This window comes from Phacochoerus africanus, chromosome 4, assembly GCF_016906955.1.
Source record: "Phacochoerus africanus isolate WHEZ1 chromosome 4, ROS_Pafr_v1, whole genome shotgun sequence".
NCBI lineage: Eukaryota > Metazoa > Chordata > Mammalia > Artiodactyla > Suidae > Phacochoerus > Phacochoerus africanus.
This window is the reverse complement of record NC_062547.1, coordinates 11,824,347-11,893,955: the sequence shown is the minus strand read 5'-3', so window position 1 is coordinate 11,893,955 and position 69,609 is coordinate 11,824,347. Positions and strand designations below refer to the sequence as shown.

Genomic DNA, 69,609 nt, shown 5'->3' with positions numbered 1-69,609 from the left:
GGAACAGGAGGAAAGCATCAAATTGGGATGTAGAGGAAATGAGGCTTTATAAGGGTTTTTTTAAGTGTTCCTTTGCAAAACAGAAATGTTTTAAATTGTGTCATCCTTTGGTATATGATTTTTTGAAGTAATAGATTTTATTTCTTCACGCAATTTTAGATTTACAGAAAAATTAGAAAGAAGTTCCCGCTGTGGGTTAAGGATCCAGCGTTGCCACAGCTGTGACCTTGTCCCTGGCCTGGGAATTTCCATATGCCGTGGGTGCAGCCAAAAAAGGAAAAAGAAAAAGAAAAATTAGAAAGCAGCTTCAGAGAGCCTGTTTACCCCCTCTCCCCTCCACCACTGCAGTTTCCCCTATTATTAATGTCTTGCGTTCGTGGGCTGCATTAGTTAACACCGATGAACCAAGACTGATACATTATTATTAACTGAAGTTCATGGTTTGCATGAGGGCTCACACTTCCCGCTTTACATTCCATGGGTTTTGACAAACACATGATGTCATGTATCCACAATTTGAGTATCACACAGAATAGTTTCAGGGTCCTAAAAATCCCATGCGTCTCAGATTTCAAAACCCATCTTGTGGTTACCATACGTGACCTTGTTGGGGGGAGGAAAGAATTGAGAGGGTGGGAATAACACTCACCCTGAATAACATCGCTGATTCACAAGAATCCACTGTACAGCACAGAAGATCTACTCAGTCATGGGGAAAAAATGTCTATATTTATATGTACGACTGATTCGTTTTGCTGTACCCCTGAAACTAATACAACATGTAAATCAACTAACACGCTAATAAAATTTTTTTTAAAAAAATCCCCTACGGGAGTTTCCATTGTGGCTCAGAAGAAACGAACCCAATTAGTAACCAGGAGGATGTGGGTTCCATCTCTGGCCTCGCTCAGTGGGTTAAAGATCCAGCGTTGCCATGAGCTATGGTATAGGTCACAGACATGGCTCAGGTCTGGCCTTGTTGTGGCTGTGGTACAGGCCAGCGGCTGTGGTACAGGCCAGCGGCTGTAGCTCGGATTAGACCCCTAGCCAGGGAACTTCCATCTGCCATGGGTGTAGCCCTTAAAAAAATCCCCTGTCTCTCACCTCATCATCCCTCCCCACCTCCACAGCCCAGCCCCTAGAAACCATTTATCTTTTTACTACAGTTTTACCTTTTCCAGAAAAAAACAGTTGGAATCATATGATATGTACCTTTTCAGATTTTCTTTCACTCAATAATATGACTAAAATTTCCTCCATGTCTTTTCCTGGCTTGATAGTTCCTTTCCTTTCTTTTGCTGAATAATATTCCAGAGAATGGAACATATCTGCTTTTCAAATGCTAGAGGTGATCATAGTTGCAATTATTTCAAAGAATTACATTTTATAAGAAAAGTATAGGAGTTCCCGTCGTGGCACAGTGGTTAACGAATCCAACTAGGAACCATGAGGTTGCAGGTTTGATCCCTGGCCTCGCTCAGTGGGTTAAGGAACCGGCATTGCTGTGAGCTGTGGTGTAGGTCGTAGACATGGCTAGGATCCCGAGTTGCTGTGGCTGTGGTACAGGCCGGCAGCTACAGCTCCAATTAGACCCCTAGCCTGGGAACCTCCACATGCCGTGGGTGTGGCCCTAGAAAAGATAAAAAAAGAAAAGCATAAGAGTGCATTTTTAGTCATCGTTTTCCAAATAACATATATGAAAGACTGGCTCTGCAAAATGTCGATTGTGCTATGCACAGGGGAAATGTGGTCTAAAATGAACTCAGGTTAAATACATTAAGCAAGCCTCTTCAAGCTTCACAATCCTATGAACCAAACATGATTAGACCCATTTTTACTGCTGATGCGCTGAGGCTTGGAGTCTCTGTCAATGAAGTGACAGAGTCTATATTCCAGTTCAGTTCTGCTGATACTCACTATCTTGGCTCTTTGCACAAAACTGAAGCCTTTACAAATGCTGAAGGGAGAGGGTGATATACAAATGCAAGCGATGAAAGGGATGGAGTCCAGGAAAGGAAAACCATTTGTCCAGTGGCCTGAATGATGACGTTTTTACCAAGAGCATCCTGGGGGGCAGGGATTACAGCTATCAGTTGCCAAGTCCCAATCTTGGGCCATAGAAACATGAGGAAAACAAGAAACCAAAGAGAAGGAAGATAGAGTTCCCACTGAGGCACAGTGGGTTAAGAATCCGACTGCCATGGCTCTGGTCACTACAGAGCTGAGGTTTGATCCCTGGCCCAGTACAGTGGATTAAGGATCTGGCTGCGGTGTAAACTGCAGCTGATTCCATCCCTGGCGGGAGATCTTTCATATCCACCACTCCCCCCCAAAAAATAAAAAGACCGAAGGGAGTTCCCGTCATGGCTCAGTGGAAACAAATCTGACTACTATCCATGAGGATGCAGGTTTGATCCCTGGCCTTGATCCATGGGTTAAAGCATCCTGCGATGCCATGAGCTGTGGTGTAGGTCGCAGGCGAAGCTCAGATTCTGCGTTGCTGTGGTGTAGGCCAGCGGCTACGGCTCTGATTCAACCCCTAGCCTGGGAACCTCCATATGGCCCGGGTGCAGCCCTCAAAAGACAAAAACTGAAAAAAAGAAAAGGAAAAAGAATCAATGATAGGAGTTCCCGTCGTGGCGCAGTGGTTAACGAATCCGACTAGGAACCATGAGGTTGCGGGTTCGGTCCCTGCCCTTGCTCAGTGGGTTGAGGATCCGGCGTTGCCATGAGCTGTGGTGTAGGTCGCAGACGCGGCTCGGATCCCGCGTTGCTGTGGCTCTGTCGTAGGCCGGTGGCTACAGCTCCGATTGGACCCCTAGCCTGGGAACCTCCATATGCCACAGGAGCGGCCCAAAGAAATAGCAAAAAGACAAAAAAAAAAAAGATAAGAATCAATGATATACTCCAATTGTCTTAGCTGCTGCAAAGCTGTTTGTCCTAAGGGAAAACTGTTTTTCTGGACTTAATGCTAATTATCTGGTATCATGAAAATCTGTCCAGACTCTGCCAAGCAGATCATCTGCTAACGAAGAGGAGGACAGAAGAAACTCTAAGCCTCCATTAGAGCTGCAGACTGTTTTCTATTTTTCCCCTGTGTGTGTTTCCTACTTCCTCATAATTAGATGCACAAGTGTTGTAGAAAAGAGAAAACAGAAACAAGAAAAAAACGAGTCTCTTCACTTCTCAGTGTATCTGGTGACTTTTAAAGAGGGATGTAGAATATATAAAGTTATGAGACTAAACTTTTTTTTTCTTTTTTTGCTTTTCAGAGCCTCGCCAAAGGCATATATAAGTTCCCAGTCTAGGGGTCTGGCCGAATCGGAGCTACAGCTGCCAGTCTACACCACAGCCACAGCCACATGGAATCTGAGCTGCATCTGTGACCTGTATCACAGCTCACGGCAACACCAGATCCCTGACCCACTGATTGAGGTCAGGGGTTGAACCCTCACCCTCATGGATACTAGTTGGAGTCGTTTTTTGCTGCACCACAACAGGAACTCCAGAGACTGTAAACTTTTTTAAGAATTTAATAATGTACTAATTTAGGTGCTGAAATGAATTACACCCTTTTGTTTGCTCTGAGAAAACTCAAAAAACACCATCTCCTGGGGAGAGCTTACTGAATTTTAGGCATCCCCACCCAAAAAGAAAATAACCGTAAAAATAATCCCCAAGGCAGCTCCATCATTTAACTCATACACCTTTTGCTCTTAATGTTGTGTTTTCTACATTCTATTTTCTGTTTTCCCCTCCCCAGCAACTAAAGAAGAAGAAACATGATGCAATGGAGCCGGAAAATTACACGAGAGTGAAAGAATTTATTTTTCAAGGACTGACCCAGTCCCGAGACCTAAGCTTGGTCTTCTTTCTTTTTTTGAGCTTTGTGTACATGACAACTCTTCTGGGAAACCTTCTCATCATGGTCACGGTGACCTGGGAGTCTCGCCTGCACACTCCCATGTACTTCCTGCTCCGCAACCTCTCCGTCTTGGACATCTGCTTCTCCTCCATCACTGCTCCCAAGGTCCTGGTAGACCTTCTTTCCAGGAGAAAGACCATCTCCTTCAACGGCTGCATCACACAGATGTTCTTCTTCCACCTCCTCGGTGGGGCAGATATCTTCTCTCTCTCCGTGATGGCCTTTGATCGCTACGTGGCCATCTCCAAGCCCCTGCACTATGTGACCGTCATGAGCAGGGGCCGGTGCACTGCCCTCATTGTGGCCTCCTGGCTGGGGGGCTTTGTCCACTCCGTCGTGCAGATCTCCCTGCTGCTCCCACTCCCCTTCTGTGGACCCAACGTTGTGGATGGCTTCTACTGTGATGTCCCCCAGGTCCTCAAACTCGCCTGCACCGACACCTTTGCCCTTGAGGTCTTGATGATTTCCAACAATGGCTTGATCTCTACACTGTGGTTCCTCTTCCTCCTGGTGTCCTACACAGTCATCTTGACGATGCTGAGGTCTCACTCCGGTGAGGGCAGAAAGAAAGCCGTCTCCACCTGCACCGCCCACATCACCGTGGTGACCCTGCACTTCGTGCCCTGCATCTACGTCTACGCCCGGCCCTTCACCGCCCTCCCCATGGACAGAGCTGTCTCCGTCACCTTCACTGTCATCATCCCTGTCCTGAACCCCATGATCTACACCCTGAGGAACCAGGAGATGAAGTCGGCCATGAGGAGACTGAAGAGGAGGCTTGGACCGTCCCAAAAGGAATAGACGGCGTGGAGCTCCCACTGCGGCACAATGGGATCGGCAGCCTCTTGCAAGCGCTGGGACGCAAGTTCAATCCCCGGCCGGCACAGTGGAGTAAAGAGCCTGTGTTGCTGCAGCTGTGGCTTAGGTCGAGACTGCTGTTCAGATCTGATCCCTGGCCCAGAAGCTCCACATGCCGCAGGGTGGCCAAAAATGAAAAAAAAGGGGGGGGGGGAAGGGGCAGGAATAGACACCTTGAAGCAGATTAGAAGAATCAGAACCAAAAAGTATTTTCTTACAACACAATAGAAGATCCCAATCAATAGACCATTTTTTCTTTCCTTTTTTTTTTTCTTGGTCTTTTTGCCTTTTTCTAGGGCTGCTCCTGCGGCACATGGAGGTTCCCAAGCTAGGGGTCCAATCGGAGCTGTAGCCACTGACCTACGCCAGAGCCACAGTAACGCAGGATCCGAGCAGCATCTGCAATCTTCACCTCAGGTCACGGCAACACCAGGTCCTCAACCCACCGAGCAAGGCCAGGGATCGAACCCTCAACCTCATGGTTCCTAGTCGGATTTGTTAACCACTGCGCCACAACGGGAACTCGTCGATAGGCCATCTTGAAGCCAGAGTTTCCCCTTTGCTCTGCAGCCCTCTAAGGAGGATGGTCTGGGGGGTTCCCTGGTGACCTAGTAGTTAAGGACTTGATATTGTCACTGCTGCAGCTTGGGTTCAATCCCTGGCCCAGGAACTTCAAAAAAAAGGTGATCTGAAACATTTATTTCTATGAAATTTTCTCTCTTTTTTCAAGCTTTTTTTTTTTTTTAATTACTTAATGAATTTCTTTTTTTTTTTTTTTTGGTCTTTCTAGGGCCGCACCCGAATCATATGGAGGTTCCCAGGCTAGGGGTCTAATGGGAGCTGTAGCCGATGGCCTACACCACAGCAATGCGGGATCCTAGCCACATCTGCAACCTACACCACAGCTCACAGTAACACCGGATCCTTAACCCACTGAGAGAGGCCAGGGATTGAACCTTCAACCTCATAATTCCCAGTCAGATTTGTTTCCAACCTCATAGTTCCTAGTCAGATTCGAACCCCTCAATGATTTATTACATATAAGATTTTCTCATGATGAGCTTGTCAGCAAACCCTTCAACTGTCAGCTCTTAACAGGACGATAAATCTGCTATCACCCAAACACCTCGTTTTACAAGTGAGGAAGTAACATTGGAGGGAAAATTACCTCTCAGTTCTTGAGTTGGGTCTGTGCCCCGTGTAGCCTAAGCAGTAATTAGTAAAATGATCTCCAAGGGCCAGAATCCAGCTATAATATCTAGCCGCCTCTGTGTGGAAACGTTCCATGGCTCACCTTGGAGGATCTGAGTTATGTTTTTCTATGGAAATGTCGAGGTTTTCCCTTACAGCAGCTGAGATAAGTTTCAGGTCTGATCACAGATTTCATAGCTAACAAATGGCCAAGGCCAGCCTAGATCTGTGTTATCTAATAAGCTAAATGCATGTCTTGACAACTCCTCAGACAGGATTTGATGGCATCTGAAACAAGGGGTCTATAAACATTCCTCTAAGGAGTTTGCGCTGTGGCTCAGTGGTTAACGAATCTGACTAGGAACCATGAGGTTGTGGGTTCGACCCCTGGCCTTGCTCAGTGGGTTAAGGATCCGGTGTTGCCGGGAGCTGTGGTGTAGGTTGCAGACGTGGCTTGGATCTGGCTTTGCTGTGGTGTAGGCTGGCAGCTGCACCTCCGATTAGACCCCTACCCTGGGAACCTCAGGACAGAAAAAAAAAATTTATCCTGTATTGTAGTGTTATGAAAAGTACTGGGTTGTCCTTATCTGACCAAGGAGTACATATGGTAAGGCTTAGGTTCCCTCTAAGAATTTCAACATCATCTTCCAGCCACTCATTTCTCTGCAGCCCTCCGGGGAGAAAGACACCCTATCTTGTCTGCAGACACCCTATCTTGTCTGCATTGCTAGAAGGTGCCTGAGTTGCACATCCACAAGAAGGAACAGGCTTAAGATTAAACTGACTTTCCATTATTTAGGGACCAATTGTCTGGAGTACCAATCAGCCCATTCTAAATTCCTCCTCATTCTTCATTCTAGCATTTTCTTTAAAGCCCCTTATTAAGAGCATAGAAAACAATCATAAATTCCAGTTGGTCTCCTGACAACCTGTTATTTGATCAAGTAAACAGATGAACAGAGTAGTCAGCTAGAATTTGAGGGACTTATGTAAGGGAAGTAAAGCATCCTTTACAGAGTGTGATTCACAAATGAGAGAAACTTGGCCCTGGGAGTTCCCGTTGTGGCTCAGAAGTAATGAACCCGACTAGGAACCATGAGGATACAGGTCCCATCCCTGGCCTCGCTCAATGGGTTAAGGATCCTGCCATGAGCTGTGATGTAAGTCGCAAACACAGCTCAGGTCCCACATTCCACATTGCCGTGGCTGCGGTGTGACCAGCAGCTGCAGCTCCAATTAGACACTCGCCCTGGGAACCTCCATGTGCTGCAGGTGCAGCCCTAAAAAGCAAAAAAAAAAAAAAGTGGTGGGGGGGACTTGGTCCCAAATCCAACCCATCCCAACAAGCTCTATTGCTGCCTACTCTTTTTCCCTTGGTGTTGGCCTGACATTCCTGCTCTGGGGATAATTCATAAATTAGACATGGCTCATGGGGTTCAAGCTAGGTACAGTGCAACCACTGCAGAAGTTATATACACCTCTGGAAAGCCACAGCCATCTGGTGGTGGTGATGGTGGGGGAGGGTATCTCTAAGCCCATTCTCAGTAGCATCTCCTTAGGAGTTAATTTCCGAGGGTCTACTGGACGAGGCAAAGGGGGTCATCTCAGAGTGGAAGAGATGTAGAACTGGAAAGCTGCAGAGGGTGCCTGCGAGGGGGATAAGTTCAAGCCCTCAGTGTCAAAATTCTCAGGTGCAGAAGGATAGGCCACTTCAGCAAGGTGGCTGGGGCAGCGCAAAGCAGACACCACTGACAAAATTCACAGTTGCTCATTTCTGATCCTGGACTCATGGGTGCTTTCTTAAAGCTGGAAGGTCTTTTTTAAAAAAATCTATGTTTGCTGTAAACCAACTATAATGGAAAAAATTAAAATCATTAAAAAAAAAACTCAAAAAAAAAAAAAATCTACATTTGCTTCACTAACACGGTTGTGACTTCTGGCCTAGAATTAAAATCACTCACCACACTTCTAACTTCAGGCTTGAATTTTTTTTTTTTTTTTTTTTTTGTCTTTTTGGTATTTCTCGGCCGCTCCCGCAGCATATGGAGGTTCCCAGGCTAGGGGTCCAATCGGAGCTGTAGCCACCGGCCTACGCCAGAGCCACAGCAACGCGGGATCCGAGCCGCGTCTGCAACCTACACCACAGCTCACGGCAACGCGGGATCGTCAACCCGCTGAGCGAGGGCGGGGACCGAACCCGCAACCTCATGGTTCCTAGTCGGATTCATTAACCACTGCGCCACCACGGGAACTCCCCAGGCTTGAATTTTCAACCTAATTACCTGTGTAGCAAAAGTGTCAAGAACAATCAAACTCCCTTGAACCAAAGCGTACAGAATCACATTCGGCCGTAACCAGTATGTTCCTTTATCAACACTAGCTGATGTTTTCTTCCTCGTAAATCATTTTTTATTACCAAAAAAACCCCACACCACCTTCCCTTCTTTATACAGTTTTTTAGCTTTTAGTCTTTACTTTCTAGAGGCAACTATTGAATTGAGGTTTCACAAGAGAATACTTCCAGAAAAAAAAAAAAAAGTGTGTTCTGTGTGTATATATAACTGTATATGTGTGTGTTTATGTATAGACTGATCAACATGAGAAAAAATACATAGCACACAATTTTAAAACACACACGTGTACATACACTTTTTACTTTGAGACTATCCCAGGACACACACACAAACACACACTTACTTTTAAGAGACAATTGATTATTGGGCTCCTAATAGATCATAGTAATTTGGAAGCAAGCAGTCCCATGAAAATGTTCTCTTTCAATATCATGAGACCGTGTTGCTTGACAACAATATTTTAACATATGGATTTTAAAACAATATGTTTGTGTTTGGGTCAAATTCTTCAACATCTTGTCTCGGGAAGCTGTTATTTCTAAAGAACCTCCTTGAAAGAGCAGTGTCTACAGAGCAAAATGGTTCATGATGTTTTCCTACCACTAGAGGGAGCCATTCCTTTGCATGCGTCTCCCCTTGGCAGATGTTGAAGAATTTTAACTATTTTTATTTCCAGACATGAAGCTTCAAAACCCATGTCCACTGGGGGGAAAAAAGAAAAGCCAACCTAAAAATCTGAGAATTACATTTTATTCAGGGGACTTACTGAGGACTTTCCCGGAATATAGCTGTTTAGATACCTCTGAGGGACTGCCGCAAAGAGGGAAGAGAGGAGCCAGGATCTATGGGAGTTTTTGCCAAAAAAAGAAAAAAATAAGCAGTAGAACATCAAAAGAGTACCGGTAATTAAAGAAACAGACATCTCAAGTTAAGGAAATTAGCACTTTTCTATGTATGGGGAGATGCATACACAGGGAAGAGTCTGGGCTCACTGATCATTCCTTTGAGGTCCACCTTATCTAGGGCCAGTACTCTGTTTAGTAGCCTTTCTAAATAGCTTCAGGGTGCACAGTCCAGGGTGCTGCAATGGCTATTAGCTTGATGACCACAACATTCTTTGTTTACTGAAAAGGCAAGAGATATTCTTTATCCACCCCCCATCACATTCATTTTCTCTCCTCAAAATTTCAATCCAGAGTTCCCATTGTGGCTCAGCAAACGAATCTGACTAGGAACCACGAGGTTGCTGGTTCCATCCCTGGCCTCGATCAGTGGGTTAAGGATCCAGCGTTGCCATCAGCTGTGGTGTTGGTCGCAGATGAGGCTCCGATCTGGCATTGCTGTGACTCTGGTGGTGTAGGCTGGCAGCTACAGCTCCGATTTGACCCCTAGCCTGGGAACCTCCATATGCCATGGGTGTGGCCCTAAAAAGCAAAAAAAAAAAAGATTTCAGTCCTTTTTCTTAAGGAGTGGGAATATCTGCACACATGAACTCACACAGATCAAGAGGAGCAGCTCTGTAAACATTTCCCTTGGGTCCACAGTCCACAGTTCAGAGTTGGAAGTCTCTGCTAGAGTACCCTCTATGCTACCTGGCCAAGGGTCCCCAAACCTCAGAGGGCATAAGAACCACATAGCAGAGTTCCTGCTCTGGTGCAGTGGGTTAAGGATCTGGCATTGCCATAGCTGTGCTGACGGTCACAGCTGCGGCTCAGATTCAATCCCTGGCCAACCTTACGGTTGGGTGCGGCCATAAAAAAAAGAAAGGGGTAAGGTACCACCTACCCAGATCTTCTTATATATTACAAAAGAAATTGTTTTTCTTGCATTTTTAAACACAATGGGATAGAGACCTCTTCTCTAAGGGTTTGATATTCTGTGATTTAGATATTTCCCCTCTTATATTATGCAACTATCCTCCTTATATTATGCAACTATCCCCCAAGAAATGGAGAGAGCCTCCAAAAAATTATTCACCAAATTATGATTATGTAGGAGTTCCCACTGTGGCTCAGAGGTAATGAACAAGGGTTTGGTCCTGGCCTTGCTCAGTGGCTTAAGGATCCGGCGTTGCCATCAACTGTGGCATAGGTTGCAGACGTGGTTCGGATCTGGCATTGCTGTGGCAGTGGTGCAGGCCAGCAGCTGCAGCCCGACTCAGCCCTTAGCCTGGGAACATCCATATGCTGCAGATGCGCCCCCACCCCCCAAAAAAGGCAAAAAAATTATGTTCGTGTAAAACTGTTATTGATCTCAATCTGAAATCCAATTCCTACTTCATTCCATTATTTATTCAACAAGCACTTATTTATTTGTATATTTATGTATTTACTTATTTTTTTTTATCGAGAGCCTGCGATATGCTATAAATTCTACTTTGTTTATTGAAGTACAATTTATATACAGTAAAGCCCACTCTTTTAAGGTATATAGTTTTGGGTTTTGGGTTGTTTTGTTTTTGGTTGTTTTTGGTTTTGGTTTTTTTTTTTGTCTGCAGCTGCCAGCCTACACCACAGTTCATGGCAACGTAGGATCCCCGACCCACTGAGCAAGGCCGGGGATGGAACCCACGTCCTCATGGATACTAGTCTGTGTCTATGTTACTGCTGAGCCATGACAGGAACTGCCCAGGTATTTAGTTCTATGAGATTTGACAAACACACAGTCATACAACGGCAACCACCATTATTATCAGGATACATAATGCCTCCATCACACCACTTTGCAGCTAATATTGTCCCCCCCACACTAGCCTCTTCATCTGCAAGCAAGCAATGTCCTCGGCTATGTGAGATCTTGGGACATAGGCTTCCAGAATGGAATCACTAGTCTGTCTTCTGTCTTTTGTAGTTTTCCCTTTTCCAGAAAGTCCTATAAATGCAATCATATAGCATATGGCCTTTGTACATGGCTTATTTCACTTAGCACAACACTTTTGAAATCAACCCATGTTGTTGCACATACCAGAAATTCGGGAGTTCCCGCTGTGGCGCGGTGGGTTAACGACCCTGATTGTCTCTGTGGAGGTGCCGGATCAATCACTGGCCTGACGCAGCAGGTTAAGGATCCAGCATTGCTGTAGCTATGGCATAGGTCACAGCTATGGCTCAGATTCCATCCCAGGCCCAGGAATTTCCATATGCCACAGGGGCAGCCAAAAAAAAAAACATTAAAAAGAAAGAAAGTCATTCCTTTCTCACAGTTATGGAGGCTGGGGAGTCCAAGATTAAGTCTGTTGAGAGCCCACTTCCTGGGTCATAGATGGCAGTCTTCTTGCTGTGGCCTCACCCAGCAGAAGAGGAAAGGGATCTCTCTGGGCCCTCTTCTATACGGGCACGAATCTCGTTATAGGGGCTTCGCCCTGATAACCGAATCACCTCCCAAATGCCCCATCTCCAAACACTATCACATTTGGGGTTAGGATTCAACATACAAGTTTGAAGGGGACACACCCAAAACACCCAGGTATGGCACCCAGGTATAGAAATGCCAACTGGACCAAAGAAAATTTTTTTACAGAAAATTTTTTATGAAGTAATAATCAGGAAAAAGTATAGCATAATATTTGGAATGTGATCTCAGAATAGGGAAGAATTTTTTTAGGCAAGAAATTTTATAATCTCCCCCCCCCCAAAAAAATTATTATAAAGGGAGTTCCCTTCGTGGCGCAGTGGTTAACTAATCTGACTAGGAACCATGAGGTTGAGGGTTCGATCCCTGCCCTTGCTCAGTGGGTTAAGGATCCGGCGTTGCCATGAGCTGTGGTGTAGGTTGCAGACGTGGCTCGGATCCCGCGTTGCTGTGGCTCTGGCGTAGGCCGGTGGCTACAGCTCCGATTCGACCCCTAGCCTGGGAACCTCCATATGCTGCGGGAGCGGCCCAAAGAAATAGCAAAAAGACAATCAATCAATCAATCAATCAATAAAATTATTTTTAAATTAAACAATAAATTATTATAAGGATGATGAATGGGACTACATTAAAAGTTTTAAATATCTTATAAGGCCGCCAGTTTGGTCACCTCACTGAGGATGTATGACAGTGTCCAGACTGTGAATAAAGACAGGAAAGAGAAATTATATACTCTTACGAAAAACATGTACATGCTTTTGAATATCATACTCAACTTCCCAGTTCGAACTTCATGTTTTCATGAAGATAGTTAGTAGTGAATTTTAGGAATTATATCTAACCAATCCCCCAAGTTTAAGCAAGTTCAAAGAACACCATCAGTCATGATAATGCCTAGTGCAATTATGAACTTTTAAAGCTCTATTTGTTTTATATCTTGCTATAATAAATGTTTTGCATTCATCTGTTTTTTTTAAAAAAGTTTTAAGTTTCTACATTGCACAAAATGTCAAAAATAAAATTAAAAGGCAAGTGAAAAGTGGGGGAAATGTATTAGCAAAACATATCCTAAGTCTAAATCTATAGAGTATCTGAAAAATCAATATGAAAATATTAACAAAATAATAGAAAATTGAAGAAAAGAAGGGATCAGATAGTATGAAGGAAGAAAGAGGGAAGCGGGAAAAGTTTTTAAGCATACGAAAAAATAGCCACACTTACCCAAAAAATATTCTTGACTCTCAGACAAGCAAAGATCCAAAAGCTCATTAATATTTCCCATCTAAGAGAGAGAAGCAAGTTGCTCTTATCTTGGTATAAGCTCTTTGGAGATGAAAGCAGTAACGTTTATGGGGATGTAACACACATGCCCAGTGATTCTTCTAAGACAAAAGGGCAAGCTCCAGCTTGCCTGAGATGGTACCTCAAATGGGTTAGATGATCATGACGATTGAAGATTTTTGCTATTATTATTTTACATACTGATCCCCTCCAAAACCAGTGAACAAGGAAATCCAATACTGTACTGTCCATTAGACTGAATACGGTTTAATTGTTCATCAAAAAGCACAGACTAAAGAAAGAATCGTGACATATTCAAACAAAGAAAGGGAAAGGATGAGTGAAGGCTTATGAAGGAAATTAAAAGATTTCTAGAATATTGTCGGGGTGGGAGGTGACCTTCAGTAATTGCCTCAACTGAGTGGTGGCAGCAGCTTTTAAAGATGGCCAAGCGGGGATTGGAAGAAGCGGGGCTTGGATTTAAGAACCCGCCCAAGCACCTCGAGGTAGAATTGTGGGTTGTCAGGAGCACGCAGGCGCAGCGGCGTGCGGTGGCCCGAGCCGGGCAGGGCCTTCTGCACTCCTTAGAGGTGCCACCAGGGGGCAGCCGTGGCAGCACATCCGTGCCGGCACCTCAGAGAGGAGCCTGCGCTTCGGGGAGCAGTGCAGAGCCCCTTAGCAACCGAAGTGTCTCCTTCCTGGCGTAAAACTCAATTTCCCGCGGCGGGCAAAAGGAATTATTCAAATACGCGCAAAAGAGAGGTTGTTTATAACCTCGTGGTTCCACTGGGGCTCGAACCCAGGACCTTCTGCGTGTAAAGCAGACGTGATAACCGCTACACTATGGAACCTCTCGCCGCACAGCCGTGCCAGGATGAAATAATAGCACACAAAGACCTTTTTTTCTTACTATGTGGAATAGGAGAGAGTTAATGCCTGGCGATCGTTCGTGAGGAGAAACTTTCAAGCAGATTTCGGACGCTGAAGCGCAACTCCCGCCCGCACTTCTTCTAGGTGACATGGACCCTTCCGTTTCTCCAAGAAAGAAAGCGTGGCCGGATGTGCCGGCGTGAGTGCCCCGGACAGACATCACTCCTGTCTTGATGTAAACGACGCGGAGAACGTTGGGGCATCTGGCTCTGTGGCGCAATGGATAGCGCATTGGACTTCTAGATAGATGGAGGCATTCAAAGGTTGTGGGTTCGAGTCCCACCAGAGTCGTTCTTTTTAAGTAAGAAAACACGATTCGTTCACTTTGAAGGAAGTGATTTCTCTTCTGTGTGGTGTGTGGTGTCCTCAGCCTTGGAAGTGTTAGGAGTCCCACTCCTTGAGTTTGCTCCACCGCTTTCAAGTGCCTCCAGGGTTTCTGGGGACCCGTGAGAGTTGCTGACTTTCCTCCTATCCCACCTCCGAGTTGTCCTTTCACATCCGGAATAAAACTTTATTTAATTGCTCTACAATTTTTCTGCTGCTCAGTATTAACCAAATTGCGAAAAATAAAATGTTTTTTAATAGCTACCAGAATGGCCGAGTGGTTAAGGCGTTGGACTTAAGATCCAATGGATTTATATCCTCGTGGGTTCGAGCCCCACTTCTGGTACAAACATACTTCTTTTGTTTTGTTTTGTTTTTGTTTTCCCCAATAGTTTTAGGTGCTCAGCGTGAGTGATTAAGTAGCAATGACCTTTTAATCTGAAAGTTTATTTCAAAGAAAGTGTAGCAAAAACTTCAGAACTACTGGTTTCCAAATAAAGTGTAAACGACTGCTGAAACTACCACTTTGTAGGGAATGGGGGTGGGGGGCACGTAACTTTTTGAAATGAGTCAACAATTTTTGAATTTCATTGAAGTATAGTCGACTTACAACAATGTGTTAATTTCTGCTGTACAGCAAAGTGACATATATATATATATATTCTTTCCGATTATGGTTTACCCCAGAATATCAAATACAGTTCCCTGTGCTATATACAGTAGGACTTTGTTGTTTTTCCATTCTATATATAATAGTTGGCATCTATTAACCCTAAACTCCCAGTCCATCCCTCCCCCATCTCCTCTCCCCTTTGGCCACCACAAGTCTATTCTCTATGAGTCTGTTTTTCGTTTCCTGGATATGTTGATTTTTGTCGTATTTTAGATTCCACAAATAAGTGATATCATGTGGTATTTGTCTTTCTCTTTCTAACTTCACTTAGTATAACAATCTCTATGTAGTCAATAGTTATTATGTGGCATTTACCATTCTAAACACTGAGGTGGGAATGCAATTTTTAAAAAAAAAAATAAAAATAAGCCAAATAGAAAATAACTGTAACAAAAAAATACAAAGTCCTTTCCTACAAGGTTTTTGCCAAGTGGCACTTGCAGGACAGAGCAACAGAGGGAAGAGATGGTTTATAAACAAGCAAATAAATTGGAGAATTTGAGATGGCGATAAGCACTGCAAAGAATTAGGTGGGGTGGCACAATAAAGTGCATAGAAATTTCTCAGGACAAACTTATTCCATTTGGTTATGGAAATCAGTCACCTTGATTGGAATTTTCTCCCATCTCTCTAACAAACAGAAACTTCCAAGGACGGAGACTGCCCATCCTCATCCACTAAAATCCTCCCTGACCCACTGCCCTTGCTCAACTCTCCATTCAATCATCCAACAGTGGGGTTTTGTTGTTGTTGTTTGGTTGGTTTTTTGGTTGTTTTGTTTGTTTGTTTGTTTGCCTGCACCCACAGCATACAGAAGTCCCTGGGCCAGGGACCAAATCCTCACCACAGCAGTGACTTGAGTCACAGCAGGACAAAGCCAGATCCTTCACCCATTGAACCTCCCAGGAATTCCTCAACAGTTTTTGACAGCTTGCTTCGTGCCAGCCACTCACCCAGGCACTGGGGGGTGTACAGAAAGTTCCTGTCCTCACAGCAGAAGCATTCTTGAAGGAAAGGCACACCCATTAAACATGTGTTGAAGGTGGGTTGTGGTGGGCCCAGCAAGAGGGGCAGTCTCAGAGTCCCCAGGACCCAGTCCCCTCAGGAGAGGATCAAGCAGATATCTCTGGGGCAAATTCTTTAAGGATCAGCAGGAAATTCCCAAAACAAAGGAACTTAGAAAGTAGGAAGAGGAATACTACTCAGCCATAAAAAAGAATGACATAATGCCATTTGCAGCAACATGGATGGAGCTAGAGAATCTCATACTGAGTGAAATGAGTCAGAAAGACAAAGACAAATACCATATGATATCACTTATAACTGGAATCTAATATCCAGCACAAATGAACATCTCCTCAGAAAAGAAAATCATGGACTTGGAGAAGAGACTTGTGGCTGCCTGATGGGAGAGGGAGGGAGTGGGAAGGATCAGGAGCTTGGGCTTATCAGACACAACTTAGAATAGATTTACAAGGAGATCCTGCTGAGTAGCATTGAGAACTTTGTCTAGATACTCACGTTGCAACAGAAGAAAGGCTGGGGGAAAAATGTAATTGTAATGTATACATGTAAGGATAACTTGATCCCCTTGCTGTACAGTGGGAAAATAAAATAAAGTAGGAAGAGGACGGCATTTCAAGTCAGGGAACATGGGGTGGGCCGGAACATAGGGTGAAAAAAAAACTGTTGTTTGTTAAATAAAAGTACATGCTGCTCCAATTAGCTCTATGCTAAGCAGCCCAGTTCCACATCTTTAACACTGATTACACACAGTTTGAGACTTTTGTTCTCTGAGTTCAACTCCTGTCAATCTAGCCCTAGGAGAACAGAAAACATTTCACACTCTTCCACACTGCATTCAAAGCGGCACCTAGCAGCTCTCCTGAACCCGGAACTGTGGTGAGAAGCTGAGTTTAGGCCAAAAGCTAACTTCCCCCAGGATCGACTCCATGATACAGGCAGCTCCTTTTCAGCAGGGACTGATTTTAGCTTCTTTGGTTGAATCCAGACTTGTTCTATGATTCTTAGGGATCCACATCTTAATTTGTGACAATCGCATCTAATTCATTTGTGATTGTTCAATAGCAGTGAAGAGGAGCAGAATTTACCGTGTCAGAATGTCTCTCTGGCAGGTGGATTATTTTGAGCTGAAAACATTCAAGGCCCAGAAGACTCAGGAAGAAACGTTGACGTTTGACCTTCCCTGTAACTGCATAAAGAATGTAGATGCAGGATCTGTTCCCAGAAGGGAAAGGAACCATCATCACGGGAAACTATAGGAAGAAGCAGGTGTGCAGAGCAAGGAGGGATCTAGCAAAGTCTCCGTGTTAAAATTCCTCTCTGTGACCCAGGGTCTCTGCATGGCCCAGCAAACATCACATTACCAAACATTTGCTTTTCCCATTTTCATGTCAATTCCCTTTTGAGGTCCCAGATGACTCACTCTCCTCTTTTGGCGCTGGCTGAAGATGATATTTGAGGTGAGGGTTTCAACCATTTTGGTGAGTTATTCAGTTTTTCCGGATGTCTCCATGTATACAGGTTATTAAACTTTTGTTTGGAAGTTCCCTGGTGGCTCAGTGGGTTAAGGATCTGGCATTGTCACTGCTGTGGCTTGGGTCACTACTGTGGTGCGGGTTTGATTCCTAGCCCCAAGAACTTCCCCATGCCTTGGGCACAGCCAAAAAAAAAAAAAAAAAACCCGCAAAACTTTGGTGGATTTTTCTCCTGTTAATTTGTTTGAGGTCTATGCAATTCTTAGACCAGTTAGAAGAACTACGAAGGATAGAGGGGGAAAGTTCTTCCTCCCTGACATCAGGAGCTCCCCTCCAAAACCCTGACACATGGAGGGACCTCCTATTGAGAAGGAAATTTGCTTTTCACCTGTCTCTGCTGGGATCTGGGGAAAGCACAGGATCAGGGATGCTGTGATCTGAAGGGCTACCTCTATGATCCCAGAAGGAGAGAATCATCTGACTATATTTGTTCTTCTTCATTTATTTTATTATGAAAACAATATGTGCTTTTAAAAAAAAAAAAATCCAATTGTCAGTTTGGGGGTGGGGGGATGCGCTGGGGTTGTGGGATGGAAATCCTATAAGATTGGATTGTGATGATCATTGTACAACTATAAATGTAATCAATTCATTGAGTAATAAAAAAATCCAATTGTACAGACGTACTTAAAGGGAAGTTTCTTCTCATATACTTTATTGCCATTCCTCAGAAAGTGGTCATTTTTGTTAAATTGTTCTATCCTTAAACATCTCTTATGTATGTGCCAACAAGGAGGATATGAACATATATAATTAGAGGATATACTTTCATATACACGTCCTTTGACTTTTCCACAGATCATACATTTTGTTTGGCACCTTTTGTCATTGTTGTTTAACATAATATAAATATTTTTCCATAGTGAGTTATTTTTTAAACTTTGCTCAGAGTTCCCAATGTTACCAGCAGGAGCTGGAACAGAACTCAGGTCAGTAGCTCCCACTCAAAAGTCAATGTTCAAGGGACAAGGGTTGGTGGAAAAAGAAAGATGCTTTATTCAGGAAGCCAGCGACCTGGCGAAATGGCCGACTTGTGTCCCCAAAACCGTCTCCAAGTTGCCAGTTAGGGGGGAAAGGGTTGTATAGCGAAAAACCAGGAAGTTTCAGGGTGCAGGTGGAGGGTAAGTTCAGAACAGCACAAAGGGCGCAGACAATCATTTTGAAACTGCTAATGTGATGGTCTGGTTGGAGTCATCTTATTTTAGGCCCAGTTCATCTTCAACTACTCCAGGGTCCATTTGTTTCCACTTCCCTGAATCCACTGTCTGGAATTATGCAAGCCATAGATTCAGTACTGCTCAAGATGGAGCAGCTGTGTCAGGTCTGTAGTCTGGTCATCAAGTAGTTACTTTTTCCCCCTCTGGTGGTGGTGTCAATATCCACAAAACAACTTAGGAATGTGCACCAGACACTGTTATCTATGTCCTTCAGGGAGGAACTAAAGATTCTGTGACTCCTTTATGGCTGAACTGTTGTTTAAATTATTACCAGTTCTCCTGGGCCAACTGCTAGCTTTTGTTACTATGTGTTCACATTCCTCCAATTCTTAACTCTTGAGCTAGACTTGTGTGACTCTTGGGAGGCCTGGGAAACTAAAGCTTTTCTACAGACAAGAGGCAGGCAGAGGACAGGGCCCCATGGTTCCTGCTCAGTTACACAGATGCATCTGTCCATCAAACACTGCAAGCATCATCCTTTCCCCACAGAGTGGACTATCTCTGAACTCCAGGGACAGTTAAAATGGTTATGAGGCTGTACTACATAGGATTTCTTTCCTTTCAGGGATCTTAGCCAATGCCTCAATGAATGACCTGGCATTGAAGAAGCAAGATTAATGAAAAATGGGCTCATTAGGGATAACGAGGAAAACACACACACACAACCTAAAAATTGAGAGTTGTGTTTTATTCAGGGACTTTCCAAGGTTGATAGCCTAGAAATCAGCCTCTCAGAGAGCTCTGAGGCACTGTTTCAAAGAGATAAAGGAGGAGCCAGGATATATTAGGAGTTTTTGCTAAGGAAAAAAACAAAACAAAACAAATGTAGTGACACATCAAAAGATTACTGCTAATCACAAAAGATAGATATCTCAAGTTAATTATTTTAGTGCCTTTCTAGGTATGGGAAGATGCAAGGCTCTGGACTCATTGAAATTATTCCTTTGGCATGCATCTTAACTATCTAGGGCCAGTATCCTGTTTTTCTCCATCCTGAATTCCCCTAAGGGCACACCAACAGGGAAGCTGTGGCGGCTGATGGCTTGATGGTGGGCAACCTTCCTTGTTTACTGGAATTGTAGGCAGCAAGGGTAGTTCACTGAAATGGCAGGCAGCAGGTTTTTGTCCACATTAGTTCGTTCAGGACACTGCAGGCCAGGGTAATAGGACTTGCTAAAAATAGAAAATCCAGCCTGATCAAAACCTTTCGATGGGAGCTTCAAGGAAAATGCTCGGATTCCCTAGCGAACGTCCTTTCCCTTCTGCTGTTCCCTCTGCTCAGCATTCTCTTCACAAGTCTTCAGGGGCCCAGACACATTTGCAGCTCAGCGGGGCGTCAGCACCCCCTGAAGACGTGGCGAACTTTTATTTCTGGTGTTTGCTGGATTCCCACCATCAAAGCGCTTGGCGAGATGCTTCCGTTTTAGTGTCTTCCCGCCCCACGGAGGACCGAGACTGGGTCTTGGTTCTAGATGGGGTCTGACAAATAAAGATTGGAAATCTAAACAATTATTATAATGCTCCACCCACAAGACGTTCGGAGGCTTTTCCCAGACCAAGATTAGAATGAGAAATACCGCTGCTCACCTGGTCCCAAATCCGGAGAATTTCTCGTAGGATGTTCCCTGAGGCCCCGAGGGGTGGGGGCGCTGCCTGGGTAGGAGCAGGGTCTGCCAGACAGTTGCTTTCCTTATAATTTGTCTGCGAAAGGATAAAATAAAGTAAAAATTTTAAAAGCCTGCCGCCAAACACCTACTCGATCTTGATTTCGCAGTTTCACTTTTTGTGGAACCAACAAAAGAACTCGGGATTTTAATCCAATAGGGAAAGAATAGGGCCACGTGGTCTATTTTCTGCGGATAGACTAGGAGAAAGCTTACCTTCGTGAGCCCGGATAGCTCAGTCGGTAGAGCATCAGACTTTTAATCTGAGGGTCCAGGGTTCAAGTCCCTGTTCGGGCGGAAGTTGTTTTAAGCCCCCAAATTTCAATGTGTATTCACACCGATTTCTCACAGCTGGTGTGCAGTTATGCAAAACAGTTGATTCCGGCCCCTAAGAGTTGTGGAAAAGGTGAAGGTAAGGAAAACGCTTGACAGCTTTCTCTTCCAATGTCGGTGTTTTCTCTCTCAACCTTCCTATGATAGATATTTTGCCTTTGGATATTTTTTCCTGAAAATTAACATGTAGGGTTTTTTTGCATATTCAAAACATCAATAAACACATAACAAGAAAATTGCAGCCAGGACCAGAGTCACGATAACAATGCTCCTGGCAGTAAGTGTGCAGAATTTGGCACTAAAAAAAGATAGTTCATGCACTGTTTTGAAAGCGAGGTGAGAAAGCTGAGACTCCAAAAGATATTTCAGAGTATAGACAACGTAACTGAAGCCTGTCTTCAATGAGAAAAACTTGCAAGCCCAGCAGAAACTATACTTGGCATCAAACCCACGACCTTCACCCTGTAAACCGGATGTGTTGGCCACCACACTACGAATTGTCATGCCACGTGCTGCTACCTAACACCCAGTAGTATAAGTGGACTGATTATGCGACTGAGTGCAGATCACGCCGTGATGTGTGATTTCTTAGTATCTTCAGTGAGTGGTACAGGTGCAAGGGCACACTGGGAAGGGGGAAGGAGGTGAGCCTCTTGAGATGAAAGGAAGGGACCCCAGACTCCAGTTTTGTCCAATCACGTATCAGCAAAAAGCCCTGCCGAAACCCGGGATCGAACCAGGGACCTTTAGATCTTCAGTCTAACGCTCTCCCAACTGAGCTATTTCGGCGAAGGTGGCAACCTTCTCTGCCCTGTTAAACAAATTTTAAGGAAAAGGAAAGGGGAGGGTGGGATAAGATTCTTCAATTTCATATTCACCTTTTCCGTATAACTCTCTAAATTGTACTGTTTTTAGTTCTGAGGTTTCAAGAGCAGTGAGTGAGAAAATTAAGTCCTGTCATGTGAGGAAAATTTCACGTTCTGCCTTGTCCCAGGCTACATTTCCTTGTCTCCCTAAGGTTTTGTCTATCTCTTCCCAGGACCAGGACCCTAATAAAAGGAAAGACAGAACCCTACTAAGTGCCTACTCTGTGCCCACAATGTGCTCTACATGTCGTCGTTCAATCCCCACCCCACTTGCCCACCCCTGACTTAAGGTTGATAAGATCATTTTTAAGTTAAATAACTACTTTGCTCCCAAATCGTCCAGAACCAGCGAACTACTCCTGCTCCAAAGCTCGAAAGGTCTTTTTTTTATTATTATTTTATTTTTTTGTTTGTTTTTTTGTTTGTTTGTTTTGTTTTGTTTTTTTTGCCATCTCTTGGGCCGCTCCTGCAGCATATGGAGGTTCCCAGGCTAGGGGTCCAATCGGAGCTGTAGCTGCCAGCCTACGCCACAGCCACAGCAATGCGGGATCCGAGCCGCGTCTGCGACCTACACCACAGCCGTTAACCACTGCGCCACGACGGGAACTCCTATTATTTTATTTTTAAATGATTTTTTTTTCATTATAGTTGGTTTACAGTGTTCTGTCAATTTCTACTATACAGCAAAAGGACCCAGTCACACATATATATCCACTCTTTTTCTCATATTATCCTCCATCATGTTCCATCATAAGTAACTAGATATAGTTCCCAGTGCTATACAGCAGGATCTCATCGCTTATCCATTCCAAATGCAACAGTTTGCATCTATTAACCCAGCTGGAAGGGTCTTGGTGGAAAGAAAATCTAATTGGTGCTTTTGTTTTTTTATTTTTGGTGTTTTGTTGTTGTCGTTGTTGTTTTTCTCCTCGCTTTTTCAAAGGGAGAGAGGACTTGAGAGGAAGAAGGAAAGAATCAGATCTTAAGTCCCTCCTCCCCTGTCCTCTCCTTGCACCCACCCCCACCTGGCTCCATCCCCCCCTGCCCCAACCTCCCATCCCAGTCTGCTCCTGTTCAGTCAAGAAATGACTGGAGCTAAGAGGCTCCATTTTTCAAGGGTGCCAAAAAATGGACTTGATCACTTCCAGGGGACTCCCTCAGGAAGAAGAAAAATCCTAGTGTTTACCTCAGTTCCCTTACCTTGTTTATCTCCCTGGAATGCCACCCCATGATTCACTCTGTCCAAGAAAGAAGCCCACCTTTCCTTGGGTCAGTGACAATTGCTGTCCCCTCCATATGTACCAGTAAACACAAGTCACATGAGTATGGGTTCGTGACCTTGGACATATTGGGAACATATTTCTTTGAAATGGTTCCTTACCTGTTTCAATGTGTCTTTTGACTGAAAGCTCTTTAATAATAATAGTTATAGTTATAATGTAATGAATGCTCGCTATGGGGCAAAGACTCTACTAAGCCCTATGCAAGAACAGTTATCCCATTTAATCACTGCAATTTTATAAGGGATACTATTACTATTACTCCCTTTCTCCTGATGAGGAAGCTGTGCTTTGGAGAGAAGAAAATTCTGGGACTGTGTAGGAGCAGGGTAAGGCATTCAGTTTGGAGGCTGAAGGTCCTGCCTCCCACTTGAGTGCTACCTTCTCTTGGCCCTGCCCCACTAATCAGCACTCTTTGGGTACCTTAGGTACCACAGTCCATCAGCTAAGAGGGTAGCTGATTCAGTCAGGCCACATCCTCATCCTGTTAATGAGTTCAAGGTCTATATTCTTTCCTTTACTGGCTGTAGAAAGAGAGGCTCAGGCACCAGCTAAGCAAGGATGCACCCGGACCCTTGGCCCCACAGGGAACATTAGTCTTGATGAATCATGCCTGAGCCCTTGGGTCCCCAACCCAACTTCCTCAAAACTTCTCAGAGAGCCAAATGCTTTCCTTATTAATTTGTGGTCGGTGGGAGTGAATTTTTTGTTTTTCAAACTCCAGGACCTATCCCATTCTAGTCCCTTGAATGAAGTCTTTCCCAATATGCACCGTCTTTCTCCCACCAGCAGAAGCTGCCACTCAACTTCAATTTCTCCCCGGATTCCCGGTCACACTTTGGGACTGAGGGGAGAAATCTGACCCCAGCAGAGAGGGGGAATTGCTCTGTGTAGTGCTTCAGTTTCTAGATAGTCATCTCCTCCCTTTCAGAGTACAAAAATATTCTCTAGAAGAGTAGTAAGGCAGAGCGGAAGGGTGCAGGATCCGTGCCACAATCCGCAGGGACCTAGTAGGAGGGAACCCCGGAGAGAGAGAGAGAGTGATCCGCTGGGGCCGCTCACAGAACAGAGAAGGGAGGTGGAGACTGCGGGAGTCTTCCTGAAGGCGTCAAGTTCCCTTTTCTTTAACTGCAGCTGTTCCTGAGACCAAACAGCCCAGCGAGTGTTTGCAGAGTAAGCTTGCCTGTTTACAATGCAGAGCGAAGCTCTCCAGGAGAGCTTTGCACAAAGGCCAGTGGCGTCTGCCGGGTTTTTCTCTGGGAAGTGGTTTGGACTCGCAAGGTACCGTTCCAGCGTTTTACTCCCTATGCTAAAGGCAATCGGCCACCACAATGGAGGGCCCCTAAACCTGGTTTTCACTTCTGAAGTAGCTGTTTAAAAAAGGAAAAGCGGCAGCGCCCGAACAGGGACTTGAACCCTGGACCCTCAGATTAAAAGTCTGATGCTCTACCGACTGAGCTATCCGGGCTCGCGAAGAAGTGGCTGCTCCGATAAGTGAAGGCTATGTCATCGTTTGCTCTGAGAGCTAATGGACATGATGCCTAACGAGCCCCCGGCCTCCTCCCCGGAGTGATTTAATACAATTCCAATGCACAGATCCCGCGGGAGCAAGGAGGCGAAGTAGGAAGTGTGGAAGGAAGGTAATTAAGTCGTTCTCTGATGGAAAACAGATTTCTTGAATAAAATAGAACACGTCCCATTTTATTTAGAGACCCTTTGGCAAATGTGAATCCAAACCTCTGCAAAACCCTGCGGAGAGAGGAGAAGCCGATCGTATCACCCCTCCGTGATTCCTTGCCCTTAAACCGTACGGGGTTGGCGACCACAGTTTAGTGTTAAAGGTATCAGGCTGTCACTTCTTCCGAGAAGCATCACGTCTCAGTTCTTTGTCCGAATGCCAGGTTCCCACGAAACAGATGAACTGAAAGAGACGACCTGAACTCCGGTCAGAAGCGATGGCAGCCACCACCCCTCTGAGCTCGGGAAGCGCGCCCCGCCCCCGAGCCCGGGCTCCAGGTTCCGGCCAGGTCCCCACCCGCCTGGGCCACTGGTCTTTGCGCAGGCGCGGTGGCGGCGCTCTTCATTGTCTTAACCCACCTCCCCCAACCTCTTACCCAAACAAGTCACTGTTTACATGTAACAGATCCTGCCGTGCCTTTCAATGCTCTGGGCCTTTGCACCCGGTGTTCCCTCTAACTGGAATGCCCCCCCTCCCCCACTTCTTGCCATTCGTCCTCCCGAAGAACTTTGTTGAGGACTCAAATTAACCTACGGGGAAGCTCTTTGGTGACCCTCACCATCCCTGGTCTCCATTTTGCCTTTTACCACATCTCGAGTTTTTAGAATGTGAGAGCCATATCTCATTCCTCTCTCCCCATGCCCTTGCCTGGGGGATGGAGAAAAGAAAGCATTCCCTAAGCATGTGTTCCATTGCACTGCCTTAAATGGAGCGGCTCATCGTCGTAAGTTTTTTTGCTTTGTTTTGTTTTTTTAAGGATCCAGTCCAGAGCTTCCAAATCCCCCTCTCCGCCACCCACACCCTAGGCCAGTGTGGACAACTCTGGAGGCCTGGAGCCAGCCTGATTCTTGGGTGATTCCTGGTAATCCCCACCAAGATCTAGATGTCCGGTGGTGGTAAGAACAAATCAGCTGATGGACGCAAATGCAGTTTTAAACCTAAGAGATGCTGAGAATGAGAAACTTCCAGTTTCTTCTGAAATCCCGTTCGTCCTGACTTAGTTTCTGACTATCTTTGCTGGGCAGGGCGCATCCATTCAGAGCGGTGCAAGGATCTGATGTCCAACAGTGGTTTGCGATTTAGCAAATAAAAGTATTACGTTTGAATTTCAAAAAAAAAAAAAAAGAATATATCATTTGTATGTCCCGTGCAATATTTGGGACATGCTTATACTAAAAATTGTCATTGTTTCTCTGAAATTCAAACTTAATTGGGCGTCCTCTATTAGATTTCGTAACCCTAGAATAGATAGAAGGCAGAAAGGAATTCCAACCGCACCCCATTCCGCCACCGCCACCATCTCCAGAAGCTGTCCTACGTCCTTGTTATGGTTAAACTAGCTGGGCCAAGCAGAAATTGAGGATTTCTTTGGCTGAGAGGGGGCCCGGGCTGTCGCCATCACCGCCGAGTCCCCGCCCGCCCTGGAGACAGAGTGGTCCAGCAGAGGCTGTGCAGCCCGGCGCCTCGCACGTGGCAGCTCGGTGGCCCCCAATTCCCCCTGCGGAGCCCAGGCTCGCGGGTCCCTTTTACCCTCAAAGATACGTTCCGACGCCAGCTGCTCGTGCAAAGAGGTTGGAAAAAAAAAAAAAAAAGAAGAGACAGGGCTGGGATGAAGAAAAAGGCGAGCGGCGCAAGGCGCGTGGGAAGAACTTGGACCCAAGCAGACCCAAGATCAGGGAAGAGATACTGGCTGATACAGACGTGATAAGGAGCAGTTTAAAAGCAACGTCCTGTCAGTTTCCTCCTTCCTAGAGGAGAGGAAAACAAAATCTGAGCAGCTCTTCCGTGTCCACCCAAGCACCTGTACAACCACTCCGGGGGGCAGAGGGGAGTAAGAAGTGCGGGGTTCTTTCTTTAAAGGGCCGGAAACTGGTACGCAGCGGACTGAAAGGACAACCACGTGGGAAGTATATTTGGATCACTTCCAATGACCCCTAAAACCATTGCCGAAACCCGGGACCGAACCAGGGACCTTTAGATCTTCAGTCTAACGCTCTCCCAACTGAGCTATTTCGGCAAGCCATGACAGTTTCCCCTCCTCATATCTGTAATGAAATAACAACATCTGTTCTTTTGACGTGAAAAAGGGTCAGGGTATAAGTTCAGCTGGAGGCATTTGATAAATATTAGCAGTAGTGAGGAAAGGCCTCTGTTAATAAGCTAGAGGTAATAAACAATTTTACTTTTCTCGGAGGTTTTCTATTTGTTTGTTGGGTTAGGTTTTTTTTGCGGGGGGGCTTGGCTTGTGTGTGTTTTGGTTTTTTGTTTTGGTCTTTTTAAGGGACGCACCTGCTGCAAATGGAAGTTCCCAAGGCAGCGGTCTAATCGGAACATCAGCTGCCAAATGGAAGTTCCCAAGGCAGCGGTCTAATCGGAACCTCAGCTGCCAGCCTAAGCCACAGCCACAGCCACGCCAGATCCGAGCCCCGTCTGCGACCTACACTGGCTCATCCCAAGGTTGGAGCCTCAATCCACTAAGCGAGCCCAGGGATGGAACCTGCATCCTCATGGATATTAATCAGGTTCTTAGCCGGCTGAGCCACAGCGGGAATGCCTCAGTTTGCTTTTTGACTACCCTAAAATTTACTTCTCTCATTTAAAAATAAATCATGTACAATGAGGTGCCACCTAACACTGATAAATATGACTATCATTAATAAGTCTACAAATGACAAATGCTGGAGAGGGTGTGGAGAAAAGGGAACCCTCCTGCACTGTTGGTGGGAATGTAAATTGGTACAACCACTATGGAAAACTGTATGGAGGTACCTCAGAAAACTAAATATAGAACTACCAATATGATCGAGCAATCCCACTCCAGGGCTTCTATCTAGACAAAACTTTCATTGAAAAATACAGGTGCCCCCCTATGGTCATTGCAGCACCAGTCACAATAGGCAAGACATGGAAACAACCTAAATGTGCGGTGGACAGAGGAATGGATTAAGAAGATGTGTGGCATATACACAATGGAGCACTACTCGCCCATAAAAAGAACAAAATAATGCCATTTGCAGCAACATAAATGGAACTAGAGAGTCTCATACTAAGTGAAATAAGTCAGAAAGAGGAAGACAAATACCATATGATATCATTTATATCTGGAATCTAATATATGGCAAAAATCAACCTAGCCACCAAAAAAAAACCAAAAACAAAAAACCTCTTGGACATGGAGAACAGACTCGTCGTTGCCAAGGGTGAGGGTGAAGGAGTGGGATAGACTCGGAGTTTGGGGTTGGTAGATCCAAACTATTGCATTTTGAGTGGATAAGGCAATGAGATCCTGCTATGTAGCACAGGGAACTGTATCCAGTCACTTGTGGTGGAAAAAAAAAGATGTATGTATATGTGTCACTGGGTCACTTTGCCATACAGGAGAAATTGACAGACTATTGTAAATCGATTATAATTAAAAATTTTAAATAAAAAATAAAAATAAATCAGGTCTTTTTTCATGTCAGCTATGTAGACCTATTTCATTCTTTTTAATCCAAGCACAGTATTGGATTGTATGGGTATAATACAATCAATTTAATAAAATTCCTCATTATGGATATTTCGATGTTTTCCCTAGTTTTCAGTATTAAAGTCAGTTCTGCAATGACTACCTTTTTGTATTTGTTTTTCAAGGCAGACTTTTCAAGGTCAAAATATATGAACATTTTGAATTTTTCAGATATTGTCAAAACAGGGTCAAGAAATCTATGGAAAAGGACAGACAGGTAGGGAGGGAGGGGGGAGAAGGGAGAAGGGGAAGGGGGAGAGAGGGAGGGACTGGGAATTTGAGGTTAGTAGAAGCAGATGATTACTTTCAGAATGGATAAGCAATCAGGTCTTGCTGTACAGCACAGGGAACTAATGGATAATCACTTGTGATAGAATATGGTGGAAGATAATATGAGAAGAAAGTGTATATATATATGACTGGGTCACTTTGCTGTAGAGCAGAAATTGGCCAAATATTGTAAATCAAATACTTGAATTTAAAATTTTTTAAATAAAAAAATTAAAAACGAAATATATAAACATTGTCAAAAAGTGGAATTGGCTCAGACATATCTTTCTCAAACTCTGAGAAGCAAGCTGTGGCTAAATAACATTCCCCAATATACTGATTTTATCCTACCTCTTCCTCCCATTTCATAATCTCGCAACCCTTGCATTCATATCTATATCTATATAGTACAGAGTTAATTACATATATAATTGTGGTAGCCCTAACCCTGATTGAATCATAATGCCTTACAGATGGGTCTTAGGATGATATAGATAGATAGATAAATAGATATTTTTCTTTTTTGCTTTTTTTTTTTTACAGGGCCACACGGGCAGCATATGGAAGTTCCCAGGCCAGGGGTCGAATTGGAGCTACAGCTGCCAGCCTATGCCACAGTCACAGCAACACGGGATCCAAGCCACATCTGTGATCTACACCACAGCCCACAGTAGCACCGGATCCCTGACCTACTGATCGAGGCCAGGGATTGAACCTGCATCCTCATGGATATAGTCAGATTCGTTTCCAATGTGCCACAATGGGAACTCCGGATGATATATTTTTTTTAACTTGCAGGTGATTTTAATGTACAGCTACTCTCAGCATCCCATCTCACAAAAATGTACCCATTGTATTTTTCCCCATGTTTTTAATTGCTTACTCAACGTCTCCACAGGCACCTCCAACTTAGAATGTCCAAAAATAAACACATCTTTCCCTCTAAAGTTGTCTAGCTTAACACCACCTTCCATCTAAGTTTCCCCAGCCAGAAAAATACAAATTCCCTCCTCCTTCCCACACTCCCTCCCCCTGTTCTCCACCAATAATCATACCCAAGTACTGTTCATTCCAATTCCATATTCCAAAATCCCTGCACTTCTTCATTCTCTTAACTTCTCCAGCCTCTTAATTGATCTAACTACCTATCGATCATTTTCCACACTGGAACCCATCATCTTGCTTACAAATCTTTCACTGGCTCCCTTGTTGAAAACAAAAACCTTCTTTATATGGTCTGCAAAGACTTCCATAACTTGGACCTTACGCTTCTCCAGTACCGTGTCAGTGTTCTCTCCTCGATTCTGTACTCCAGCCATTCATGCAGCCTTCCAACCTCAGGACGCTTTCCTTTACTGTGCTCTTCGTCTTTATCCATGCAGTATTTTTGTTTTTGTCTTTAATTAAAGTATAGTTAATTTACAATGTTGTGTTAATTTCTGCTGTACAGCAAAGTGATTCAGTTATAATACACTTTTAAATATTCTTTTCTATTATGGTTTATTCCAGGATATTGAATATCATTCCCTGTGCTGTATAAGCAGACCTTGTTGTTTATCCATTCTATGTGTGATAGTTTGCATCTGCTAACCTCAAGTTCCCAGTCCAACCCTCCCTGACCTCCCCTCCCCCTTGGCAACCACAAGTCTGTTTTCTAGGTCTGTGAGTCTGTTTCTGTTCCTAGATAAGTTCATTTGTGTCATATTTTAGATTCCACATGTAAGTGATAGCATATGATATTTGTCTTTCTCTTTCTGATTTCACTTAGTATGATAATCTCTAGGTTTATCCATGTTGCTGCAAATGGCATTATGTCATTCTTTTTTATGGCTGAGTAGTGTTCCAGTGTGTGAGTGAGTGTGTGTGTGTGTATACCGCATCTTCTTTGTCCACTCATCTGCCAATGGACATTAAGGTTTTTTCCATGTCTTGGGTATTGTGAGCAGTCATGCAGCATTTTTATACATTGCTCTTCCCCTAACCCCTATTAAACCTGCAACTCTTGATTCAGATACATTCTCCTAGTTCTAGAAGCTTTGTCTGATATGTCTTTGTCCCCTCTCTCCCACTCCCTATAAGCTTGTTACCTTGCTACATTGTTTTCACACCATTTATCAAACTAGCTTGTCATAATTGCCTGTTTATCTGAGCTCTTAATTTCTTTCTTTCTTCCTTCCTTTCTTTTTTTCTTTCTTTTTTGGCTGAGCCCTTGGCATGCAGAAGTTCCCAGGCCAGGGATCAAACCTGAGCTACAGCAGTGACAATGCTGAATCCTTAACCATGAGGCTACCAGGGAACCCCTCTGAGCTTTTTTTTTTTTTTTTTCCCCCATTTGTATCCCTAATGTATTCCTCAATTATCTTGCTGAAAGTAGAGCAAACCCTTGAAATTTATAGGTTTAACATTTGTATAGGTCTTCGGAGATTTCTTGCTCGTGTAATAGTATATGATTTTGAATCACGTGTAAACACCTCAGGATTTTAGACCCATCATGTCACAGTCACCCATTAAAGGAATAAAGGAGGAATTATTACAATTTTTCAGGCACATTTGACAGCCCCTATTGGAGGGAACTACATTCCACGTGGTATTCAAGGTTGAGGGATGCAGCTCCCACAACTGTCAAGGGTCTACTGCAGTGGTTTTTAGCTTGCCAAGGAAAAAAAAAAAAAAGAGGGAAAACAAAGTTGTTGATACTTCACACCAAGCCCACTAATGGGAACTGGGAAGATGACTTGAGCAGATAAGTGGTTATCCCAAGAAGCAGGTTAGAAAAAACAATCCCTGGTGATAAAGCTAATTTTGGGGGAGCATGTTCCTTCCTTGAGGTGGGACTCCCAAAATGATATTATCCACATTAATAAGCCTTTAGAAACAGAAATATGCATTTCTGCGTGATGTATACTCCAGGAGGAAATGACTATCAGCTGCTTTCCAACCCAGTATCTCACAGAACACAAGGTTGGAAAGGTCACAAACTCCAGGGTTAAACAAACCCAGCTTTGAATTCCAGTGCTGTGACTAACCAATCAGCCATGTGACCAGGAGTGAATTAATCCAAGTTGGGGTATTTTTTGAGCAACTTTCTTTATATTCGACAAGACAATTTTAACATTTACCTCTTAAAATTGTTTAAGAGGAAGCCAGGAAATGTTCAGACTCAGTTCTCAGCATTCTGGACACAGAAGCAGATGTGCAGCGGACGTGGGGGCCCCCCTCAGGGCAGGTATTGGCACTGGCCCTCATCTAAGGCCTCTCCAGGCCCCTCGAGTCCCTTTGCCCACCTGTCCCCTCCCTGAACATTACAGAGCAAACCTAAACAAGCATCTTCACTGTTCTTACTTCTGTCCAAGGTCTGCGAATCAACACTCAATTGCTTATGTTTCAAAATACAGAATCTGAGTTACCACGTGGGATAGCTAAGAGCCTGAGAATTAAACGGGCAAGATTTTTTTTTTTTTTTTTTTTTTAGGGCCCCACTTTCAGCATATGGAAGTTCCCAGGCTAGGGAAGGGTCGAATCAGAGTTACAGCTGTCAACCTGCACCACGGCCACAGCAACATAGGATCCGAGCTTTGTCTGCGACCTACACCACAGCTCACAGCAATGCTGGATCCTTAACCCACTGAGTGAGGGCAAGGATCGAACCAGAGTCCTTATGGATACTATTCGGACTTGTTACACTGAGCCGCAATGAGAACTTGCAAGACTTTTATTTTGGGGGTGACACAGACCCAGTATCAAAAACTCTGTAAACTATCCCCCAATGCCAATGTGGGACACAGATGATGACATTATCCTGAAGCATCAGGGGCTGTTAAAACCACTCTTCTGGTCATGGGACCTCCAGAATGCTGTTGAGCAGTCAAAACACCTGTAAACCCTTGCCCAGTTTTTCTCTCAGCTTCCCGTGGAGATCAAGTTCCCGGACTCCCAAGAACAAACCACTGTGGATCCAGCTCTCCAACTCCTCCCGCCTCCTACCTGGTAGACGTGGAAGTGAATCAGACAAACAATATGACTTTTTAAAAATTATTTAATTTAGTAGTTTTCTTGGAAAAAAAACAATAAGGCAAAAAAACCGAAAATATATATCGTTTTGTTTTGTTTTCACATGACTTTATTTCACCTGAAGGACTCGAAGTTTCTTCCATTAGCAGGAATCTGACTGGGGGGTCAGGCTGGAAATGTAGTGCAGATAGATGGTGGAGGGGTGGGGGAATACAGCGGGGACGTTGCTTAGCTGGGGAGTTCCCACTCCGTCTGAAGCCCCCCTCCTTAGGTCATCGCTTTCACAGGCCTCCTTGAAAGAAGCTCCCAGGAGGTGCCCCTCTTGAGTTCATCACAGCTAGGAAGGGAGGGGCGGGGGGTGGGAATGAAAGTACTACTTCGCCAGCGTCAATCCAGCCACCCCGCGCGGGATGGCTTCCTCTGGAATGATACTCTCCCTCGGACCCACACCGGCTGAGGCTCAGCAGTTAAGGAACAGAAATGAAAAAACGCTAACAAAAAGCATACAAGGAAGGCACCTCAATTTGTGATCCTCAACCAAGGGTGGGTGGCACGGGGGCTAGGTTTCTGAACAAGACAACTTAAACAAATGCCAAACGAAAAAAAGGAAGGAAACCAGGGCCCGACAGGAGCAGTTCTCTTGCCAACCCCACCTGCCAGGTGTTTTTAGCTCCGATTCCTGGGAAGAAGGCTCTTTTGGAGAATGAGCTGTCTGGTGCTGTGATTTGGCCAGAGGCCGGCCTAACCCCAAAATGACCCTCCGGACTTTCTACCCAGAGCCTTCCTAACAAAAGGAGGAAAAACGATAGGAAAGAGGTCAGGATTTCATTTTCAAGAGTCAGGTAATTAGGAGAGCAGAGCTTGGACAGTGGTGGGTGCCCCATGACACCAACCATGGATGAAGTCCCTGCTCAGTAACTGCTGGATGGGGTCCTGCTCAGGTTTTGAATCTGTCTGACCCTGAAAGATGGAAAGCAGAGGAGGCTCCAACCCACATCAGTGTGTCCAAGAGAGTCTCCCAGGGAGACGAGTGGTATCAAAAAAACAAGATTCTTAATGGGAAGAAGGAAAATCAAACCAAAAAAAAAAAATTTAGATTTTTCTCTACATATATATAATATACAGATATTTAACACATTATTCCAGAGGTGGCTCCAGTCCATGGGGCTTGAGAGATGGTGAAAACTTATTCCAGAGCATCTCCTTCTCGCAGATTCTGAAGGGTATCAGAACGGGACAGGTAATGCTTTGCTCCAGACTGGGGCCCAAACCTGGATTGGTACTGTGCCGGGAGAGAGAAGAGGAGAAAGGCAGTGAAGGACGGGGGTGAGAAGGGACAGCAAAGCTGAAGTGGCCAGCAGTCTCTTTCCATCCTGCCTGTGTTCTCAGAAGTTCTCTGCCTGAGCGAGTCCGTAAAACCCCTTTGTGAGGATAAAGCAACCCTCCTACCACCGACCACCCCAGTGGCCCTGGTTGCTGTCAAAGAAGATGGAGAACAGCAGCAGGGTGTTTTACGCGAGTGAAGATCATCGAAACTTCCAAGAATTTAACTCTGAACGTTCCAGCCCTCTGGCAAGCGTCCCAATACCAGTTTTCTCTGCACGGACACCCCGTTAAGGGTCCCCGCTTGTGAACATTTCATAATGTTATGCCTAAGTTCCATCACAAGCATTCCCGATGCCTCTGCTGGTACGTCTCAACGTGTTTCTTTTTAAAGGGAACGTCTAAAATCAGCTTTTGCTCTGAACAGCACCAGAATGCCTCTGAATCATCACCTTCCGCAGATCTTGGCTGAGCAGGACGCTCTGAGGGGAGGGCGAATGACGTCATCTCAGATGGGGGCAGAAGGAGAAGGAAGAGCCCAGAGCACTCGCCTCTGCCCAAGTGGGATTACACTAACTTTCGGCCGCTACCCCTCTCCCTCCGAGCACAGTATCTAGAATGTCGATTTCAGTTTCAATCAGCTAAGGCAACCAGCCAATCACCACCGATGGTGTCTGCTTCTGGTGATTGATTTGGAAAAAATGATTGGTTAAGACAGACAAACTCGAGGAAAGCGCTCGCTCGGTAAGAGTCACGCCGGCCAGCTTTCCCGCGCATCCTCTGTCCTCGACAGCTTTGCGTCCTCCTCCTTCTGTTAGGGCTGGTTCAGAAAATGTCTGGGCACGAGCTCCAGTCCTGTTTCTCTTTACACTCCCAGTATCCGCCCCTATAAATATGGGTTAACTCCTTGGTGACGGGGTCCTTCTTCCGCTCGAACCACAGTGCCTTGTAGGGATCGTAGGGTGTGCCTGAAAGGGAAAGAGGGTAGAGGAAAACAGTTAGAACCAAAAACACCCTGGTGTTCTCCAGCATCGAGAAATAAGAGGAGAAGGCGTCCGCTACCATCCTCTGTGGCTTTCATAGCTTCGGCTTCCCTCTTCTTTCTGGAAAGTCTCTGTTTTTCCTCTAGGCGTTGCTTCTCAGCATTTGCTTCATCCCAGCGCCCGTTTTCCATCAGTCTCTGGTCAGGCCGCAATCGGCTGTCTGTGGGGGCAGTGCCAGCTTCCCAGGCATTGAGAGTTAGAGCAAGCTCTGAAAAGTAGTACATGTTTTCTGCATTCTTCCTGAAAGTAAAGGGTGAGAGAGAGAGTGAGCCAGACCTGAGACCCTCATTAGTTAAGGAGCAACAACCAAGTTCAATGCCAAAGGCCACCTCAGGTGGGCTGTTCTGAAATTAGGAAGAATGAAACACTACCAAATAAAATTTCTTTCTTCCTCTTCACTTTCTTTTTAACCTCTTTCTGGAATAGGTTAATAATCTTGGATATTCCTAAGGCCCGAACATATTCAGTGACGACGGGTCTCCATCCTAATTTATTTCCAAAGCCTGGTACATTATCTCAAGGACCTTTAGAGCTGCCAGGCCTTTAGGCCACAGGTCATGGGCATCCTTCTCCTCTAGCCACTTTTTTTTTTTTTTTTTTCTTTTCAGGGCTGCACCCGTGGGGTATGGAGGTTCCCAGGCTAGGGGTCGAATCAAAGTTGTAGCAACTGGCCTACACCACAGCTCACAGCAATGCTGGATCCTTAACCCACTGAGCAAGGCCAGGGATCGAGCCCGTAACCTCATGGTTCCTGGATGGATTCATTAACCACTGCCCCATGATGGGAACTCCCCACTTCTGAAGAGTTTTGCTCTAAGTTATAGAAAATATCCTTCTGAATCATAATCCAAAGGTCTGGTAGGAAGCACCAAATTATTTTTTGGCAGATGTGGTTTGAGTAGTTTGAACTTTTTTCCCTTTCACACAGGGAAACTTTCTGGTCCTCTCCCGGTTCCCATTTCCCTTGCTCCGTCCCTCAGGTAATTAGGTGGCAAGGCAGGCAGAAAGGCCCAAGGTCACAGCAGGACCCGGGTGGCATGCGCACTGATACTCACGGTAAGGGATTCCGCTTCCACAGCATGACCCTGCTTTCCTCCGCCTCGTGGCCTCGCTGCCGAGCATCACCCCCATTTTCCCCAATGACTGGCTGTACTTTGAAACAATCCATTTTCTCATCCCACGTCCCCAGGAGGGCAAAGTGAACTTTTCCTGACGGGTCTGTCACTTCTCCTGTCACCTGCAAAGATGGAGAGCAGGGCTCTGGAGCACAGCGCTCACTGTGGGTTAGTGAATCTGACTACGCCGGAAACCGAAGTCCTAGGGTAAATACTGGTTAAATCCTGTTATGACAACCTCCACGGAGCCATTCAAATTATTCTGCCATATTTTCTTGAGCTGCTTAAAATAACTGACCTAGGAGCTGGAGGTTTCATTACCACTTTGTGGTTCAGGGATTTCTGCTGTAATGCTGTGTCGAGAAGGAGGATCTAACTGTACTCAGAATTATGCCTGGAATCCTCCCTTTGTCTCCCAGTGTTCCCTACCTTCAATCTCTCATTGTTCTTGACTTTTACTTTCTAGTCTGTTGTCTTTTACCTCTCCTCTTTTTTTTTGAAAACACACACACACACACACTCCCATCTACACCAGCTCCAAAGGAGGAGGCTTTCTGGGGGATACACACTAAGTGAAAGACGTTTTACTTCGAACTTCTCTTACCTTTCTTGCTACATCCCGGGAGAAGTAGCTATAAGGAACAAATTTAAGATTGCACTTGTCTCCTGTCTTGTGATTCACAATATCGATTTCACCAGACTGTAAAATGAAAAGAATCACGGGTTAGTTTTACTGAGATTGGATGGCTTGAGTATCTGCGAGGCCCCGTGCCCCATAATTCTTCCCTTTTCAATTTTACATTCTAACACTACCATACTTAAGATCCAGGCCTCAGCCAACCTTGAGAGGCTGTGGAATGCCTTCATAATCTTGGCATTCCAGGTTGGAATCAAGGCCAAGTGACCCCTTTAAAAAAAAAAAAAAATTATGTGTCACAGTTTAGATAGCATAATTGGACCTTTCCAAGCCGAGTCTCCACTGCTACCCTTCATGAACTCAAAGCACTCTCCTCACAGAGTTCTCGTTGTGGCGCAGCGGAAACAAATCCAGCTAGCATCCATGAGGATGTGGGTTAAGGATCCAGCACTGCCCTGAGCTGTGGTGTAGGTCGCAGACACAGCTCAGGTCCCATATTGCTGTGGCTGTGGCGTCGGCCAGAGGCTACAGCTCCGATTCAACACCTAGCCTGGGAACCTCCATATGCCACGGGTGCTGCCCTTAAATAAATAAATAAACAAATAAATAAAATATTCTGTATGACCAAAGGCATTGAAGAAAAAGTACTCTTACGGTTTCAAGATCACACACGGTGGGCCTTCCTGCACTTGACTCACTTCATTCCCTCCTCCTTTCTATCCTGCGAATCCTAGACTACTCTTCAAGACGCAGCTTCCTTCCCGTACCTACCGTGAAGCTTTTCCTGGCTGCTCAGACATTATTCCCTCTCTTTTCTGAATTTACTGCACCCCTCCTCTGAAGAACACACTGACAGTGCATTAGGTATGATCTTAGTACAGCGCTTACATGAGTCTATTTTGTCAAATACTTTTCACCTTATACGTATCTGTCCTATGTCTCCAGTGATAAAATAACTCATTGAAGGACAATGCCTCACCTGACTTTGTATCCCCAGGACCTAGCGCTCTGCCTGGCAATAAATGTTTGAGGAATAATGAAAGGATGAAGGATGGGAGCCAAGCGTATTATTTTCTGGTATCGTTCACGGGGCCTAACACAGTCCCAGGGGAGGAGGCACTGAATGAATGCTGTAACTTGGTCATTTATAGATAATACATTGTGGTACAGAAACTCAGGGAGGCTGAGCTTGGGGCTACTGCCTGAGAGAAATTCCTCAGGCGAAACGGATAAACCAGTAACAGCAGGCTAGGGCCAGCTCGCATGCCATGCCCTAGGCACTGCAGAGAGGGACGTTAGGAGGTGTTCTTCTGAACTTCAGAGGCCCTTGGAGAACTTTTGCTCACCTGATCGATCCACAACTTGCCCACGATAATGTTGTGCACTGTTGTGGTAACTTTCTTCCAAGTGTAGTGGTGCCCAGTTGCATGGAAAATACAGTGGATGCTACCTAGAAACAGAGAGCGGCACACAAATTAAGCCAAATAGGAAAGGAGCACTGTGCTAGCTAGAAATAATGACAGACTGATTTTCTTCTATTGATAGTTCTTACTTTTACAAAGAAAAGAGCAAGTCAAAAAGGACTTATAACCTTTTAAGATGCTGGAACTACTGATTGAATTTATTACTTTGATTTTTAAATGTATGAGTAAAATATAACTAATGGTGACAAACACTGACAACGGATACAACTTAGCTGGGAAGTAATATCCTGCAGCTGTAGAAACAGAAATGAAAATAAAAAGCCCCAATTTTGTCACTAACTGTGTCTGCCATACCAGCTGTAAAATTCATAGAAACAGGTCAAATCTGCCCCAACATGAAAAAATAAAATTGCGTTGTGGAAAAGAGCACACGTTGGTAGTCAGCTGAATGACCTCAGGCACACCACTTCTCTGCTAAGGGCCTTAACACAGAAAAAGGAGGAGTGGACAGAGCAGGGGCTTTGGAATCAGACAGAACTGGATTCACTGGCTCCACCACTTATTAGATGAGAGCCTGTTCTCTATAATAAAGAATCTGTCTGGTCTTTGTCCAAGGTTCCTGGGAGGAAAGCTCTAAACCCTTGTAATTTCCCAAGTGACAGCTGTATCTTTGTCACTCACAGGGGCCCTGGTGGTTTATGCCAATGAGGTGCCTCAGGTGGGTCCCTGGATAGCTTATGCCAACAAGATGACTAAGGAGGAGGGCGGGCCAGAGAGGCCAACCCTGTCATTAGAGAGCAGGGGCTTCAGGTCACCTGATACGACCGGGCCTGGGCCTCTCAACCTCCTGGGAATGATGGTCCCTTCCTGCCAGGAAGGGAAGGAGGCTGGGAAGAATAGTGAGTTCAGTCATGTGGCCAAGGTGCCCTCACAACGAAACCCCAATAAAATCTCTGGATAACAAAGCTCGGTGGAGCTTCCAGGATGTTAAACACATCCATGTGCCAGGAAGGTGATGTGCCTGGATTTCGTGGGGAGGGGCACGGAAACTCCGTGTCCAGGATCCTCCCACACCCTGTTCTAGGTGTCTCTCCGTTTGGCTGGTCCTGTTTTGTAAACCTCATAGCCCTCGGCAGGTGTGGCCTTCCCTTGTTCCTATGAGTTAATCTCAAATGAATACCAAACTCAAATCAGTGGTTTGAACAGAGGTGAGTGGAGATTCAAAATAATGAAAAAATTTTATAAGGTATATATATTAAATAGTAGTTAATTCTAGAAACAGTCTAAGCTCCCTTCTATAACCACTAATGAGAAGAACACGAAATGTGGCTTAGGTATGTCTTTCTTGCACAAAAGAGGAAAACAGCCCTAGTGGCTGAGGCAGTGATGCACTAGCAGGAACAACAGCAACCCTGCTGAGAGCACTTGCTGAGGAGCAGACACTGCTAGGTTCTCCTCATGTGTTACCTCATTTAATCTTCACAGCAACCTTTAAGAGCATTTACGCTGCCTAATTATACCCTAAATCTCTTGTTCTTCCACCATCCCTGCAGTCTAAGCCACCACCAGCTCTAGCCTGACCTCTTTTTGGCCTCCCAGCTTCTACTCTGGCCACCTTAAAGTCTCTAGCCAAAATGATCTGTTTAACAAGACATGGTCATATCAACTTACCACACCATAAACATCTCTCAATTACTTCTTTCCATGGTGTACCCTGTAAGAGCTGGTCCCCGCCCAACCCTCTCGTCTCATCCACCACCCCACCCCAAGCCCCCATCTCACTCTGAACCAGCTGCAATGGCCTTATTGTTTCTCATGCATGCTATGCTTGCTCCCCATGAGGGCCCTTATCTTTTGGGGCTCTCTCTGCCTGGAACACACTCCCCCAAGGCATCTTTTGATTTTTTACTTCTGTTATCAGATTGCTGCTCAAGTGTAACCTTTCCAGAGCATTCCCTAGACTCCCTCATCCAAGGAACCCACACACTCGTTCCTCCATTAACCCCTGTCACCTCCACCCCATATTCCCTTTTTTTTTTTTCCGCTTTTTAGGGTTGCACACACCACACATGGAGGTTCCCAGTCTAGCAGTCAAATCAGAGCTATAGCTGCCAGACTACACCACAGCCACAGCCACGCAGGAACCGAGCTGCATCTGCGACCTACACCACAGCTCAAGGCAACGCCAGATCCTTAACCCACTGGGCGAAGCCAGGGAACGAACCTGTACCCTCATGGATGTTAGTCAGATTCGTTTCCACTGTGCCACAACAGGAATTCCCCCATTTTCTTCATAGAACTACCACTATATAAAATTATGTCTTGTTTACATTTTTGCCGATTTAAGAATGTAAGCTAAGTGAGGTCCAAGTGGCTTCTGCTCATCATTATCACATTATTGGACCCATCTGTGGTTCTTCGTAAACTCCCACTCACAGGCCTTATCTTTATTTGATCTGACTCCGTACCCACTCACCTCAAACAGCCTTTTCCCTGGAGCGATTATTACAATCAGTGGCAATTATTTGACACAATGGCTACATGAAGTGGTGATACTAGCTGGAGCAGCTGAGGAAGTAATGGCCCCAAATTCTTCAAATTTGATGAAAAACACTAATCTACACATCCAAGAAGTTCAACGAATGCCAATAGGATACACTCAAAGAGCACCACACTGAAACCATCATAATCAAACTAGAAAGACAAAGACAAAGGGAGAATCCTGAAGGCAGGAAGAGAGCAGGGATACATCACATATATAAGTGACCTTCTGAGACCACGGAAGCCAGAGGGCAGTGGGATGACATGTTCAAGGTGCTGCAAGAGAAAGACTGCCAAACCAAGAATTCTATATCCAGCAAAATTATCCTTCATAGACAAAGGAGAACTTAAGACATTCCCAGAAAAACACAAAGGACTCATAGCTAGCAGATCTGCTCTTCAAGGAATACCAAAGGAAGTCCTTCAGGCTGAAATGAACGGACACTTAAATCTACATTAAAAAATAAAGAAACAGAGTTCCCACTGTGGTGCAGTGGAAACGAATCCACCTAGGAACCATGAGGTTATAGGTTCGATCCCTGGCCTTGCTCAGTGGGTTAAGGATCTGGCGCTGCCGTAAGCTGTGGTGTAGGTCGCAGACACAGGTCGAATCTGGCGTTGCTGTGGCTCTGGCGTAGGCTGGTGGCTACAGCTCCAATTAGAACCCTAGCCTGGGAACCGCTATATGCCGTGGGAAGTGGCCCTAGAAAAGGCAAAAAGACAAAAAATAAATAAATAAAACAAACAAACAAACAAAAAAAAAACAAAGATGTGGCTCGGATCTGGTATTGCTACAGCTGTGGTGTAGGCCAGCAGCTGTAGCTCCAATTGGACCCCTAGCCCGGGAACCTCCTAATGCTGTGGGTGCAGCTCTAAAAAGCAAAAACAAAACAAAAGAAAGAAACTAGTAAATGTAACTGCAAATGAAACTATATAAAAGACGGCATAAATGTATTTTTTGTTTGCAACTTTTTTCGCCTACATGATTTAAAAGGCAAATACATAAAGCAACAGTTATAAAACAAAGTTGGTGGAATTATAATGTATAGAAATACATTTTGTATGAAAACAAGAGCACAAAGAAGGGAAAAGGTAATGGATCCATATAAGTGCAAATGTTTTGTATATTGTTGAAATTAAGTTGGTATTAATCTGAACTAGATTATTTAGAAGTTGAGGTGTTAATTGTAAAACCCAGGGTAACCACCACAAAAAAATATCTTTAAAAAATACAGTAAAAGAAATAACAAGGGAATTAAAATGGTAAACTAGAAAAATATCTATTTAACACAAAAGAAGGAACCAATGGAGGAACAGAGGAACAAAAAAGTTGCAAGATGTACAGAAACAAAATACCAAAATGGCAGATATAAATCTTACATTATCAGTAATTATAATAAATATAAATGAGTTAATTGCTCTGGTCAAAAGGGAGAAATTGGAAAAATGAATAAAATACACAAGGAGGATTTTTTGACGAAAAGTGCTACTCAAGGGCAAATTCAAGGTCCAGGGAGCCCAGTAGTGTCACTGACACAGAGATCAAAAGGCTGCCACCACCTGAAAAAACCATCTATCTGCCTATTCACTCACAACCCATTCACTCACAACCCTGTCCATATATCTTTCTTCAATGACGTCTACTGCCCTAACAATCTACCCTCTGAAAGTTGAGTGCTGCTGAAAATGCGAAAATTTAATTACCTGATTCTCCTTCCAAGTCACAGATGGGAAAATATTAAATACAGCCATCCCCAGGGCTAATGTCTCGAAATCCCACTCTTTATACTTCTGTATTCAGTTTCCTGCCACTATGTGAATTCTCTCTTCAATCTTCCTACAAGCGCTGGGATCTTTGTAGCATTTCCTGAGCACCTTAGAATACTGCCTGGTACATGGTAAATACTCAGTATCTCACAGATGGGGTGACTTAAGACAATACCTCCTGACAACTCAAATCCTTAAATGACCAACCACAGGAATGAAATTCTATCAAAGATTTTTTTTTAAATTTTTTTAATTTATTTATTTTTTTTGGCTTTTTGCTATTTCTTGGGCCGCTCCCGCGGCATATGGAGATTCCCAGGCCAGGGGTCTAATCGGAGCTGTAGCCACCGGCCTACGCCAGAGCCACAGCAACGCAGGATCCGAGCCGCGTCTGCGACCTACACCACAGCTCACGGCAACGCCGGATCATTAACTCACTGAGCAAGGGCAGGGACCGAACCCGCAACCTCATGGTTCCTAGTCGGATTCGTTAACCACTGCGCCACGATGGGAACTCCCTATCAAAGATTTTTTTTATTTAACTCTAAAAAACTAGATCCACCACTTATATCATGCTCTTGTAGTTATTTGTCCTCCAAGAATTCTAGATTAGTCAAATTACAGAGAAAATGTACAGCACATCATTGGTAATTTAGGTTTATTGCTATTTTTTAAACATATACAACTCTCTTTAGAATTAAACACATATAATCCATCCCTTTAGTGATCCTCAGCGGGGGCGGGGGCGGGGGGGCTCTGAAACTCTTCTCCACAGAGGAAAGGTATGCTGCAATACACCCACTGACACCCGGGTTCTGCAGATTAGGTGTGAACATCTCAGCTGTTTACTACTCTTAACCTAACACATATCTGAAATTATTAGCTTCAAAGACAATTAAGCAATCGGAACCTTTTTGAAGGTTCCCAATCACTATCAAGACCAAAATCACTTAGTCTCCTTTTCACCTAAGGGCCTTTTGCATATTAACCATGGAGCAATAGAGTTAACACTGCAGTTTCTTGTCTTAATATATCACAAATATCCCTGGATTTTCTTCTGGCTAATTTCTAGTCTATACCTCTACATTCTGCGTGTCTGAGAGAACCTTTTATTAAAGCGGAAGACTACACTGCAATAACACAGCACTGCAGCTCTGCCTCGTGAAGGAGGAGGAGCAGGGAATGGAAAGCATGGGAAGCTCAGGGAGGTGCTGTCAGCTCTGTCTCTAGGGAGCTACTTAGTTTCTTTCTACCTGCTTTGTGTTTCTTTCTCTGCAGGCTGGCATTCACTCTTTGGCACACACATGGCCAAATGTGGCTGCTCTAGTTCAGAAGAGCATCGAGACCCTCTGCTGTGCCTTTTGAAGAATCTCATTTTCCCTGAAGTATAGACACTCCAACATTGCATATTAAGATTCCTATTCCCAGGCCTGATCTTTTTGATCTTGGGGCAAAATTAACCTGTAATCCAATAAGATCTTTTAAAATAAGGTTTCATCTTACCTACAGTTCAGCCGTTACATAAATGATACCTAACTCCTTCCGTGGAGGAGGAGAGAGGGGAGAAAGGAGAGGAGAAGGGGGAGGAGCTACCTAAGAAACCTAACCTTGCATCACAAGAACTCTGCTCCATAGGGAGAAGCTGATTGCTACGGTAATGGGGAAACCACACCACCTAAAAGAATTTTAAAATACATGCTAAAATACATATTCTACAACATACTCAAAGATGCATTAAATATAGTGAAGAAGACAAACTTATGACTGGATGGGTCCTTAAAGAGTCTCAAGCCACCTCCACTCCCCCAGTAGCTGAGAAGTTATATGACTTGCACAAAGCTGGCTCAGAAGGTCCAGTGCCCAAACTAGACCTGCACGCAGGCTCCTGACCCTTGAACCAGTGACTCCCCTATCCTGCCAGAAAAGTGTTCTTTCCTGGAGCACAAATTAATATAAAGATGGTGGCCTTACCGAGGGGCATAATGGAGAGGTATTTGCCTCGAAACTTGCTGGTGATTTTGATTTCCTGGCGCAATGTCCAGCCATTTTTGGACTCAGCATGGTGTGCGGCCGCAGGGGGATGATGACTCACCTTGAAGAGATCAGTGGTTTGAGTTAAAAGAAAGGAGAAGGAAAAGATATTGCCTATTAACTGGTGATCAACACCCCAAATCCACACTTGACAATTTTACACCCATGGCAGTGGGTGAATACCAGGGCCTCCAAGGTTGAAGGCCTGAGGAAAAAGGAGGCAGTCTGGGATGACAGGGACTGGAATATCTGCAAATCTAACACCCAGCGAGATCAAGCCCCCCAGATCACCCCTTCTTCAAACAGGAAAAGTGTCACAGTTCAGAGCCTCCTTTACCTGCTCACAGAGGGATCGGTACCCATTCTCCTCTAATCGGTCCAGCTCGAAGGTCTCCCCAAGGAGTGGGTTGAATGGCTTGCTGGTACGGAAGACAGTGGTGGAGTAGGAGGACACGGTGAAAGCTGCAACATAACAGAGCTGTTCTAGAGAGTTCTCACACTTTGCAGCACGGTCTAACAGCTCATGGTATTCCAGGTCTTCAGTAAGGCGCTGAAGCATGGATAAGGGCTCATTAAAGTTCACCTGTCAGGAAAAGAGCAGATATCAAAACTTTGCCCACACATCCATTAGGAGACAATTTCTTTCTTTCTTTCGTTTTTTTTTTCTTCTTTTGCAGGTGGAGACACATATCAAGATGTCAAGATGATAAAGCAAATCACTGGGAAAAGAAGAGGCCTTTGCTCGGTAGAGCAACCCTGAGATCTAACCCCAAAGCAGCCCATTCTCCTTGGTCAACTGTCTGTGTCAGTGAGTGGTGGGAATCACCACCATTTTCATTTCCTTCACTAACTGTAAACTCTCTGCGATGGGAACCGTGCCTCTCCTGCTCCTCACTGCATATCCATGCCTATCATGCCTGCATATCATGCCTGGCCCATGGGAGACTGTCATCAAAAAGCTATTGAATGAGAGCATCAAAGAAGATATGTACTTTAATAAGAGTTCCCGTCGTGGCGCAGTGGTTAATGAATCTGACTAGGAACCATGAGGTTGCGGGTTCGAGCCCTGCCCTTGCTCAGTGGGTTAAGAATCTGGCGCTGCTGTAAGCTGTGGTATGGGTCGCAGACTCGGCTTGGATCCCACGTTGCTGTGGCTCTGGTGTAGGCCGGTGGCTACAGCTCTGATTAGACCCCTAGCCTGGAAACCTTCATATGCCACGGGAGCGGCTCAAGAAAAGGCAAAAAGACAAAAAAAAAAAAGTACTTTAGCACAAGTATACCCAGAGAGAAAGTGAGGCACCTGACATTCTTGAGGGTGGAAAGAAAAGGTAGTAAATTCTAAGTGCAGGCGTGTCCTGACTGGCAGGAGAAACAGTACAAAAGTCAGCTTGCACTGGTGCAGCAGATGGCGGCCTGGAGTCTCGATTCAGTTCTACATCAGACCAGGGTTCTGCTTTCTCCTCTGAGCCTGGACAGTTGTGTTTCTGGACTAGAGTGCTCAGCCTGGGGGCTGAGAGAGAGCCAGGAGTGTGTCCATCATTCAAGGCTTTTTTTTTTTTTCTTTTTAGGGCCACACCTGAGGCATATGGAAGTTCCCGCTGGTCTACACTACAGCTTGCAGCAAGGACAGATCCTTAACCCATGAATGAGCCCATGGATTGAACCTGCATCCTCATGGACACTAGTCGGGTTCTTAAACTGCTGAGCCACAACAGGAACCCTATACCTTCCAAGTTTTAGAGCCAACTTAGGGCACTGAGCCACAGGATAAAGCAAGTGTGTATCTGTAGGCCACTGTCAGGGAGCTGTCCATTCATTCCACAAATATTTATTGAGCCCTTACCTGTGCCAGGTCCTATACAAACCGGTGGGTATAGAGAAATGAACAAAAGAGACATTGTCCCCCCACCCCCTCCAAAGAGTTAGCTTCTAAGTTGACTGAGTGGAATTTACGATGACTTTACCACTTAGAAAATTACTATAAAAAGAGGTTAGGTTCCCAGGCTAGTCCATAAAGCTTATGTAACCAGCACTACAGCTAAACAAGCCTGAATATCACTAGCCTGAGTTCTGAGTCCAGAGAACAGAGGGAGGAAGAAAAAACTTCTACTGCGTTGAGCTGAGCTAAAGCAACATTTCAGTTAATAAAACCGACAAAAACAGCACTTTTCTTTCCTGAAGCCCAAGCTCTTTTTCTTTCTTTTTTTGCCTTGTTGTCCCACTTCCTACCCGCCAATTTCTGAGTCACACACTATCCTAATATTTACTGTCCTCCCAATTGTGAAATATCTTGTAATTTCCACTATAACAAACTTTGGAAACAAAGCACAAAGGAAAACTACTGGAAAAACCATCACCCAAGCAGAACTATTATTAATAGTTTCTTATTTATCGCTATGCATGTGTACATTTTATTTTATTTTATCTTTTAGGGCCACACCCATGGCATATGGAGGTTCCCAGGCTAGGGGTCAAATCGGAACTATAGCCACCGGCCTATGCCAGAGCCACAGCAATGCCACATTCAAGACATAACTGCGAACTATACCACAGCTCACGGCAACGCTGGATCCTTAACCCACTGAGCGAGTCCAAGGATCGAACCTGCAACCTCATGGTTCCTAGTTGGATTTGTTAACCAGTGAGCCACGATGAGAATTCCCATTTATACATTTAAAAAAATAAATAATATACTAGAGCCTGTTTTTCCTCTGAGAAATACAGCAAGCATTTCTCTGAAAATTTCTCAATGGGGAAGTAAGATCTATCCTGCCTCAACTAAAAGAGTATGTCATTTCCCAAAACCATCTTCTCGACACTGAGAGAAAAGCAGTATGATAGGAAAAAATGCACAGAGGGGAAACAGAAATAACTCAAGTCCTCGAGGGTCTTTTCTGAAGAGGGTACTTATTAACTACGCCAGAACTGCAGGCACCATGCAGTAACATTTCCATATATTTTGAGAAAAATGGGCCAGTTGGTGGCCATGGGACAGATCAGCACTGCCCGGGCCTAGAATCGCTACATCCTTATACCATCTCCGTTTATCTCACACACACAGCCCTACTCCCCCTCCCCCCCGCAACAACTTTCAGGAACCACGGTTTCTCTGAAAGTGCTAAGCTTTTCATATTGGCCATTTTACCACTCAGTGACCCAACAGGGAAACAAATAAATCTGAGAATTTAAAGTGGAAGGAAGCAGGGAATTAGTTTTACAGCTGATGGAGAGCTGGGCAGCCAAAAAAGACAACCTAGAGATTAGCAGCAGCAGGAAGCTGTAACCATCGGCAGGTGGGCGGCACAGAGAGAAGCAGCACAGAGACCAGAGGCATGAGGCAGCAGCTAAGACCTCAGGGGGGCCTGTCCAGTGGAAACTAGAGCCACACAGCTGCTGCCAGAGCACTGCCCCAGAGAATGAAGTCAGGGCGGGGAGCACCCTCGGGTTTTTCCCTTCCTCCCTGCTCCAATCTCCTACTGGTACCCTGCCGTGGTGGAACCCGGCCAGAGCCCAACAGACATGGAAGCCTGAGAAACACAGCCTGGAGGGATCAGCTTTCTGTGACACACACAGAGCAGGGAAAGGGCAAGGACTAGATCCGCAGGCAAACAGGTACAGGACTGCACATTCCTTGTCACAATGTCAACAAGGAACTAATGGTTAAGAAAGACAGGGAGGCCCCCTAGACTCAGAAGCTATCTCTGAGCAGGAACTGCATTTCTGAGGCTGCAGTGACATGCCTTCCAGCCTAGCCTCCCATCGCTTCCTTCAGGGCACTAGGCAAGTGGGGCTGCCTTTTAGGTCCTCAGTGAACCAGTTCTTTTATGTGTCTTCAGGGTGCTTACTCACGGCCTTTGCTTGTCTGGAGGCCAGTATCTTTCTAACAAAAATCCAATGCGCTTACAGAGGAATCTATTTGTTTTCCAAGACCCAGTTAATTAATTACTTTAACATGTGCTGAAGGATATGTATGTGCCAGGCACTGGCTAAGCATCAAGGATATAAAGACCAATACCACAGTCTCTGCCCGAGAGGAACCCAGTCTACACAGAGGCAGAAACCACTGACTGGTCCATAAGCCCCAAGAGGCCGGAAGAATGCTATCTGTATTTCTGCAGGCCATGCACCTGACTGGGGCTGAGCCTGCAGCCACCTTCACTCTCCACTCCTCCCTTCTATCGGTAGTAGAATCCCTGATTTTTATTTAAGCCCTGCCACCAAAAAAGAAAAAGTCCTTATTTCCAGCTCCTTGTCCACCTAGCTAAGGCCACATAAGTTCTGGCCAAAGAGACTAAAGGGAAAATATTTATGCAATTTCTAGGAAGCACCCTTAAAAGGCAGGGCATGCCCTTCTCCTCTTGCCTTTTTCCTGCTGCTGGAATGAGACCCTAATGGCCTGAGCTGGAGCAGCCACTTAGCCCCTAGGAACTGAGGCCACAGAGTAAGACAAAAGGACAGAAAGGAGCCTGGTCCCAACACTGCAGAGTATGGTACCAGCCCCAACCACCTACTTCTGGATTTTAACATGATAATGAGTTAAGCTAATATTTGTTTAAGGCAGGAGTTGGTCAGCTTTTTCTGTGAAAGGCGAGATAGTAAATGTTTAGGCTTAGAGGGCCATATGGCCTCTGTCATATCTACTCAGCATTACTGCTGTAGGATGAAAGCAGCCACAGACAATCAGTGTATGAATGAGCATTTACCATGTTCCAATAAAACTTCATGGACCTTAACATCTCAAGTATATATAATTTTCACATCACAAAATACTATCCTCCTGATTTTTTTCCAACCATTTAAAAATATCAAGCGGGGAGTTCTTTAACCACTGTGCCCATCGTGGCACAGTGGTTAAAGAATCTGACTAGGAACCATGAGGTTGCAGGTTCGATCCCTGGCCTTGCTCAGTGGGTTAACGATCCGGCGTTGCCGTGAGCTGTGGTGTAGGTTGTAGACGTGGCTCGGATTCCACGTTGCTGTGGCTCTGGTGTAGGCCAGCGGCTACAGCTCCGACTGGATCCCTAGACTGGGAACCTCCATATGCCACGGGAGCAGCTCAAGAAATGGCAAAAAGACAAAAAAAAAAAATTTTTTTAATTAAAAAATAAAGCCTATTCTTAGCTTGCAGGCTGTAAAGACAGCTGCTAGATTTGGCCCCAAGGCCAGTTTGCTGACCCTTGGTCTAAACCAATATATTTTATTTGCTTCTTTAGACTGAATTTAGGAGTTCCCATTGTGGCTCAGCAGAAACGAATCTGACTAGCATCCATGAGGACGTGGGTTCGATCCCTGCCCTCACTCAGTGGGTTAGGGATCCAGCATTGCCATGAGCTGTGGTATAGGGTCACAGATGAGGCTTGGATCTGGCATTGCTGTGACTTTGGCATAGGCCAGCGGCTACAGCTCCAATTCGACCCCTAGCCTGGGAACTTCCCTATGCCACAGGTGCGGCCCTGAAAGAATAAAAAATAAAAACAAACTGAATCTATATCTAACTGACACACTGATACAACCCCAAACAGAAAGTCAGTCAGTAAACGCTTGTGGAGTGAGCGAGTAAGTGAAACCACTGCCTAGAAATAAACAGTGGAACTTGTTGGAACCCAGGGGAAAGACAGCTCACCCTGAACGCATGCACAGGGGAAGGTTTGCTGAAAGAGAGGACACTATAGCTGAATCCTAAAGAAAAAGGTGTCAGCCAGAGCAAAAGTAAAGTGACAAGTGTGGATTGGGAGCTGATGAAGGTTTGGGCAGAAAGAGCAGGGTGTGCAAATGCCCTGAGAGGAAAAAACCAAGATGTGGGTGAGCATCTGAAGGTAACTCCCCAGGACTAGACAGCTGATGTGTATGGGCGGAGCCTCGGCCTCGGGAGGAAGTATGAAGCTCACTAAGGAATCTGGACTAAGTTCGAAGCAGTAAGAATTTTAAGCACAGGATTTTTTTTTTTTTTTTGTCTTTTTGCCAGAATTTTCTAGGGCTGCTCGTGCGGCATATGAAGGTTCCCAGGCTAGGGGTCAAAACGGAGCTGAAGCTGCCAGCCTACGCCAGAGCCACAGCAACACAGGATCCGAGCCACATCTGCGACCTACACCACAGTTCACGGCAACACCGAATCCTTAACCCACTGAGCAAGGCCAGGGATCAAACCCACAACCTGATGGTTCCTAGTCAGATTCGTTAACCACTGAGCCACGACGGGAACTCCAAGAACAGGATTTTAAGCTAAGGAATGACATAACTACATTTGCAATTTTTAAAAAATCACTTTTTTAAAACAGTGTGGACAAAAGCAAAAACTAAGAAAATAAAATAAAAATAAATAAAACAGTGTGGACAGACTGGGGAAGGGCATGATGGGAGGCAGGGGGGTCAGCCCAAAGCCATCTTCACATGGCGACAGTCCACATCTGCCTGGTTGGAACGAACTGGTTTTGTTTCCATGCTCCCCAAATGTTTGTATGTATGGTACTTCCCATCACACTATTATAGAAAGGAATATTTTCTTCTTCTCTTTTTTTTTTTTGCTTTTTGGGGCCGTACTTGCCCCATATATATGGAGGCTCCCAGGCTAGGGGTCGAGAATCTAAGCTACAGCTGCTGGGCTACACCACAGCTACAGCAACTTGGTATCCGAGCTGCGTCTGCAACCTACACCACAGCTCACGGCAAGGCTGGATCCTTAACCCACTGAGTGAGGCAAGGGACCCAACCCGAGTCCTTATGGATACTAGTTGGATTTGTTACCACCGAACCACGATGGGAACTCCCAGAAAGGAATATTTTCTACCTGTTTTCAGGCCTATCTCTTGAACTATATGCTTCTTGAAAACAGAAACAAGGCTCTATTTATCTTTGCACATCCCCAGCACATCTAGCATAGGAATTTGCTCATAAACAACTATTACTGAACATATGCATCTGATTCTAGGCAATCTGGAAACGTATCAGATCCACAGGCAAAATTAAAGCAGCTAGTTTTGGGGAGTTCATGTTGTAGCTCAGCAGGTTATGAACCCAACTAGCATCCATGAGGATGAGGGTTTGATCCATGGCCTCGTTCAGTGGGCTAAGGATCCGGTGTTGCCGTGAGCTGTGTTGCAGGTCACAGACTCCGCTCGAAACTGATGTTGCTGAGGCTGTGGCGTAGGCTGGCAGCGGTAGCTCCAATTCAGCTGTTAGCCTGGGAGCTTCTTTATGCCACGGGTATGGCCCTAAAAGGCAAGGGGGAAAAAAAAAAAAAAGCAACTAGTTTTGTTTTTCCGTTTTGCCCACCCGGGGGAATGCAGAAGTTCCTGAGCCAGGGATCAAACTTGCAACACAGTAGTAACGCAAGCCATAGCAGTGACAATGCCAAGTCCTTAACCATTAGGCCACCAGGGAACTCCAAAGCAGATATTTTTAAGGGGCAGTTTACGACGGCAAGGGTAACAAGAGCCATGCCGCAAACTGCCATGCGAATGGGTGTGGCTGTCCGGCAGCACTCTTCTGACTGGGGCCTGAGGCCCTCTGGGCAGCAGCCCAGGTGTGCAGGACCCTCACCGGCATGGGGATCTTTGAGAGTTCTTTCCCGATGCAGTTCTTCATGATGCTCCATAAATTGAGGCTATAGTTTGGCTTGTACGGTATCCTCGTTCTCTTCTCCTTCTTGGTCTCTTCCAGCTGATGCTTGTACTAAGCACAAAAACAAAGCCATTCAATCACCCACAAAGAACAGAAAACCCAGTATTTATATTCCCTTCCCCCATGCGAAGGCAAAAAAAAAAAAAAAAATCAGTATTTTCTGTTTCCTTTAGTACTTTACAGGCAAATCCTTGCGAATTTCACCCAAGAGCCTCAGTCTTGGTAACTTCCAAGCAAGAGTTACCTGTTCATCAAGGCTGATGTCACTGCTGGCTCCACTGATGTTGCTGCCAGTGCGCCTACACGAACGGGAAACATGTATGAGAATTAGAACCAAGAGCAGAACCAGAGTTTGGTCCTTGCCATGTCTTTGCAAAGCAGAATTCTAAGGACACTGCACAGACTTATTAATGAGTGATCAAATGATGACACCCAGGAAAGAATATGTATGAATAAACATCTCTGGAGAACTTGTCCATGTAAAAAAGCTGACAGCCTCCCACTGACTTAAGGAAAATAGTCCAGATCTTAGTGAACAATTATGATACTCCCACTGAAACATTTCTAACCTTTTCACGTTCATTTGGGGGTGGGGTGGGTTAAGAATAACTTACTTGTGGCCCAAGTTTTCAGGCATGGTGATGATCTCAGGAGCATCAAAAAATTCATTCTCGTCGTCCTCATCACTCATGTCTCCTTTGCCAGAGCAGCACTGATCTACAAGGAGGAAAGCCTCATTCATTTACTTCGGCTACATTCACCAAAACCTAGCACAGCAGTGTCTTTTAAATACTAAACCAGAACCAGAGCAACCAATTGGTAGAAAGCAGTGGAAAAGTCAGAAGAAATAAAGGGCTCCAATTCCATTTCATATGAGTCACTGATTCTGGAGAATCCAGAATTCCCTCTATCAGCTGCAGAAAATGATCAGGCTTGTATCGGCACAGGCTACCCTAGAACCAAAGAAGCGTCTCACCTTTACTAGAACCAGTGCTGCCAGGAGTGTTTGCCGGCAGCACCGTGGCTCCACGGAAGGCTCTCTCCAGGTGATTATGCTGCTTTGCCAGCTGCTCCAGGGTCTCTTCCAGTCGGATGCGCTGGTCTCTTTCATACTGCAGGGACTTCTGCCACTTTTTACTATGGGTCTGGGCCAATACAAGGAAATCTCTGCAGGCCTATATGGGGAAGGAGTTGACACAGGTCACCTCAAGTCAACTAGCCAGAGATTCCCTTGGGCCTCTGTAAGCCCATTAGGTAATCTTATTCTGGTAACTTGAACTAGTAAATTAGAATGAAAGACTTTCCCTATTATTCCACAGTATCAGGGACAGCCAGCTCTGTGAGGCAATCAAGGTCAAGCCCAGGAAAAAAAAAAAAAAAAGAATTGAACGTGGTTGTCATAGTTCTTTCATATTTTCCTGGTCATGAGGCCCAAACAAATGCCAAGTGAGCAGTAAACTTAGACAAAATATTTGTGGCAACATCACAAAGGGCAGCTATGTGAACTGCACCAAAAGAAGAAACCCATTGACTGAAAGGTGAGGAAAAGCATAGGATAAGTGCTTTTAATACACAGAAGTTCCCGGGCCAGGAGCCTAATCAGAGCGGCAGGTGCAGCCTAGTCCAGAGCCACGGCAACACTGGATCTGAGCCACACCTGTGACCTACGCTGCAGTCTGTGGCAACGCTGAATCCTTAACCTACTGGGTAAGGCCAGGGATCAAACCCGCATCCTCACAGAGACAATGTCGGGCCCTTAACCCGCTGAGCCACAACAGGAACTCTGCTTTCAATACATTCTTGACTAAACTCAAGTCACCTAAAGCTGAGGAATTCAGACACTGAGAACTGAGAGCCTGTACTGAATTAGACCAAATGTGGGGAAATTGAACTGGTTTTTATTTTGGTCACAAAGAGAAACAATTGACCATGAAAAATTACACGTCTACCTGAGGAGTCAAATCTGATCGTATCAGTCCCTCCACTGGCTCCCCATTGATATCAGGGCTAAATCCTGACTGCTGGTTATGGACATAAAGGGCCCTTGTATCCTCCTCCAGGCAGCTGTACCCACTCTGCACCCTGCTATGGAGCCACCCTGAACCACGCGTCCTTTCTCAGACACACACATTGCCTCCCCGCCTGGCTATCGGTACACGAGCTATTTACTCGGCCTAGAAGGTCTTCTTCCCCCTTTCTCTACTTGGCCAAGTCCTCTTCATTCTTTAAGATCTATGGCAAATGTTACTTCTTCTGTGACACTCCCCTCCCCCACCCCCTGCTAAGCAGCTAGTTTCTCCTCTACTTTCCACAGCACTTTGCACATATTGCTATTTTATACCATCCGCAGCAGCATTGTGACTTTTGCTCCGACTGGATTATGAGCGACTTGAAGACACCATTTATAGCTTATTCACAGACTTATTTCCAGCTCCTAACTTAGCTGCTCTGGACATAGTTTGATAAAGTTTGCTTAATAAATAAATGAAGGAAGGAAGCAATATAAGCTTAAAAGTCTATGCCCTGTTAAAGAGAAACTAAAGGGTAAACAGAACACCTACTCCCTTGGTTTGAACCTTTGCCTGTGGGCTAATGGACACTAAATCAGTCATGCCAGCCCCGCCCTCAAAGAGCTGCAGACCAGACTAGCTCACTGCCCTCTTAGTGGCTCAGAGGAATCTCAATATCAGTGAGTCCCCTACTGAACTCACCACATTTCCTTTCTGACTCTGCTTTTCCATCCCAAGACCAATTCCAGGGCCCCTGCAGCTGCCCAGGCCAGAAAACTATGAGGCATCCTTGATTCTTAGTTTTCTGCCCTCCCCACATCCGACAATCAAGTCTTACTGATTTTTCTTTGATATTTCTGGACTCTGTACACTTCTTCCATCCTCCAGACTCTGAGGCAGTACAGACTATATAGTCTGGAGCTGGATTGCTGGGGCTCAAATCACAGCTCCATCCCACTGCCTATCTATGGAATTGCTAGCAAGTTATTTCACCTCTTGGTGCCTCATCTTCCTCATCTGTAAGCAAAGAATGACACAAGTAATGACTTCCAAAGGTTGTGGCTTTAGAGGTCTAGCACTTAGGAATACCGGGCTTGAAGTAATCACTCAATAAGGTGTTAGCGATTATAGTTAAGCCAGCATCAAAATCAGTCTTATCCTCTTCTAATCCACTGCTACCAAGCCCATTCAGTAGGATCTGCCCTCTCGTCCCCGCCCAACACTTAATTCCTCTTCAGCCTTATCTCTCTCTAGCCACCTCCTTGCTCTGCTAACACTCAACGGTGAACAGTTCCCAGACCTGGGGAGAGAGTGAGGGATCCACAGGTGCCACACCTGGATCAACTCTCCTCCCTCACTCCCTTTGATGAATACTGATCATAACTCAAAGTTACTGAGGGATAATTAGATGTCAGGGACTTTGTTCAAGACCATCCATCAATTATCTAATAAAAGCCTGTCCACAACCCTGTGAGCAGCTACTGGGATCACCACCGTTTACAGAAAAGGAACAGGGGTCACAGAGGAAGGAGGGTGCCCCAGGTTATAGAGGTAGTTAACCGAGGCAGCTAAACTTCAGGGCCCCAGCATTCTGCTGCCCTTTTTTCATAGGAAGAGTCTCTCGGGCCTTCCAGAATTTAGATGTTGCCTTTCCTAAGCCTCCTGATCTGAGCTAGACACCCCCAGCAGCCTCTGTCTCTCATGGCACTTGGCCCGCTCCATGAGGATGAGGTCATATCTCTGGCCCCTCACTGGAGGGAAATGTCCCTGAAGGCGGGGACCACATCACATGAAGTTTTTATATCCCCTTGCACAGTACCTAGGACAAGAGAAGGTGCTCAACAGACATCCACTGGATCAGTAAACAGAAACACAAATACAGTATCAAACTCACTCCCCTGCTTAGATTCACGTTGGTAGCAAGGAAAGCTATAGGCAAGGCAACCAAACCACTGAGTAAAATGAATGTATGCTTCCCTCGACATAAAAATCCAAACTAAAGGTTCCGTTTTATGAGACATTTTAAAATCAGGGAGTTCCTGCTGTGGCTCAGTGGTTAATGAACCCGACTAGTATCCATGAGGATGCGGGTTCGATCCCTGGCCTTGCTCAGCGGGTTAAGGACCTGGCATTGCTGTGAGCTGTGGTGTAGGTAACAGACACAGCTTGGATTCCACATTGCTGGGGCTGTGGTGTAGGCCAGCGGCTACAGCTCCGATTCAGCCCCTAGCCTGGGAACCTCCATATGCCGTGGGTGTGGCCCTAAAAAGACAAAAAAAAAAAAAATAAGGAGGTGATTTTTTTGTTGTTGGTTTTTTTTTTTTTTTTGTCTTTTTAGGGCTGCACCTGAGGCATACGGAGGTTCCCAGGCTAGGGGTTGAATTGGAGCTGTAGCCACTGGCCTATGCCACAGCCACAGCAACACTGGATCTGAGCCGCGTCTGTGACCTACACCAAAACTCATGGCAACACCAGATCCTTAACCCATTGAGCAAGGCCAGGGATCGAACCTGCGTCCTCATGGATACTAGTCAGATTAATTTCCGCTGAGCCAGGATGGGAACTCCAGGAGGTGTTTTATTTAGCAAATTTTTCATAGTAGGAAAAAAAACTGTCATGGAGCAGGGTATTCACCTGACATGGATAAAAGGCAACAGACTCATATCCTGAGCTGTTCTACTTCAAAAGTATATTTATCTACTACTGATTAAATGACCTGTATGACCGATGAAGTTTTCTTGATCACAGGAGGATCCCAAAAACACAGTCACAAAGGCAATAAGAAGTGCGATACTTTGGAAAAAAAGAGCATGGGACTAGATGTTAGGAACCCAAGGCCAGTGCTGACTCCCAGAAGAGCGTCAGGAGACAGCTGATCTTCCTGCAGTCCAAATGGACAAAATAATTTCTCACTTCCACTGAAGAGAGAGCTCAACACTTCAGAAAATGACATGAAAATAAAAGTTATCACAATTTTCTATTAAGAAACAAAGGTTAAGGATATGACGTTGTCTCTGCAGCAGCATAGGTTCAATCCTGCCCTGGAGCAGTGGGTTGGGGATCTGGCCTTGCTGTGGCTGTGGTGTGGGTTGCAGGTATGGCTCAAATTTGACCCCTGGCCGGGGAACTTCCATATGCCATGCGTGTGGCCAGAAAGAAAAAAAGAGAGACAGAAAAGAAAAAAAAAGAAACAAAGGGTTTAAATGAGAAAAACTAAATTTTCCTATGGTCACAGGAAAAGACCTTTAATCTCAAGAAGCCTCACGAAGTAAACTAGGTCTAAGCAGACCTAGGTCTACGGAGTCTCATCAGCACTCCTTAAACAAGGAAAAATCTGGCCCTGGTGAAGTAAGTTCACCCCATTTAATTAGACAGGAAAACAAAAACAAAAAACAACCACCTGCATAAGCCCTTTCTCACCTGCCTTATGAAATGTCTCCTCGTGTTCCCATGTGGAAGCCGACTCAAACAACCTGCCAGGTGAGGCTCAGTCACCAGCAGAGGAAAAAGAGCACTGTTTAAACCGCGCACTCTTTTCACACCAACCACCCAGTATCTGACATACATCACTAAGGCCAGTGGTGCTTTGGGTATACCTGGAGCCTCGTACCCAAGCAGTATTCCACAAACCAACACCAGCTACCTGAGCTAAGAGTCATGAGACGCAGAAGCATCCACCCCTTTTTAGAAGAAAAGTGCCCAAGGCTGAGTGTTTTGTCTTAGCGCCCAGAATTACCCCTCAAATCAAAGACTACAGATGAGATGAACCAGGATTAGGAGCGTCTCACTAGGACTCGATGCAACCCCTGCTTACCACACTGTAGGCAGGAGGCACAGGCAAAGTCGGGGTCAGACTCCCAACTCCACTCTCAAAGAGCCCGACAGTGGAAAGGGCCCATGAGGACCGTTTAGTTCCAAGAGACAAAGTTACAGAGAAATAGATACATAAACAGACACAGAACCCACAGAGGTTAAGGGACTAAGCTAACATCACCATCAGATGTCCGGCTGGTGGCAGAAGCAGGGCTGGAACCCTGGACTCCTAACTGGCTCGCGGGCTAGAGGGGTGTCCTCCTGACCCCTTGAGCAGAGCGGGAATGTCCTTCCACCTGTGCACCGGTTCCACTTCACTCAACGAAGGGTGGAACTTTATTAAAGCCCCTGAAGGGTGAAGTGGGACCCAAAGTTCTACCCTCTGCTGAGGACAATTTCCCACCATTTGGGGACGATTACACTCGGAAGAGGGAAGGCAGCAAAGGCAAGGCAGACGCCTGCACACTCACGTTGATCATGGCGTTGGACGTTATCCTGAAGAGCGTGGCCCGCTCGTTGACCTGTTTGATCTTCTCGTTGCTCTCGGCGGGCAGCCGCAGGGACTCGAGCTCGCTGAGCGAGCGCTGCAGCGCCGTGCCGTGCTTGGCGATCAGGTCGTTGCACGTGCTCAGGTCCTCCACTTTGCTGGACAGGGTCCGCAGGGTGTTCTGCAGCTCCGTCTTGTCAGTCTGGGAGACGGACTCCTCATCTCCGGACTCATCTGCAGGGGCCATGAGGTGAGAGAGGTAACTCTGGGCCCAGGGCTGAGAGTCGGAGCCCACCCACCCTGCCCACAACCAGAGCCACGCGCTTGCTGCTGTGCACTCTGACCCGTGGCTGGCCCACCTGAAGCACAAATACCTGGGGTACTTTTATTTTCTCCCTGTGGGACACAAAACAATAAGCACTTTTTTTTTTTTTTTTTTTGCTCATGCTTCTTTTTTCTTCTGGTTTTATTGAGATATAATTAACATATAACCCTATGATAAGTTTAAGGTGTACAGCATAAACACCTTACACAGATTGTGAAACGATTACAATAAATTAACCTCCATCTCTCAGAGACCAAAAAAAAAAAAGATTGTATTCCTTGTGATCAGACTTTTAGGATCTATTCTCTCAGCAACTTTCAAATGTACCGCCAGGCGGTGTTAACTACAGCCATGCTGTACATCACAGCCCCAGGACAGACTCATCCTGTAACCAGAAGCCTGTACCTTTTCACCATCTTCATCCAATCCCTCACAGGGTTCTTCTCAAAGGTGCCGTCTCTGGCCCCATCCCTAGAAACACTCTGATTTAGCTGGTGAGAGGCAAGGCCCAGGAACCTGAATTGTGAATAAGCTGCCTGGGTAATTCTGATGCACACTGAGGTCTGAGAGCAAAAGACCTAGACGACAGGGTGGAGAAGCTCTTGGGATTGAGAATAAATTATTGAGACTTCTAACCCTAGCTTGAGGGTCCCCAGCCAGTCACACTCATTATTACTGCAAATCCACGATCACCTGTTGGGTGATGAGTGGCCCTGTATGAAATGGGTTGAGAAGCACAGTCGAGCTCTCTGTAAACCAAGTCCACATCATCAAAGACTCGTTAACGTATCTTTCCTTAAATTTTTTTTTTTTAAGAGCCGCACCAGCAGCACATGGAAGTTCCCAGGCTAGGGGTTGAATCGGAGCAGTGGCTGCCTGCTGACTTACACCAGAAAGCACGGCAACACCAGATCCTTAACCCACTGAGCGAGGCCAGGGATCGAACCCTAGTCCTCACAGATACTCATCAGGTTTGTTACCACTGAGCCATGACAGGAACTCCTAACCTATCTTCTTCTAAAGGAGAACTCAGGAACTTCATGATGAGCTCATTTGACACTAAAGCCAGCACTATGTTGAAAGCGATGCAAGGTCTTCTGTTAAATGACTCTCAAACAAGAAGTAGAGAGCTAAATTGTACTTCTCGCTATCAGTTTTGTCCCTAACACTTTGTAACTGCAGAGTGCTTTTCTAGCACTGTTACTTCCTTTGGGAGAGCTAAAATCAGCACTAAAATCAAAACAAAAGGAACAAGGGAAGACTTACCCTATCTGCTAGACAGAGAGGGAGGGCCAAAGTCAAATATAACCTGTCACCCAAAAATTTACAAAGCAGAGATCATTCCTTTCACTGCTTAAGAGATATGAAATACAGCATGGGAAATAACAAAGGATAAGAAAAACAAGAGATGAACAAAAGTTAACAGGTGACCATCCTGGTCAGCTCTAAGTGAGCAGGCTCAGTGTGGTTAAACTATCAACATCTGAGGGGAAATACTACCATTTTCCTTTAAGAAAAATCAAAACATAATTAGATGGTCCTTTTTCTTTTTTTAATGGCTGTACCTGCAGCATATGAAAGTTCCTAGGCCAAGGACTGAATCCAAGCTGCAGCTGCAACCTACACCAGCTCCTTGAACCCACTGCACTGGGCTGGGGCTCAAAACTACAACTCTGCAGCCACCCAAGCCACCACGATCAGGTTCCTAAACCTCTGTGCCACAGTGGGAACTCCGAGATTGTTCTTTTGACTGAGATTAAGGTAGCAAAATAGAGATTTTTTTCACAAAAACTATCACACACAATTTTTTTTTTATGTGCCTCAGGCCTGAAACAGCTCTAGCCACCAAGCTAGGCCTCGAGCTTGTTGTACAAAGGGCCCTATATATGCTCTGCCCGATTGACACTAGAGCAACACCACCAAGTAAGAGTCTTCTTGCCCACTGCCAGGGGGTTTCATATACAATGTTTCTGACAGTCTACAAAGAGTGTTGGTTTCAATTCAACTAATAGTTTGGTAAGATTTAGCAGGCAAGAAAAAAGTAAGGATAGATCCAGATTGTGAGTTGTAATAATGCTGACTGACCTCTCAATAAAATAATTATTTCTTAAGATTTTAAGGTAGTCAGTTGGCATTAAAAGCCAAAAGGAGGGAGTTCCCACTGTGGCTCAGTGGGTTAAGAACCCAACTAGTATCCATGAGGATGCAGGTTCCATCCCTGGCTTTGGTCAGTGGGTTAAGAATCTGGCGTTGCCACAAGCTGTGGTGTAGGTTGCAGACACAGCTCAGATCTGGTGCTGCTGTGGCTGTGGCTGTGGCTGGCAGCTGCAGCTCTGATTCGACCCCTGGCCCGGAATTTCCATATGCCGCAGGTGCAGCCCTAAAAATAAAAAAATTAAAAAGCCAAAAGATAGGAGTTCCCTGATGGCCTGGTTAAGGATCTGGCATTGCCCCTGCTGTGGCATGGGTTTGATTCCTGGCCCAGGAACTTCTGTGTGCCTCGGGTGAGGACCCCCCACCCCTCCCCAAAATGCCAAAGGATAACTGTGGACAGAGTTTCCCAATCTCACCAATTCTAACATTTTGGGCCAGATACCCAGACACCCACATTTTGGGGAGGCTGTCCTGTGCACTGTAGGAGGCTTGGCAGCATCCCTGGCCTGTATTTCCTAGATACCAGTAGCACCTCCACACCTCAGCTGTAATAAAACGTCTCCAGAGGACCCCTTCAGGGCAAAACTGCCTCCAGTGGAAAACCAGCTCTCCAGGAGAAAATTCTGCATGACAGGGAGAAGCCTGACACATCCAAAAGATAGTTGATAATTAAATGACAATGAGGGACAAGATAAGATTTGTGCAGAAGCAAGGCAAACAGAATGGTCCCTGGACACGGTGTTCTTTGCTCTCTACCTGATTCAGCCAGCATCTTCACAGCCTTGGCCTTGGCCAGTTCTAGGGCTGTCACCCAGCGCTGCCGCTCCACTTCTGAGCTTGCCTTCAGATGGTATGTCTGAGCACCCCCGTTGGAAATGATGAAGTTGCAGGAGTCCTCCACGGTGATGTTGGCTGTGGCGAGGTTGATGGTACCACGGCAGGTGTGCCTCATTTCTGCCTTTGACCTGTAATCATAAGGCAAAGATAAGCTAAGGACAAGCTAAGGCTTTCGAAAATACAGCAGTCTGAGGAATCAGCAAGTTCTTTTTTTTTTTTTTTGTCTTTTTGCTATTTCTTTGGGCCACTCCCGTGGCATATGGAGGTTCCCAGGCTAGGGGTCGAATCGGAGCTGTAGCCACCGGCCTACGCCAGAGCCACAGCAACGCGGGATCCGAGCTGCGTCTGCAACCTACACCACAGCTCACGGCAACGCCGGATCATTAACCCACTGAGCAAGGGCAGGGACCGAACCCGCAACCTCATGGTTCCTAGTCGGATTCGTTAACCACTGTGCCACGGCGGGAACTCTGGAATCAGCAAGTTCTAATATTTCCCTCCAATGGCTCCCTGAAATTCAGAAAAACAATCAGTAGGGATTTCCTTTCAAAGCCCTAAGTGTTGTTTCTAAAGTCAGACTTTACTGCTCTGCTGCTCCTCTCACCCGTAGCTTTTAAAAAATGGGCTTCACTGAAGGCTAACTACATACAATATTAATTCAGCAATTTTTTTTTGTCTTTTTAGGGTCGTACCCACGGCATATGGAGGTTCCCAGGGTAGGGGTTGAATCAGAGTTGTACACCATAGCCACAGCAACACCAGACCGGAGCCGTGTCTGCAACCTACACCACAGCTCATGGTAATGCCAGATCCTTAACCCAGTGAGCGGGACCAGGGATTGAAGCTGTGTCCTCATGGATGCTAGTCAGATTCATTTCCCCTAGGCCACGACAGGAACTCCAATTCAGCAATTTTAAGTGTACAATTTAGTGAGTTTTGACAAATGTATATGATTGTGCAACCACCTCCAATTAAGATGTAGGGCATTTCCAGGGAGTTCCCGCTGTGGTACAGTGGAAACGAACCTGACTAGTAACCATGAGGTTGCGGGTTTGATCCCTGGTCTCGCTCTGTGGTTTGGGGATCTGGTGTTGCTGTGAACTATGGTGTAGGCTGCAGACGTGGCTCGGATCCTGCATTGCTGTGGCTGTGGCTGGCAGCTATATCTCAGATTCAACCCCTTGCCTGGGAACCTCCATATCCCGCTAGTGCGGCCCTAAAAAGCAAAAATAAATAAATAAATAAATAAATAAATAAATAAATAAAGACGTAGGGCATTTCCATCACCCCAAAAGTTCCCTCATGCCCTTCTGCAGTCAGGAACCACTTTTTAATTAACAAGTTACCATTATGAAATAGTATTTTATAAACTCATGCAACAAAATTGTGTATGCTTATCTTATTCTCTAAAAGAAAGAACAGCTCCACTTTCCATATACTGAACCCGCCCCCCAACTGTAACAGCCCAAGTAAGAACTGTCACACTATGCTTATAACTACATTGCAGAAGTATAAGGCATACTTAGACGGTTAGAGCATTAAATACTGACTTTGGTTCAAGTGATATGAAATAGGAATAATTAGCTTTCAGTGGGAATAAAGAAAGAATGATAATCACTCATTAAAGAATCACCAGGTGGTATAATCTTTCTGGAATATACTCTTTCCTAAGGTCCATTGACTTCTATTGGTGGGAACTCCTAAGCCATTCTATTAATAGTTAGGAAAGATTCAGCAAATCTGTTCTCAGAGGACTGGGTGTAAAAATTTTCCCCATTGCCCCTGACTGACAGCTCTATTAATAGATTAACTTTTGAACTTTCAGCGATGCTTGGTGACAACAAGCGACAAGCGACCTCACATAAAAAACATCAAGCTGCTAGCACAATTGAGTCTACAGGGCAAATTGTGCTAATTCCCCCCCACCCGCTGGTTAGGCACAGGGACCTGCATGTTGAGACTGCAGTTTTCCCTGACCAACTTGGAACATAAAGAGGTCAAAGTCCTTTGCCAGCTGCCACAGTGCAAAGCAGAGCTGTTTCCCTTTCATGAGTGCCAAGTGGCCAAACTCATCTGGCACATCCAGAATTCCTGCATGCCAGAAGTGACACACACTCCATCTCCAGAAACCAAGATTTTGGTAGGTTCGAGAAAGTCTGTTTACTATGCTTAGGAAGACAGATTTGCTATTGTTTGATTTGTCACATGAAACTGGTTTTTCCTTCTCAAATGCTCAAATGAACAGTATGGGATGGCCAGGGGGTCTCAATAAACTAGGCCATTTTCCATGCCCTGCACCTGCCACACTGTAATGTGAATCCCTGTTTTTTTCTATGCTAACCTCCCCGCCCCCGCCCCCGCCCCCGAGCTTCAGTTACATTATGAATAATGCAGGCTGAATTACAGACTCACAGCTGACAGGCCAGCTCACCCTTGCTTTCTACTCCAAAGGTGCAACTTGGACCTTATACCACATTCCTCACAGTGTGTTGGTACTTTCCACAGCCACTTCCTAGGAATCTCTTCTGCTTGGGCCATCTTCATGAAAGAAGTTTCTCAAATCACATAAAGTCTGTGGCAGTTTTTAAAATACCAAAGAACTCTGGGAGTAGGGCAGGCTTGATCTCGGAGCCCTTGGGTTCAAGCAGATACACCTATACTTATAAATGATTAGTGCAGAAGCTAGAAAGACATGCTCTTCAGGGCGCAAGACACGTTCTTTAGGCACTTGAGCATTAGGTGGTATTTTCAGGTTAGAAAGTTCTTCCCTGAAAAGGCCAGCTGAAAGAGTAACTCAATCTCTAGAAGCTAGCTAAGAAAACCAATGCTATGGGCTTGTCACGATGTGTCTGGGAGAGCTGGGATTCCACATATGGTTTTTCTGTTTTCTTTCTTTAAGAGCCGCATTTGCGGCATATGGAGGTTCCCAGGCTAGGGGTCTAATCAGAGCTACAGCTGCCAGCCTACACCACAGCTCACTGCAACGCTGGATCCTTAACCCACTGAGCAAGGCTGGGGATCAAAGCCACAATCTCATGATTCCTAGTCAGATTCGTTTCTGCTGCGCCACAATGGGAACTCCTACATATGGTTTTAAGTACAGAATTATCTGCATAACTTTGCATGTGTGAGGAAGAACAGGATAAGTAAAAACTGCCAAAACCTATTACGACAGTTCATGAGAAGATAAGTCTAGGAAGTATTCAGTTAGAAAGAAAACAGTGTTTTGTAAAAGGCATACACAGGAGATGACTGGTTTTGGAGGCATGAAGAGCAGAGGAATGACAACTTGGCTAAATAACTCTAAGGAGGTGGGGAACGAATGGAACCTGTTCAGAAGAATGAACTACCAATTAGCTGAAGGAAGTTACTTCAATGTGATTTTGAGGGTAGTGCATAGAGTTGATAACTTTGGATCCCGTTGCTGGGTTGGCTTGTGGGTGGAACCATCTTAGCTGGCAAGGGCAGGCCCATGGCATATTTCCCAAAATGTGGTTCAGTATGTTTTGGCAGGAATTTTAGCTGTAGTCAGACAGGTACCACTGGCTCTTGTAAGAGGGAACTTAAAAGCAGTTACAAGTACTTGGAGAGACGGCAACATATAAGGTAATGATGTCCAACCAAGGTCAATATTGATCAAGACTGATACTGATCAGACTCAACTGGACTGGAAAGTGGATCTGATTAAGAAGTTGGATAAGGAAAAATGACCACATTAAGGCCCTCAGCTGATAAACAACTTTTGAAAATAGGGAATCAGTGTTAATAGTGATTTCCGAGCCAAGTTAGGATATGAATCAACTGAACATTAGAATGATGGCTGTTGTTAACAGGAAAACATGAATTTGAGTAGGAGAAAAGCTCTGAAGCAAACTAAAATTTTAGATTTGTGATTACACCTTAAACTAACAGTCCTAGATGAGTAATTTAAAAAGGTGAGAATTAAAATCAATTCTGAATATAATAATGCAAATGATATACTTAAACGTTCCCAATTAATGCTGCTTAAGCAGTGAGGGCGCGGTAAGGTATTTTTCCGCTGTGTTAGAGACGAGATAAGAAGAATGTGTTTCTACTTCAACAACCTCCAACTCCCATCTTCAATGTCCTCTCAAAATTCTTTAAGAGCCAATACAACGGAGTTGACGGAAAAGAGATTTGTTCATCCAAACTCTTTCAATGAGTTAACAAAGTGACCACTGGCAGAGGAAAAGCAATACAGAATGAACAGTTCTTAGCAAGAATGTTTTGGATCCCAAGTAGAATGGGCTAAGATTTCACTTAGAAATGCCATTCGATAAAGCAAAATCTCTCTTAAGGGAGACTTCCATACATTGTATATAAAATACACATAGTACCATGATCTGTAAACTTAACTTGCTAAAGGTAAGTAGTTATCTCTGTATCTGATTCATGTAACACTAACCTGGGTGTTAGGCTGTGTCAGTGTGAAAATAACTCGTTTCAAATCCTGACTCAAGACCTTGGGAAAGTTGCCCAAGTCAAGCCTCAGTTTCCTCACTGGTAAGACAGAAACACCTCCTAACTTCCGCATTGTTGTGGGGAGTCAAAGGATACCGTATGTAAAAGACCTATCCAAACTGTCCAGCATTCAGGAAATGTTAATGTCCTGTCTCCAAATCCAGCATCTTAACCTTTCTATAGTAACATGAGTGGCCAAAAGCATGTTATGTTATGGCAAGACTGTGAGTTACCATAAATATGTATTAAATAATCCAAAACAAGCATTGCTGAACAGAAGGGTCATTCCAAAGACATGGGTTCTTCTTTTAATGAAAAAATCTGATTAACCAGAGAGAGCCCAGAAATACTGGATGGAACACTTAATCATTCCCACGGGAGGAGGTGGGGCAGGCAAAAATAAGAGAAAGGCTGGAGTGCACTTCTCCATTCTGGGCTGTCTAGAAGGCAAAAGCATAGGCAAATCTTGGAAGAGATAAAGACAGGGGACAGCTACCGAGGCCACCCTGTGTGTGGTGTCCTTCAGCCTGAATGTGGAGAGACCAAAAGGCGGGTAGATCAAGGGCTGCTAATAACCTTGAATTTTGGAGACTGGGCCCAGATAGCTAAGCCTTGAGACTTTCGCACTTAAGTTCTTTGGGAGTGGTGCCTGCGATCGGCTCTCATATATGTGCCCTTTAGCACCTACATCGGCGCCTTCCTTGCAGAATTAATCATTGCACCGATGTGCTGCTGGAAACACAATGGAAGAGAAGAGGCTCTCGGAACAACTCAAAGGGCCAGGCACCGAGCGGAAGGTCTAGCACTAAGGGTGGGTCACCCAGGTGGAGGGGCAAGTCCTGGGGCGTTCATTTTCGTGAGGGTGGACTTGTGTCAGGGGCTGTCAATGCACGCAGGTGACGAAAAGGGGCCTGGGGCGACCTTGGCTGCTGCGCGGGCTGGAGAGGGTGACGGCGCGGGGACTGTGGGCTGCGATGGGAGACGGCGCCCCGGAAGCAGTTACCTGTAGTAGCTCAGGAGCCCGTTGCTCAGCACGAACCACCGCCGCTGGTAGCCTTTGATATAATTGGTCCATTTGAAGAGCCAGCCCTCGCGAGCCGAGCCTGATCCCCCAGCGCCCGAGCCGCCCGAGCCCCCCGCCGGCGGCGCAGGAGCCGGGCCCGCTGCCGCCACTCCCCCGGCCCCGGGACCCGGGCCGCCCGCCGACACCGCGGCCACCGTGCTCGGCGCGGCCGCGGAGCCTGGCCCCGAGTCTCCGCGGCCGCCCGCGCCGCCTCCTCCCACCATGGGGGGACCGGCGCCGCCGCCGCCCGGAGCCGCCATGGCTGTCGGGCCCGGGCCCATCACTCCTCTCAGTTCCGTCGCCGCCATGAGCCGCCGCCGCCCTGAGATACAGGACCGGAACCGCCTACGAGAGCCGCCGTCGCCGCCCGGAGGGCCCCACACGGCTAGCGCATCAGCCGCCGCCGCGCACCGTCCCCGCCCCGCCAGGCCGGCCGCGGGGAGGAGGGCTCGGCCGCCGGGAAGGAAAAAGTCGATTGGTGCCGCCGAGTGTCACTTGCGGAAGACCCCTAGGACATTGGCATTTCTCTTGGGCCTGTCATTCCACACCGCCCAGTGAAAACTGAGGGTGGGACGCTTCCGCCAAGCACGCCATTGATTGGTGAAAGTGAAGGCCAATCAGATTTCTGTAAATCTCATTGGTGCTTTCCCGAAGTCTCCAGCGCTCCGGGAGGCCTCGAGTATGCAGACTGCCCAGCCAGTTTGATTGTCGATTGGCTAGAACTTCTGCCACTCATTTTAGTTTATGCCCCCGTCACCGCCACGTCACCCCCTCCCAGCACTCTTCGCCTTGTCTCTCTTCCGCCCTTACGGATTGGTGGTTGGTATCAGCTGCTCAACCTTTTCTACCATTTACCGAACGAGTTGAGGAGAAGGAGGCGGAGTCTAGCCATCACAGCCGCACTTTAATTTCTTACTGGTTAGAATGAATGTCCCTCACATGTCGGGGGAGGGACGGGGCAGTGATTGGAGATGATTGGTTCCGGAGGTTGTCTGTGAACCAGGAGCTTGGCAATGATGACCAATGAAAGAGACGGACTGAGAGAGGGCAGGCCAGGGCAGCCAATAAAATCTGGGAGAAGCACTTACCGGGCGAGCCCTTCTGCTTCCACCTTTGGTGAACTTTCTAAGAGGCAAAAGCGGGTCAGCGTCCCGAAAGCATATTTTTGCTGTATGCGCAGCGTAGGAATCCCACTTTCTGAGTTAAGATTTCCATTGTTTCTTGTTAGGAGGAGTGATTCTTAGTAGACAGCCCCTGCCCGAGTCTCTCCTTTCCAGGGCCCCATTCTAGCAGCTGGCTCCCAGCTGGAGACCAGAATTAATGGGGAGCCCAGAGACAGCTTCCCACTTTCCTCCTGAATCCACCATTCTAATAATGTTCCCTGGTTTGCTCATCGTTCCACCACACCTCTTATCTCTTGCTTCTAGACTCCTAATTCTGTCCCACGAGTTGCTGACCCAGCTGTGAGGAGAAAATAGACTCGCGAGGACCTGACTTTATATCTACTTGCGACCCATGTCTTCCAGTCCAAAGGGCCCTTGGCTGTAGCATCATATGCTCACGTGTGTATACTTACCCTTGCACGGAAAGTAGTTATTTCAGATAAATTGTTCACACATTTGTGAACGTCACAAATTTAGTATCTCATTTAGCATTTAGATGTTGTGAACTATTGTTGCAAAAGGAGCTCTGGGGAACCTGGAACTTGCTACATTTTTCTCATTTCACTGGGCAACAAAAATAGCTGTTGGACATTGTAAAATTGCTTTTTTCCCTGCAGTGTGCTTCACGGTATCAAGGAAATAAAGAAAAATATCCTGTTAGAAAGCTTTTAAAGAAGAGAAATATCCATTGAATTCTGGAAAGAGAATACACTTTGAAAATCTGCAGTTAGGAGTTCCCATCGTGGCGCGTGGTTAACGAATCCGACTAGGAACCATGAGGCTTCAGGTTCGATCCCTGGCCTTGCTCAGTGGGTTAAGGATCCGGCGTTGCTGTGACCTGTGGTGTAGGTTGCAGACGTGGCTCGGATCCTCCGTTGCTGCGGCTCTGGTGTAGGCTGGTGGCTACAGCTCCGATTCGACCCCTAGTCTGGGAACCTCCATATGCTGCGGGAGCGGCCCCAGAAATGGCAAAAAGACAAAAAAAAGAAAATCTGCAGTTAGATGTAGGCTACTTGGGTTAATTGTTTTAACTGAGCTAAGATGAATTCTTTTATGCTTGAGTCCTGCCTTTGCTACTTATCGGCTCTCTGACTTCGGGAAAGTCATTTAGGCACCCCAAGCCTCAGTTTTCACTTCTTTTAAATAGGAATAAAACTTTACAGGGATACTGTTATGATTAAATGCATATGAACGTGTTCGATAAACTAAACTGCTGCAAAAATGGAAGTTGTATTGCCAAACACATCCCTGGGTTTACTTGCCAACCGCAAAACAGAAACACATACTTTTACAATGGGGGAAATTTGGCTGTCCCCACCTTAACCCAGTTATCCAGCTTAACATCATTAACCCTGGGACAGTCAACATTTTTATGAGGTTCCTGGTGTGCTGCAGCATGAAGAATACAGCTTCGCCTAATGGAGTTTTCTTGCCAAAAATGTT

General features: G+C 45.5%; 2 protein-coding genes and 7 non-coding genes across 9 annotated transcripts; 4 read left to right on the top strand and 5 right to left on the bottom strand.

Moving 5' to 3' along the window:
- Positions 1-3,783: 3,783 nt before the first annotated feature.
- LOC125123956 (olfactory receptor 4D11-like) lies at positions 3,784-4,726 on the top strand. Its single transcript, XM_047774128.1, has one exon. It carries the CDS (start codon positions 3,791-3,793, stop codon positions 4,724-4,726), a length of 936 nt encoding a protein of 311 aa, XP_047630084.1. The 5' UTR covers positions 3,784-3,790.
- A 9,012-nt stretch (positions 4,727-13,738) lies between these two features.
- On the bottom strand, positions 13,739-13,811 carry TRNAV-UAC (transfer RNA valine (anticodon UAC)). Its single transcript has one exon. It is a non-coding gene; the product is annotated as a tRNA-Val (tRNA).
- A 284-nt stretch (positions 13,812-14,095) lies between these two features.
- On the top strand, positions 14,096-14,181 carry TRNAR-UCU (transfer RNA arginine (anticodon UCU)). The gene is given in 2 exon segments: positions 14,096-14,132; positions 14,146-14,181. It is a non-coding gene; the product is annotated as a tRNA-Arg (tRNA).
- Positions 14,182-14,477: 296 nt separating this feature from the next.
- TRNAL-UAA (transfer RNA leucine (anticodon UAA)) lies at positions 14,478-14,560 on the top strand. Its single transcript has one exon. It is a non-coding gene; the product is annotated as a tRNA-Leu (tRNA).
- A 5,990-nt stretch (positions 14,561-20,550) lies between these two features.
- TRNAK-UUU (transfer RNA lysine (anticodon UUU)) lies at positions 20,551-20,623 on the top strand. Its single transcript has one exon. It is a non-coding gene; the product is annotated as a tRNA-Lys (tRNA).
- Positions 20,624-21,375: 752 nt separating this feature from the next.
- Positions 21,376-21,448, bottom strand: TRNAF-GAA (transfer RNA phenylalanine (anticodon GAA)). Its single transcript has one exon. It is a non-coding gene; the product is annotated as a tRNA-Phe (tRNA).
- A 2,752-nt stretch (positions 21,449-24,200) lies between these two features.
- TRNAK-UUU (transfer RNA lysine (anticodon UUU)) lies at positions 24,201-24,273 on the bottom strand. The gene has a single exon. It is a non-coding gene; the product is annotated as a tRNA-Lys (tRNA).
- Positions 24,274-26,487: 2,214 nt separating this feature from the next.
- Positions 26,488-26,560, bottom strand: TRNAF-GAA (transfer RNA phenylalanine (anticodon GAA)). The gene has a single exon. It is a non-coding gene; the product is annotated as a tRNA-Phe (tRNA).
- A 5,853-nt stretch (positions 26,561-32,413) lies between these two features.
- Positions 32,414-67,789, bottom strand: OSBP (oxysterol binding protein). Its single transcript, XM_047775649.1, has 14 exons — positions 66,944-67,789; positions 61,378-61,586; positions 58,126-58,376; positions 52,810-53,008; positions 52,448-52,550; positions 52,078-52,132; positions 51,753-51,884; positions 44,551-44,796; positions 44,154-44,274; positions 37,797-37,900; positions 36,418-36,513; positions 35,754-35,935; positions 34,718-34,938; positions 32,414-34,623 (listed from the first exon to the last, which is right to left on the bottom strand). The coding sequence occupies exons 1-14, from the start codon at positions 67,309-67,311 to the stop codon at positions 34,481-34,483; spliced, it is 2,430 nt and encodes an 809-aa protein (XP_047631605.1). The 5' UTR covers positions 67,312-67,789; the 3' UTR covers positions 32,414-34,480.
- Positions 67,790-69,609: the final 1,820 nt, after the last annotated feature.

Coding starts and splice junctions, on each gene's coding strand:
- LOC125123956 (XM_047774128.1), top strand. CDS start 3,791: ATGGAGCCGGAAAATTACACGAGAGTGAAAGAATTTATTTTTCAAGGA.
- OSBP (XM_047775649.1), bottom strand. CDS start 67,311: ATGGCGGCGACGGAACTGAGAGGAGTGATGGGCCCGGGCCCGACAGCC. Junction 44,797..51,752: donor TCTCAAAGATCCCCATGCCG/GTGAGGGTCCTG, acceptor TTTTCCTGACAG/GTGAACTTTAATGAGCCCTT. Junction 37,901..44,153: donor CCTCTCCATTATGCCCCTCG/GTAAGGCCACCA, acceptor CTCTGTTTCTAG/GTAGCATCCACTGTATTTTC.